Source organism: Phaethon aethereus, assembly GCF_964289735.1.
Source record: "Phaethon aethereus genome assembly, chromosome: 23".
Taxonomy (NCBI): Eukaryota; Metazoa; Chordata; class Aves; order Phaethontiformes; family Phaethontidae; genus Phaethon; species Phaethon aethereus.
This window is the reverse complement of record NC_138599.1, coordinates 1760360-1821307: the sequence shown is the minus strand read 5'-3', so window position 1 is coordinate 1821307 and position 60948 is coordinate 1760360. Positions and strand designations below refer to the sequence as shown.

General features: G+C 45.1%; 2 protein-coding genes across 2 annotated transcripts; both read left to right on the top strand.

Annotated features, from left to right (window-relative positions):
- Window positions 1-509: 509 nt before the first annotated feature.
- Window positions 510-22498, top strand: BCO2 (beta-carotene oxygenase 2; the record flags this gene model as incomplete). The annotated part of the gene is made up of 14 exons (XM_082009937.1): window positions 510-559; window positions 1268-1434; window positions 3122-3214; window positions 9413-9617; window positions 10692-10903; window positions 12394-12509; window positions 14428-14530; window positions 15732-15860; window positions 16007-16167; window positions 17145-17312; window positions 19799-19936; window positions 20668-20850; window positions 21893-22003; window positions 22385-22498. The coding sequence occupies 14 exons, from the start codon at window positions 510-512 to the stop codon at window positions 22496-22498; spliced, it is 1950 nt and encodes a 649-aa protein (XP_081866063.1).
- Window positions 22499-26205: 3707 nt separating this feature from the next.
- On the top strand, window positions 26206-31394 carry PTS (6-pyruvoyltetrahydropterin synthase; the record flags this gene model as incomplete). The annotated part of the gene is made up of 6 exons (XM_082009895.1): window positions 26206-26279; window positions 27176-27255; window positions 28637-28659; window positions 29665-29721; window positions 30656-30726; window positions 31253-31394. 6 exons carry the CDS (start codon window positions 26206-26208, stop codon window positions 31392-31394), a joined length of 447 nt encoding a protein of 148 aa, XP_081866021.1.
- Between the last annotated feature and the right edge of the window lie 29554 nt (window positions 31395-60948).

Below are 60948 nucleotides of genomic sequence, written 5' to 3'. Positions count from 1 at the left end.
AATGCTATCAATAATATACACTCAAAATTCAGCATAATCTCAATAAAACGAGGGGTGGATCTGAAATCAAGATAAAATTCAAAAAAGACAAGGGAAAAGCACTATGCTTAGCAAGGGGAATTACGTATGTTACAAACCAGAACAATAGCTAGAGCTGGTATGACGTTATTGGGTGGTGAAAGAAACAGAGATGAGATGTGGTAGCTATAGGATAGCAGACAGGACATAAAAACATAGCCATTCTCCTTTACTCTTTGCTACTTTGGTCTTAACTGGAGGATGGATCTGCTTATTAAAAACAAAGTGGGCAGAGTGGGAAACAGGAATAAACCAAAACATGATCGGTGAGGAAAGGTTGAAGTAGTTGAGTGTGTTTAAGTTAGAGAAAGCACAAATCAAGGGAAGGTACAGTAACAGGTAAGTTACAGAAATGACAGTAGTCAGATGTTCACTGTGTCTTGCATAGAGGACAAGAATAAATCGGCTTAATTTGCAGCAGAAGACTTAGCATGAGTAATAATCTGTCCCATCTTCAGGACAGTGGAATGGGCTACTTAGGGTACTGGGTGTGCTGCCTTGCTCTCTCTCGAGGGATAGGGCAGCTTTTAAGAACTGCTTAATAACATGAAACAAACATAGCCATCACAGTGCATTTGCAAAGTGCTACCAGCATCCTGAAGGAAAGGGTCCATCTAAGGTCCATCTTGGTTTGAAACAGCAGAGAACAGCCTGTCACTGGTCCTTCCCTATCTGATTTGATGGTCTTATCTGGGGTTGCAACCAATATTCTTGAAGCCTTGAGGTTCTTTGAGGTGCAAAATGGTTACTCAGATTTTGAAACAAAACACAGAAAAAGTATTTTTGACAGGTGAAAAAGAAAAGACAAGATGACAAGAATTTTTACAAGAATTGCCTTGAAGCCTGGCTACTTCAGTATATGGATACATCTCCCTCTTCTCTTTCTTCCAATTTCTCCAGCTACATCCAGCAAATAGCAATAAAGCACCGTTTCCACCAGTGGTAACATGAACTTTAACTGTCTTGGCACTTCAGGAACTCACCTGGCCCAGCTGTTGAGAGGGTCTAAGGGCTGCTGAGCTGCTCAGGCTGGAGGCACGTCTCCCCCATGCCCTGCAACTGCCTGCTCTGGCTGTAGCAGTGGAGGGCAGGCAGGCTAACTCATTCATCCTGCCCAGCTAAGGCAGACATTCCTGCCTTTTATTCTGAAATGACGATGTCAGGCAGCTCTCGCCAACTGATCCACCAGTGCTGGCTGCACACTATCATCCTGGCACCAGTACCTTTTCCTGACCATCTCTGATCTGATTTCTTCCTCTGAGCGGAATATGTTTTCCAAAATCCTTCGGTCTGCCATCAGCCTCCTGCTTGCTCATTTGCAGCATTTCCTCTGCTCTTTGATGCAATTCATTCCAGGTAAAATGCATAAACAAACAAATCTTTCTATCCCATCACCTTGGAAAGGGCTTTTCTGCCGCTGTTAAGAGCTGCTGCTGACACAGGTCAGTAGAGCAATTTCATTTCTGTTGATCAGAAATTAGGAACTAAGCAATTTGAAGTGTGTGTTAGAAGCCTGAGATTGTCCATTATTTATTGAAAACATAAACGGGAGAGGCAAGTACATTGCACAGATTCCCCCGGATTACTAGCAGATGCTGATAGTTTAGATCTGGAAAACCAGTCGGCAGCAGATTCTCTCTGCAAGGGAGCCTGCTGTGAGACGTGTAAGCGGGCTGTGAAAGGGAGCGGATTGTTTAGAGCAGCGATATTACTGAAGCTTTGATCTGAACATATGAGTGGGAAACTACCCACGGGAATTTGTATCACCATCGAACTCTGCAATTTGTGCTGTCATCGCACTACTTGAGCTGTCGGGTTTTTTTAATTTTCTTTTTTTCTTTTTTTTCTTTTTTTTTTTGTCTAAAACAGGGAAATCTGTTACAACAAAATAGGAACCTGTAAAGATCATGACTTAGTTAACCAGAATCGCTGCTTTTTGATGGTGGTGTTTTCATCCCCTTTAGAATCAAAGGATTGCTTCTCGAGTATCCAAAGATCTGAAAGGTTTTCAAACCTGCCTTATTGTGCCACCATAACACATCCATAACACATGGAAACAAATTTAGGAACAGTCCAGGAGGTTTCTTTTTCACTGTACATGTTACTAAGTTGGTGTAAGGCATCTGTCATCAACTACATCTGTGAGATGGAAGACAGAAAATTCAGAGACAGAGGAGGAACTAATGCAAACTAAATGACCAAATATTAACTGTAGCATTGGGAATGTTATGTAAAATAACCTATGGTATTAGCATTTTCAGGGTGTGATTTCCTGCTGGGAAAAAAGCCTATATGCATAAATTTATGATTTTTTTTGATCTGCCAGCAAATTGCAGCAACTCTATAATCTTGTTTAAACTGAGGCTCTCTGCTAAATTTAAATTCTCTTGCAATCCACCTCTCTCATTATGCTTTAAAGCTGAACTGCAGAGGAACATAAAGAGCTGTGTTTCTTGTCTTAATTACCTGAGTGATATGAAAAGCCTGCTTTCCTTGCCTTATTTTCTGTATCTTTTTAAATTAGGGATTTTCCCTGACTTTTACTAAGGTCTTCTTGAAAAAGCTTGCTGATATAGAGTTGTCTCAATTTAGCTAAAAGGTGAGAATGTTGAATCATGAAATAGAAGCCCCTCTATTATTTGTTCAGGCATTTGAGTGAAATGGTGATAATAAAAGAAAAAGTGTGAATACAATTTATTCCATGTGATATGTTTTCTGTGACACCAGCAAAATTTTCCTAGCTCACCAGTTGTTCATAGTGCCTTTCTAGGATAAGTCTTCCAAGCACTTGATTGCATAAGTATTTAACAGACAACAACACTTTCTTCATGTCAGAAAAAAACCAACAAAAAACCACCCCCAAAGTGTAGAATCTATTTCTACAGGTGTCTTTGGGAAATCAACAGATACTTCATATGCAATTGTATTTCATATACTGCTTTTCTCCCTTACCTCCCCTTGACAAGCCTTTCTCCATTCCTTTTCTCCATTTCCCTGTGTTTTCTGTCACTTCTTTTATGTTCTTTGCTTCTTTGTCTGTTAGCAAGGAAGCAGGTGGCTGAGCCCCTGACAATGGGAAATCAACAAGCTAGATGGAACAAGGAATCAAGTACGGGGACTTCCCAGCATACACAAGGCAAGTGCCACAACTTCAAAAATCCGTGTGGGGGCACTCAGGTGAGCTGAGGGGTTCAAACCTGGTGAAGGCAGAAGGTGAAGGCTAGAGTCTGGATGGCAGAAATCAATAGGTACAGCAACTTCAGGTGGGGGGATGGGGAAAGCTGGTTTTCTGCCCTGTTTTTCCAGTCTATGATTTACAGGGACCATAATGTGGCCTGTATCTTGTGCCAGAGGATTTCCAAATCAGATGTATGGTTATTCTGAATTTGCTTGAATCCTCAGGGAAAACAGAACTCTTGCTTCATTCCCCCTGCTTGAAGAATACAAACTGTGAGCATTCTGTTTGCTAAAGTCTGCCCTTAAGGCTGGTCCTGGATGTTCTTCCGAGTCAAGCAATTAGACAGTGCAGTTGCATGTGGACACAAATGTTGGTGGTCCCTGTGCCTCATATTTGAATACATAGATTAAAATCAAAGTGGATTTGCTATATCCAATGTTATTTCAATTTCACAGCTAGCAAATGGCCTTCTTCCATCCACTGTTCAGATTTTCTGTCCCACCTGTTTAAGTACAATTTAATGTCTCATTCATTGCTACCCTACCCAAAGCAGGTGGGGTAGCTTCTTCTCTACAGAAACTTTTTCAAGATCCTTGTCCTTGGTTCCACTGTTTCTGGATATAAATAATTAATGCTAGGATGTCAGTTTGTTACAGGCAGAGAAATCATGGCACACTGCTCTTTGAATGGAAATAGTATATGAACAATGCCAGGTTATGATAATTCTGTAGTAATGGCTTACAATCTTTAGAAAAGTTCTGACAAAAAATTACAATGTTGTATTTGGTACTGCCTCTGCTCTGATGTGCCAAAGGAAGTTTAGATCTTAAGGCTATTTTTAAAGGCTTGAGGTAAAATGTAAATTGTAGTTCAGAAATGAGATTTTTGAGAGGGCAGGTTGTGACCTGATTTTCAGGTATTATGTTCAGGCAAGTACAGTAAGCCCCACTGGGACTGTAGTGCCTTTCCTTTATTGCTTATTAAAGTTCTTCTGTCTTGGATTGTAGCGAGAACAGTAGAGCAGAGTCAGTATTTAATTTTATTTAGATGTTGTTCAACATAAAAGCCAGTCTGACTTGTCTTTTGCAGAGAGTGATGTCTTCTTGAGTAGCTAGATGTTACAATAAGTTAAGCTTGATGATTCAACTCTTACCTGAAGGTGATACACCTTTATTGCAATTGCTTATGAACAGTGCATTCAAGTAGGAAGTGTTTGTGTTCCATCTGCTCAGTGCATTTCAGAGTCGGTACAGATAAATGCAACAGTTTTTAATGTTAAACTATGATTAAATTTGGTGGCTAGACTTTATTCCGATTTTTCCAATAGGGAAGAAGTGTAGGTTGTGCAGCTGTGGTGGGGTTTTTTTTCCTCTTTTTTTTAAACACAGCTATGGTCACTCACAGATTAGCAACAAAACAATTTCCTTTGATGTGTTCCTTCTGTATTGTACTGTCCTGCACATGTATTGCAGCAGTTTGATTTGATTTTTTTTTGAATGAATGCAAGCCTTTCCTGTGCTGACAGGGAGCAATGAGTTGTACTAGGCCCTTCTGGTCTTAGCTCCATGTGCAAATTAGCTTGTATTGTTTGCTGCTGCAGCTACTGATCACATCTCAGTATGTTGCAAAGAGAATGATGCCTTAAACAAAGCGAAAAAGGCGCAGGCTGCATGAAGTCCCTGCAAAGAACCTGTCTGACCACACTCACCCACCCTTGTGTTTGCTGAAATGCTGCATTGCTTTGTAGATGATGGTCTCTAAGGAATTCCCTGACAACATCTTGTTTCCAGATCAGACGAGTGACCTGCAATACTGAGGCAGTTTACATAATGCACGTAAAAGACACATTTTTTTGTGCTGTGACAAGTTTAGAGGAGGTCATTGCTTATTTTTGTCTTCTGTTTCTTGTCCGGAATCTATCAGAACAAACTCACCAGAGCAAACCTGATTTTTTTTTTTTTTCTTCCTTGCACCCCTCCTCACTTCCTGGCTTTTCAAAATTGTCCTAGAAAGACTTGTCATGTTTCTGAAAACTTCTGGTTTCACTCATCTGGGTATCATGAATTGATTACATTTTGCATGCATTACTGTCAGGATATTCATCTCATTTGAGTGGTTCCCAGAGGGAAAGATTATCTTGCTATGCTTGTTTCTTTTTCTCTAGTCTGATAGGACAGGGTATTAACTTCCACATTCTTGTTGTATATAGCCTGTTCTCAGACGCATTCTAGACTATGTCATGAAATGAATTCTAACTAGATCAGATGTCAGGGAGGGTTGCTAAGATGGTCATGCGAATGGCAAGGTTATCACAGGAGAAGGAAAATGAAAAGAACTTGGCTTGCTTAGCTTAGGCAGTGATATTATTGCTCACTCTAAATACAATATGTGGTAAACACCAGAGAGGGAGAACTACCAAAGCCACACAACAGTGCTGACAGAAGAACAAAGGAGACAAACTGTCCTACAAATAAAGTCCTTCTGTAAATTCAAAGGATTTTTCTAATCATCTGGGCAATGAGCTGTCTTCCAAATAGGGGATAAGGGCCAGGAAACATAGTAACTTTTAAGAAAGAGTTCATGTATATGACTTTCTCTGACAGCAACTGGGAGGAAATGACCCACAAGGTCTTTTCTGGTCATGTTCAGGCTCTGTTGTGAAGTTTATCTTCCTAAATTCCCATATGTAATTACGCTGCTCTCCAGGAAGTTTCTATGTAGTGCCATTCTTGGTCATGCCATGTTTGTTTCTGCTTGGATGCAAAAATATCTCCTTACGGACACATTGTTCTCATTTTTTCTACATGCTTTACACCTTTACAAACTTCAGCTTGGCCTACTAAAGCTGCATTTCTGCAAATACTGATGGCAGTCACTAAACCTGCCAGGTGTTGGTTGATATGAAAAGCCTCTACTTCCTTATGTCTAAGGAAATACTCTGAAGCACTAGTGTTGAGATCAGATTGAGTGCTTCATATAGGATTTAATCAGAACTTAACTGAATTTTAATTTTTTTTGTTGGTGGTTTGAGGTTAATGGCTTTAGCCTTGCAGCCTGTATTCTTTATCTAGCTGATTTACCATATTAGAGATCTAAAGAAGGATTTGAGGATTGGCAAGCCAGAGAACTGCATTGAAGGGATCTTGCAATTTACCTTGCTGCATGCCTAACACTCATTCTGTCTGTGGCTGTTCTAAAGAAGAAAGCTTAGAAAAATGATGGCTGCTAGCTCAGTTCTTTTGCAGATATTCTCCTGTCTGCAATAGCAAATTTCCTCTGTGGATGTGAACATGTGGTTTCAGAGGCTCACAGGTAAATTGTGCAGCAGCTTCACTTAATCACCTGGATTAACAAACATAGACTAGAAGAAGCAGTGGTGAAAGTGACTACTATAACCAGAACAAATTGCTACATCAACAAATTGGAATGAAGTTCAGTGTCAGTCTGGACTCTAGTTAGTGTGGGGTCTTGTTTGTACTATACCTCGTTCAGAAATAGATTTCTGTATGCCACACTGTCCTTTTTAATCAGTGTTTCACTTACACCTAAATCTTTATCAGTTCTGGTTTAGTTCATGGCTCAATGGTCTTGTGGTGAGGATGGAGCAGTGTAGCAAAGCAACTCCACTGACCTGTGGACATAAAGCCTATGATAAATGAGGAAGTGATAGCATTGGGAGGGAAGGCAACAGTCTGTGCACTTTCTAGGTAAGTCCACCTCTGTGGCTAAATGGATTGCTAAAACAATCCTTGTGTTGATGAGACTTTGCAAGCCAGGGTACTGGCGCCAATAACTAACTCTGTGCTGTCAGCACACAGCATTCCAATCAGTTCGTGCTTTCTTGATGCTTTTGTCCTGTAACCATGCCTAACAAGGGGGATATTGCATTCCAACAAGAGGCTCCATCAGAAATTATCCTTCTCTGTTATTGCTTATTTACTTACCCGGTAAATCTGCTTAAATCTCTTTTGTCCTGTCCTGTAAATGTATTTCATCTCAGTTTCATCTGTGTTCTTCCTGACTTTCATTTTTTGGGGGGATGTGGTTATTTTTGTGAGGTTTTGTTCGTTTGTTTGTTTTGTGCAAGGGGAAAAGCCAGTGATTGCCTTTTTGAGCTGCTGAAATCAGATCGTACTGGTGAGTTTGAGAACTGACCCGTACACCTTTGAATAGCCTATGAGCTTCTGGTCTACTGCATTTCAAATAATGCCAACATAGCAAAGTCCTCCATGTTCAGTGTAGAGAAAACAGGACAACCTACATTTGATAACCTATGTTCCAAGACTTTGGGTTCTTTAACATCATGTTCATAACATTGATTGTGTAACTAGCTATGGCTTGCCTGGATTTAGAGTACTTGCCTGGGACTACTGTGGGTTGTTCTGTGGGATGTTATTCCTAGTGAGCTGCTTCTTTTTTCCTTTTCTAGAAAAGCCTTTGTATAATGGGCAGAAAAACTGTTTGCTTTTTTTGTTTGTGTGTTTTTTGGTTTTTGTTTTTTTTTGTTAATTCAGTAGAGGATGTTGTACAGTTTTGTTAAAAATAGAACGTTGTTTTGAAGGAACCTAATGCCACAATACAACCCCTCCCCTAAACTCCCAAGCTGGGAAATCCTGAATTTTGTCTGACTATTCAAGTTAAAAGGAATACTGGTAGCATATAGCATAAAATTTCTTTACTGTGAAATAGTCAGCATAAGGAAAACCATGCATTAGCTTTAGCTCCAAAAAATGCTGCTTTTTACTGTTAGCACCCTTTTAAAGCACAATTTGTCAACGCTGTTTCAGAAACCCTTGGTTAAACCCAGCTCAGATTAAGTCCTAGCCAGAGGTGTCTGAGGCAGCACTAACCATGAGTTGACCTGGATACCGCTGCTTGTCACATTGTATGTTGCTGCATTGGTGGCTTCACCTATAAGCAGCCCTGAGCATAAGCACAGTGAGGGTTGTGATGGCATAGTGCAGGCTAGAGGCCATATACAGGGATCCTTGCATCCCATCGGAGAGCATGGAGTTGAAATGAACCATGTCTTTAATTGCAGTGCTGCAAACCTCAGAGCAATGGACAGTGCTTGTCCCTGTCCTCTGTGTTCAGTTTGCTCTATGCTCTATTGAATTTTCTTTCCTGTGTATGCTTTGCTGCAAGATCTTTTGCAGTCAAGGACTTTACAAAAAACTCTCTTACTTTGCAAACAAAAAGGGAGAAAATATGGGTCTACAAAAGGATCAATGATGAATATGGCTATAAAGATTCAAGGTCAAACACTAGTGACTGGACAGTAGAAAGACCTTAGGAAGATTGCAAATGCAGCACAAGTAAAAAAGCCAGTAGCACATTCTGCTTAAGTATCATGATCTCTTTCTGATGTGTTGTGTTGTTTTTCTGCACTCTGCTTTATGTTTGGAAACTCCTTGGGTGATGGCTGATTAGATTACAAGTCCTGGGAAAATGTCCCAGTACACACAGTCTCTTCTGCCTCTAACTCACCTACGACAGTGATACTAACGTGGAGTTAGGGGGTGTTTTAGAATGCAGGTTTTCTATCTGAGGTGTGCCCCTCTCTGCCTTGCTTTTGGCAACGTTGCCGTAGAAAGGCAACATGCACTGCTTTACAAGGTGCCTAATTACATCTTTCTGCTTATGGCTTCAGTTTGCAGCAGTCAGACTAGCTCCTTTCTGTCACTTTCTTCAGCAGACTACTTATCTGAAATCACTGGGAGATAATTTTTAGGGCTCCTCCTCAACATTACTCTGTGTATTATCCCAACTTGCAACAGATTTCTTTTTGCAACCTCATAGGTTCTTATGATAAATATCCACGTTACTTGCTCTCAGTGACTTACTGAAATAAATTCCAACTATAAGCTTCTTTAATTAAAAGACTAGTTCTCTTCTTTCCTATCATCACATATTTTATTACCTCCTTTGGACTGCAGAACAGGTGTCTCTAATAGATTAACTACAGTAGCGTTAAATCCACTGTATTTTCAGCTCCCTGTGGATGTGTGGGGTATTATGGGAACACAGCTTTAGTTTGAATAACCACTATCGTTTTGCTGCTTGCAGAACACTATATGCTATTCTGTAGACATCCAAACTCAAGCTCTAGTTATTTTCTGTTTATTCAAGTGAAAATCTTAATTACCTCTTTTGCAGGTTTAAAGAATTTCCTGGCCAACCCATCAAAAGAGAAAATCACCTTCCACAGCCCCAGGGGTTTGCAATGCATCTCACCCTTAGTGCAGACAGTACAGGAGACACCTCAGCCCATCCCAGCGAAAATCAAAGGATATATTCCCAAATGGATTAATGGCAATCTTCTGAGGAATGGTCCTGGGAAGTTTGAGTTTGGCGAGGAGAAGTAAGTCCAGGTTTGGTGAGTTTGTCAAATCATTCTGGCCTTAGCTCTACCTAGACACGTCTCACCACTGTTTGGAGCACCTTGTAGTTTCTTTTTAAGTAAGGCAAGGAAGAAATGTTTATGTATTAATTCTTTTAAGAACAGTTGCTCCCTCACCTGGAAATTCCCAGTGGGCAATCGGAAAATAGCAGCATGGTTAACTTATTAAGGTTGGAGAAGCTGAGTCACAGAGAGGCTGTGACCTACTCAGAATGATATAATGAGGGAACAGAACCAGGGATTAAAACATCCACACTCCTAGTCCTTTGTCATTAACAAAAGTCCATCCCACGAGCACTCTGAAATCTGGGGCAGAATTTGTGAAGTTCATTGCACTAAATTGTGTGATTTGCTTTAGAAGCAAATCCATCTCATTTTAAAAATAATATACTAAAAAATTTCAAGAAAGTAACTACTGCCTTTGGCTTGGAATCCACCATTCTAGCTAATTGGCAAACCTAGCTCTTTCTGCAACAAAGCTGATAGCAGCAATTGGCCAAAGGTACTCATCATATTTCCAGAGATAGACCATAAGGTTTTCTCAAAGTCTGAGAGATTTCTCATTTCAGAGAGAACAGCATCCTGCAAACAGCTGAGAGCTAAAGGCTCCTTCTTGTGTGGTTCGTCTTTCAGTAGTAATTTCTATTCTCTTTGTACAGTAAATCACAATTTATATTCCCTACACAGAAGTCTGCAGAGTGATTGGTTTACCAGTATAGATTATTTCCCCCAAAAGTTATACATAGCATTTTCAGAAGTCCCTGAGGCCCACTTTCAAAAGTAATACAGGGAGCTCAAATCTCACTGAAAGTCAGTGTCTAACTTCAGGTCCCACAGCTGAAAATACACTTGATTTGTTTCATTCAGTTAAAATGTTTTCCCAGACTCATCACAAAGCTATGCATGTTTAAGCGTTCATGGGATCTGGGCAGTAGCTTTTTGCAAATAATAATAAACCTAGAGGCAAGAGGGAACAGTATAGGAGAACATCATACAGTGCCCAGCTCTTGTTTTCCTATTTATCTCTTCTTGAAGATTTAACCATTGGTTTGATGGCATGGCCCTGTTGCATCAATTCCAGTTGAAGAATGGCACAGTGATGTACCAGAGCAAGTTTCTGCAGAGCAGCTCCTACCTGACTAACAGCCAGCACAACCGCATTGTGGTCTCAGAATTTGGGACGCTGGCAATGCCGGACCCATGCAAGAGTGTCTTTGGGCGCTTCATGTCACGCTTTGAGATGCCACGTAAGACGGTTTCTAAGAAATAAGAAATAATCTGTTATTTTCTTGGGGAGATTGTGGTCAGGTTTAAAAGGAGATGTGAAGAAGTCTGGTAGGCCTATTCTGAGCCCTTTGACCCCCTAGAACAACGACAACAAAAATGCAAGCTGGCGTCAGACTTAGCTGGGATAGGCACATTCAGTTTAATGTTCTAGTGCCCCTTCAGCTCACTCAGTTCCAGAGTTTGTAGCAAATTTCCAACATAAATCTTTCCCCAAACAACACCTAGTGCAGTCCTGATAATGAGCATTACAATCTGCCATTCTACCTGAGACACAGCTTTGCCCTTAAAACACCTTGCCTTGCTAAGCTTGTAGAGTAAGTGGGATAATCTTTCCCTTCCTGTACTAAGGTGCAGGAGATGATATGAGTAGGGTGAGAGATGGTATTGCACAGGAATGGAAGTACCATTAACTATAGGATTCTGTGTATGTCAGGAAAGAAATAGGCTTAAATGCAAGCAAAGTACTTTCCACTAAAACCAGAACAGACATAAAATTTGCAACTTGTTAGTCATGTGTGTGACCATTTTCTGCTTCTTATCTTCCCTGAGGAGACGGATCCTGTCCTGCCATGTCATCTGTTCTCTTCAAAGGTGGTCATACCTTCACTCATTGGTCTACCTATCTCCCCAGCTCCCCACCCCAGCCCTCTCAATAAGTTTCAGAACCATCTACATCCCCCATCTTCTTTTCCAAGCTCCAGCAGTTTGTTCCTGCACACCCTTGCCTATTTGACTTTTTACACACACGTAGGCTATTCCTCACTACAAGAAGGCCTGTCCTCTGGGCTTTTCCTGTACCAGCTTCAGGCTCTGTGTTCACCACACACACAATGTTCAACTGGGGGAATTGTTTTTTCCTCAGCTCTTCTCAGGCACCTGACTAGTGAGTCTTAGCTCCCCTAGGAGTGGCAAGAACAGCTCTGGCTGTTGTGCACGTGTAGCTCTCAGAAGGCATCTCTCTGACTCAGTTTTAAAGAGAAAGAATAGGGAAGAAGAAGCATTCCCTGTCCAAGCTCTGTCACACAAATAGCATCCCTGCCCTCCCCTCAGCCCAAGTTGTAGCTTCAAGTCTTGCCTCTTTTGTTTCCAGTGCTGTAAATCAAACATGGCACTCTTCATGTGGCTGTCAGAGGAGAGGACTTTGGCTAGGGAGGAAAGGGAGGGGGATATGAAGAAATAAGAGGTCAGAAACAAAGGGCATATGAAAGTATGAAGATTATCTTGGCTTCACTGCAGTGATTTCCACAAGAACCAGTCCTCGTCCTTTTATCCTGAACTCACCCGTGCAGACAGTTTCGTGAGTGCCTTTGTAGATTAGTGAGATATTTTAATGAATCACAGAGGGATTAGTGTCATTACAAATGGGTTTTTTTGTTTAAACATGTCTAACTTGCTATAATGTGATGTGAGATTAAACAGAGCTGTGTACAACTCTGTGATTTCATTTCAGAACCAAGTGACAATGCCAGTGTCAACTACGTTGTGTATAAAGGAGACTATTATGTCAGCAATGAGAATGTCTACATGTACAAAGTGGACCCGGAAACGCTTGAAACGAAAGAAAAGGTGTGGGCAGGTGGGATAAGGGGCTTAGCTTATGGTACAGGACAATCACTCCTTGCTGCTTCTAAGAGCAGCAATGGGGAACCCAGATTGCAAAAGATCTGATCGGTGCAGCTCTGGGCTATAGCCGTAAGCATCTCTTTCTGGTGTGCTCTGAAAAATCTACTTAGCAATAAGGCAGCTCTCATGAGTGAAGATTCAGTCACTGCCCACTGTAGCAAGCCAGAGGAGAGACAGATGTAGACTTGTTTCTGTTTGGGTACAGCTGGCATTCTTCCAGTGCACTCACTACTTGTCTGGACTTGTCTGTACCTACCAGTGTGTGAAGAACAAAAGTGCATACAGGAAGAAGTTAACATTACTGATTTCACATCTGTATTTTTGTCCTGTCTCTTCATTCTTCCTATCTGTTCCCTTTACCCTCTTCTTACACCCCCAGCTTTAAATACTGCAAAATGGTCCTTCAAAGTCTTAACTAAAACCTCTGTTGCAAATGGGTGGTGAGGTCCATATAAAGTCAAGTCAAAGTTCAGCTGTCACTTTATTTTCTCCCATGCTAGCAAATGAACAAAAAGTCAGAGTAGAAGTCTACCCATACACTCCGTGCATCATCTCACAGGAGTGTGGCTCTATTTGAGGGAAGAATATGACTTGTGAAATGATGGCATAAGCTATATGTCCCCCTGCCTGCACCCTTAGAAGGGATTCAGGTATTTGCTGGGCTGGACAACTGTGAGAAGGACTGAGGAAAGATTCTGCCATTCCTGAGTCAGTATTAACTGCTGTGCCTGTATGTTATCACAGACTATTTAATATCACAAAATACCAGGCTCAGCACACCCTCAGATCTTGAGGGAGGCATTCCAGGAATCCCGCCCTCCCTATAGGATCAGTTGTGAGTCATGAAGAAACTTTGTTTATGAAGTATAGCATGCTACTTGCATATTGAAATGGAGAGTTTGATGATTTGCTATTTTATTTGTTTTGTAAACCATAATGCAGTGAGGAAAAGATGTGTGGGTGTTTTTAGTTTGAACGTTCAGCTCTGTTGAGCTATTTTGTCATTAAAAAAAAATTCTCCTTAAGCTGCTTTTTAGATGCAGACTGGTATTTTTTGGCTAAGTGAAGAAATGGAAGGGATGATTTAACATTTAAACTCTCTGATTTGAGATGCCTTAAAAGGACAGGGTTTTCTAAGCTTCCAGTGGCGTGGCACTCTTTTCTACTGGGGCCTTCCAAAGGTTCTCAAGTTGGATACTTGAAAGCCGTTTTTTTTAAACTTCTGGAAAAGAAGCATATCTTCCATGCTTTAATGTTTCAATGCATGGATTGATCTTCCTGCAACTTTCTCCTTCAGACTTTCTTCCCAACACATTCCCTCCACTGTCTGAGCCCAAGCCACACCCTAACCCAGAACTAGGAATACATGTTAACAGTACTCACAGTTGTTGCCCTAACTGTTCCTTCTATTTGTAGACAGTGAAGCTAAACTGTTTTCTCTGTGAGGAGAGTAAACGCTAACTGTCAATTAGCTATTGGTGCTTTCAGAAAACTTGGTGATTTTTTGGGGCAGTGACTGTCTCTTCATGCTGTCTGGTTATTACATGGGGTCCTAGCTAAAATGCTCATACGGGCAACATTCCCACTGTCAGCACTTCCTGCCATTAGTAATGTTCATGTCTCCCAGAGAAATGGCTAGTGCTATTAGTCCCACTTTACTCATAGGACTGACACAGAGAGAAACATCATTGATTTTCAAGGATTTCAGGAAGACTGCCAGCTTAAGTCCAGACCCCACATTAGGGCCATAATCATCTAATTCTTCCTTAGACTTCCATGAAACCAACATCTAGAAAGACTTTGGCTTGCTACAGAGCAACAGGAAACTCCTATACTGACTGAAAATCTTTGGCATTTGCAGGTAGACTGGAGCAAATTTGTTGCAGTGAATGGGGCCACTGCTCATCCTCATTATGAGTCTGATGGGACAACATACAACATGGGCAATTCCTATGGGAAACATGGTAAGACTGGGCATGACCAGGCCTGGCTTGTGGGCCGGTGTACAGGCTGCTTCTCGCTGCTGCTTCAAGGAGCAGCTGTTGAAGAAACGTCAGTGTCTAAAGAGGCCTTGAAATTGCTGTTTCTCTTTGTGTCAAAATGGTGGCAAACCAGATTAGTTCTTATTTCAGGGTGTCAGCCTGTGCCATAAAAATGCCTTCTCTCAGGAATTAGTTTCAGATGCTTCCAAGTTTGGCCTGTGAATATCCAACAGATATTCATATCCCCTCTTCCTCTCCCAAGCTTTGATGGAAAACAGGAGAATGATTTTTAAAGTCCCATACAGCGTTGAAGCCTCATCCAAAGAATTTTGACAATTAGCCACATGTTTTCCACTTACAATAACTGTCTTTTGATAAGGACCGTAAGGGTTTATGCAGGAGAGAAGGTGGAATTTATTACAGCGACTTGGCTGTCTTACAGCAAAGCTGAATTTTCTGTGATATTTTTCTTCTTCCCAAAACCATGAGCATTGCATGTAATTGGGATCTAATTACGTACTTTGACATGGCTGCTGAGAGCTAGAATTCACTGTAAGTTACATAAAAGCCTTCCTGTTCAGGTGCCTGAGGCCTGTGAAAACAGCCACTGCCTTTTATTACGATACCTCAGGCTGGTTCCAGTTCACTAAGCAGTTTCCCAGTTTTGATAATTTTTCATTCTTGCTGTTTTCATTTCCTTTTGGCTTTAGCAATATCTAGCTTTGCTAGTTTTCAACTGGAGAGACCAAACTATAGATTATTTTTCACATGTGCCATTCTTTCCTGCCCATATGCTCAGATCTATTAAATGAGTGTTAAATGAGTCATCACCAAAGCTCAAAGTTTTCATTTCCTTTGATACACAAGCTATGCACTTGGTTTTCTTCCTGATCCTGTTGTTATAGGGTACTCTAATGTAAGTAATGCATTGCAGACAGTAAAATTAGACGTCAATCTACCAGACTGAGAAGATACTTCCTTTCAAGCTTCTTTTTTTCCTAGGTAATCCTCTGTTGGTTGTTTTATTGACTTGATAATGGGCTTTTTGTTTTCTGCTCAGTTTAGCTATGACTGTGGTTCCTAGTATTCTAGGGCAACAGAAGGGAACAGAACCCAACTTTGGTTTCATGAATGTGGAGAGTCTCACATCTTAGTGGTGTTGAATACCCTTTCTTCTTTACAGGGTCTAGGTATAATATCATTCAGGTCCCTCCACAAAAGTCAAACTGTAGTGACACATTAGAGGGGGCAAAAGTGCTGTGCTCCATTGCTCCAATGGATAAGATGAAACCCTCCTACTATCACAGCTTTGGTAAGAACGCTTTCTATCATCTCAAACTCTGTGGATTTAGCTTACTGTGAGGCAGAAAGGGCTGTTCACTGGCCCTCTGCCCTTGAGATTTTGTATCATCTCCCTTGCCTGATGCTTGGATGACATCTCCTTCCTGCTCTTTTAAGGAATGAGTGAAAACTACATCATTTTCATTGAGCAACCCATCAAGCTGAATCTGTTGCAGATTATCACTTCCAAACTCCGTGGGAAAGCCATTTCTGAAGGGATAAGCTGGGAGCCTCAGTACAATACTTGCTTCCATGTGGTGAATAAGCACACTGGGGAGGTAGGTGGATCTTTGGCCTTTCCAGCAGCTGTGCAGCTGTAGCTGGAATCTTAGATTCCAAGAGAAAAGTGCTGGGTAGTAGCCACAGGTAGCTGTAAGAATCAATCCAGAAGTTACTGCAATATAGGCTTTGTAAGGATGGGTGTAGGTTTATTAGAAATGGGATTACTTCACGCATTTTGTAGAAACATAGACTAGTTTGTGTTGGAAGGGATCTTTAAAGGTCATCTAGTCCAACTGCCCTGCCATAAGCAGGGACATCTTCAACCAGATCAGTTTGCTCAGAGCCCCTTCCCACCTGTGCCAGTGTTCCACCACCCTCATTGTGAAAATTTTTTTCCTTACATCTAGTCTAAATCTACCCTCTTTTAGTTTAATACCATTACCCCTTGTTCTATCGCAACAGGCCCTGCTAAAAAGTCTGTCCCCACTTTTCCTATAAGCCCCCTTTAAGTACTGAAAGGCTGCAATAAGGTATCCCTGGAGCCTTCTCTTCTCCAGGCTGAATAACCCCAACTCTCTCAGCCTTTCTTCATAGGACAGATGTTCCATCCTTCTGATCATCTTTGTGGTCCTCCTCTGGACCTGCTCCAACATGTCTTTCCTGTGCTGAGGGCCAGCCCTAAAAGAACAAGTAGAAATAAGCAGTTTGATATTCCTGGGACTGCAGCACAGGGACTGAAATGCAGTTCCCAAGTGCTACGGAGTATAGAAAGGTCAGTCATAGCCTGGGAATGATGCTATAGGGATGGAGTCATGACAGCAAAGGGCCTACCCTGGGCTGCTTTACAGTTTGGCTTTTCTTCATCTGGTTTTGCCTACGTACTGGCTTAAAGCAGCCATTCTGTAGTAACACAAGGGCACAAGACAAATCCCAAGGAATGAGTGGGGAATGAAATGGGGGAGAGAAGAGAAAACTCTGAGGCGTGGCTAGGATCTTTAGAGAGGAAATTTAGCCCGTCTTATGGTCACTGTAGGTGCTGCCAGGGCAGTGGTACAGTAAGCCCTTTGCTACTTTCCATCAAATCAATGCCTTTGAAGATCACGGCTGTGTGGTCCTTGATCTGTGCTGCCAGGATGATGGAACAACTCTGGCTACTTACAAACTTCAGAATCTGCGGAGGAGTGGGGAAGGTCTAGACCAGGTAAGATGTTTGCATTTGTGTTGCATAGGATCTGATGCGGCAGCATGCTGCTTGAGTTACTTTTCTGAAGCAAGGGTCAGGTTAGTAGAATGGAGAATGCTATGGGGGACCACAAGGCACAGGATGTGAACTGGGGAAAGGAACCACGACTATATGTAAAAACTAAAATTATGACCTATTGATATGTTGGTATTTTTCTTTCCTTTCCTATCTTAGCAGATAATCTCCATGGAGCATTTCCTTGAAACTTTTAAAACTGGTGTGTGACACAGATCTCCATCAGCCTGGCAGAATGTACTTCTGTTTTAAAATTTTGTTTTTAATGATAGTTGTTTTCCATATCCCTGTGTAATAAAATTTTTCCCCCAAGAAAGTATGCAAAATAAGTTTTTGCATGACTTTTAAAGGGCAAAAGAAAAAGAAACCCTGCTGTTTAAAGGCATTACTTGAGAAAACCAGCCTTTATTATGTAAATCACAGAAACCCAAACATCACAGAAACCCCTACATTGTTCCTCACATTCACCTCACAATAGCATGCACTCATAAATAATTTATTATGTCCAACTCTGTGAAAAGCACCATTTAAAGCCATGTAAGAGACATTATTTTGCATAGGTCATACACTGGAAAAGTGGGGGTGCTTTCAGTTTCTTGTACTGCAGATGTGTTTATTGGAAACCCACCATATTGTGCGTGAAGGGCAGGCTTTTCTACAACATGTTCAGACAAATCTGAACTTCCTCTGTCTATGTTCCGAGCTGTCTAGAAGCAAGTCAGTTCTGATCTGAAAAGTGTACAGATGGGTCCCTGTAGGGTCATTTTGTTCTGCTTTCTTTTGTTGTTTTTTTACAAAGATGTGGGGAACATTAATTAAAGTACAGCATAGTGTTAATATGACATTTGCTCTGCAATCTGATTCCAGTTTTTGTTCACCATTCTCTGAGCACAAAAGAGCTATAATTTGAGCCCTCTGAAGGTGTCCTTATGTAAACATTAAGTGTATGTTTCCACCACCCACGTTCTTTAACTGATAAGCAGCATAGCTATTAAACTGTATACACACAAATGAGTGCAAGTCAGAACAGAATCTTAAATTTATGCTGCACTGAAAGACTAAAATATGCCTGAGCATGATTTGGCTGTTTTCCCCAAACCGTGCTTAGTGCTTTTCCTTGTTGACTAAACCATATTTTGTCTGGCAGAGTTCCTCAACCAATCAGTTTACTGTGAGCTACATAAAAGCTTTGAAAGGAGGGTTTCAAGATGAGCACATATGATTAAAGTGAAGTTTCATGTTGCACTGGTGAATTACAGATTGAAGTAACTGAAAAACACCAAAAGAGGGTCCTTGCCACTTGTTTTATTTAGAAGGCTTGATATTCAGAAGCATTATGGGTTCGAAACTTGGCTTGAACAGAACTTTTGTGGCAATTGTGCAATTATTCCTCTCATGCAACCCGCTGAATGTCTTCCACACTTGGAGCTGCTAGTTTGCTCTCCCATTTGCTCCCCAAGTTAACTCCACCACTACCCTAGACTTCCCAAACATGAAGTCCGTGTGTACCTGAGAACAGAAGAGGGAAATCATGCAGGCCAACTTCAGGCATTGAACTGGGGTACAGTAGTCTCCTCCTGCTCACCTTATCATCCAGGGGAGAGGAAGGCTCCTCCACAGACTGATGTAGAGCATTTAGTCAGATTTCCAGCCATCCTCTGGACAAGCCTCTCTGTCCATTAATTTGAGAGAGCCAACATTTATGCTCCGAGATTAACAGCAAGCAGCATGGTCGCTGTCCGCATCATGCTGTCATCCCACAAAGATCTGAGACAGTCTGCAATCAAGCAGTTTTTCTTCTGAAGCTTTGTAACCACATGCAGCTTATATACTTACAAAGTTCTTCTTCCATCATGGTTCATATTATTTAAAATAATGTGGAAGTTTCTCAGTGCTTTGTCCAGCCTCAGGCTTCCTAAGTGGGACTGCTACTAATCACCAATAGGCCTGTAGAGGGTGGGTTTCCAGCAGGGGTATCCTCTCTGCTTGCTCAGCGCTCCGGAGGTCCCATTTTCTCTAATCCCTCTATTAGCTCATGGTCTTGGCTGGGCAAGAAGAGCCTAAGTCACACAGTCAGTGGGGCGTATGTGGACAGGCTGTAAAAAGGATCAATGTTAAGTCTGTTCTGAATAAAATATAGCGCAGCACATGTCCCACTGACAGATTTGGAGGATAACTTAGTGATTTGCATACCCAACTTAGCATTAATTACTGTGAAAGCAATGGTGACCATCTTTTTGCTTTCTACTCTAAAGTACTGGAACAAGCAGACCCCTTAACAGAACTTGGTAAAACACATAATAGATAGAAGATGATGATTTCAGAGGTGGAGGAATGTCTAAAACTTCAGAATTGTTCCCTAAAAGGGCACTTAGCCCGAAATGCTACTCTCCTCTCTCCATCATCATAACTTTCTGTCTCTGTAATAGATTTATGACTCAATCCCCCGAGCTTTCCCTCGTCGCTTTGTTCTCCCACTGAATGTGAATTCAGACACACCTGTGGGGAAGAATCTGAACCCACTCTCTTACACATTGGCAACTGCTGTGAAAGATGCAGATGGCAAGGTATGTATTAAAGACCTAACTGCATTTATGGCTGTGGTGAGATTGCCTGCAACAGTTATCATCCTGTGCTATTATCTTCTCAGATCTTGCCCATCAAGCAAGCAAGCAAGGTTTGGTCATTACTAAAATGGGACTCAGTGCTTTAGTATAAAGACTACCACATTGCCTTAAATGAAAGAGCAAAGACAGATTGTGACTCACTGAAAATGCCCAAATGGATTATGAGCCTGTACGATAATTGGCCAAACTTCAGCTTCTTCATTGACAAAATCCTCCATGCTTTCACCTGGGTACAGAACTGCTCTTTGCTTCCAGCTCTGAACAGCCCTACAGAGTGGCATTCGGTGGTGTAGAACACGTGTTGTCCCCTATGAGTGGAGTCATTTCTGTGTGTACTTTGTACATTGGATTGCTGAGTGCTGGACCTGGGATTTTCTGAGCTAGGAGTGCAGGAATACTTGGACTTGCTCCTGTTTTTCATATTAGACTGGTCCTTGAAGTTTCCAAGGTCTGTGATGGTCAGTGAGTTCTTTGGGTGAAACAGATAAGGGAGATGGAGTTGGTGCTTCCACCTGCCTCAGTGTGATGTCAGGTTCATCTTTAAACATTTCTTCTCCACAATGGTTATGCAGTGGGTTGGTGGGACCAGTCAGGTCTTCTGCCCAGCCAAAGCTAAACTGACACTTGGGTAATGCATACTTCTTCTAGTGGGTAATGCATACTTCTTCTAGGTCTGGTGCACACATGAAAATCTCCACCCTGAGGGCTTTGAAAACGTTGGGGGCTTGGAGTTCCCCCAGATCAACTACTCTCGGTACAATGGTAGGAGGTACCGTTACTTTTATGGATGTGGTTTTCAGCATTTGTTTGGAGATTCCTTGATCAAGGTTGATGTGGAAACCAAGAATTTCAAGGTGAGGTGAAGTGAGATTACCTTTTTTCAGCAATGGGAGTCATTCCACTGAACTGGCCTTGATGATGTGTCATTTACTAGGCAATTTACTCTTTAGGGGTCTTTGTTCAAATGGGTCTGAGATGAGATTCCTAATTTCATCTCTCACCTCACAACTTATGAATGTGGCACACACAAAACAGAAGAGGATACCACTCCAGGTTCCTAGAGAAATGAGAGAACAGAAAGGGTTGGATAAAGCATGCATGTGTCTTCCAGGCCAAAGAAGAGTCATCTTTTACCAGACAGTACAGAAGATACCTGAGTAGCATAGGCAGTTGTAGATAAACTGCCAAAGTATTTATGACTCGGGCAAGAAACAAGGTTTAGGATATTTCCAACCGCAAACACAAGCTGGGATTTTTCCTGTGTCTCCCTTAAATAGGGAATAATGATCTCTAAAGTGTTAAACACTTACTAATCAGAGAGTTTCCTGGAAGCTAGAAAGAGTTAGGAATCCTCAGAAAGAGACACTCATTTTAATTGTTCTGCTCCAGATACTAATTTTGCAATAAAAGCTCCCTCCTTCGGCATAGCTTTGGAGTGCTATGGCCCTCCCTGCAATAGGAGCAGCAGCTACGCCCTCAGGTGGTGATGGTGATAAACCTCCTCTCTGCTGGCATGGCACCTCTCCACACTGCCTGGACACAACATGGTCTGCACGAGAGTAGTGTAAAGGTGGCTGTGCCGTCTAGGATGGTCGTGTTTTCTGAGCTTGTAGCTAATACCTGTGCCAGCGCAAGCTGTTGGATGAAATGAGTAAATAAGAACCGTTTTCACTGTCTGTTTCCATGATGCCTGGCACAATGGGCATGCTGTCACAACACTGACACCATCATACTACTGAAATCAAAAGAATTAATTAAAAGGTTGAACTATAGGTTTCTTGTAGCACAGAGTATGCCTGGGTATCTGTGGGGAGCACCCCAACTTGCAACTCTGCTAACTGGAGTAGACAAGTATTAATGAAATTAAACACATCCATATGTTACTATGCTTGCTAGATTTGGCGGGAGGATGGATCCTACCCATCAGAGCCTGTGTTTGTGCCGGTACCTAGTGCCACAGCAGAAGACAGCGGAGTCATCTTGTCTGTTGTGGTCTCCCCCACTGAGGTATCTTATTGCTACTAGTTCGTCAAAGTCACGTAGTTTTAGCTATACTTTCTAAACCACAAAACTGAATTTGAGGCACTCTGGCAGATAGTTCTAGCACCATGCTCCCCGAGGTGTGTGCCTCTGCAACGGCCAAGCACAGCCAGACAAACTTTGAGTAGGAGTGTACCTTGGAATATCAGTGTTTCTTGAGTGGCATCTGTGACTATCAGTGCTCCTGGCCAACTGCCTTAGAAGGTTTAGTCTGTATGGTCTGGTTGTACCTGACCGCATGGCCTGGTTTTACATTTGAGGTCCCTTGTGGGTGACAGATGTAGTGAGTTGGACAGTGGAATGAAGTTCAACCTGGGCATTCATTCTGGCTTTCTCTTCATACTGCAGAACCAAAGTGCTTTCCTGCTTGTCTTGGATGCAGAGACCTTCAGAGAATTGGGGCGAGCAGAAGTCGCAGTGCAAATGCCTTATGGATTCCACGGCATCTTTACTTCCCACTGACTGAAGACCTTGCCACCTCCTGTAATTCAGGGCCAGGTTAGGCCCAGAAAGAAACCTCTGCTTTCTTTTATCTCCCACCTTTGCATTATGCCCTGGCTGAAGGAATTCCTTTTTCTCTATGATAACCTCCAAGTTACTGCTGAATTCCTAACAATATACAGCAAAAGGTCTGAGGAAGGCGGAAGCCCCTTCACTCAAACAGCCCACTGCTTTATCTTAATTTTCTGACTATATTGACAGATCGGTTAGCAGCAGTTTACAAAGGCTGACACATGTAAGGCTTGCAAGGGAGAAAATAGAAACTAAGATGACAGTTACCTTCCCTTGGTAGCAATGCGCTCTGAAGGGGAGAGCATATTGGTGCTCAGGGCAGTGACTTTGGCTGAAATGTGTAAAGCAGAAGAGAGGAGTAAAACCAACTAGTAACATGTAGGCCTCCATTGCGTAAAGATTCCCTTCACTGAAACCCAGAAAGTAGATGCAAACACACAGAAGCTGTACTTGTAGTGCTTTTCTCTGTACACTAACGGTGGCCTCAAATAAAACCTTGTGAAGTTTTTTCCTTTCTTTCCCTGCCCTCACCAGACCCACAGCCAACTTCGAGCTGACACACACCTTATTATGTTATATGGTCTTGCAGACCTGCATGACGCATCTCCGCCATGCTCCTGCTTAAACAGCATAGCTGGATACAGCTCCGATGGCTAACATTTCCTGCCTTCCTTCTAATTCAATCAGTATGAAGCATGTAGAATTCCACTGTGGCCTTGATATCCCTTTGCTCTTAAGCTGAGCAGATCAAACTCAAACACCCTCTCATATGCTTGCTTCCTCAACCAGGCTCCTGCAGTTTTTGAACTCTGAGGTGTAGGTGGATAGGTGTGTTGAGGGAACCTCTCTATAGCTGCTCACTTGCAGGCTCTGCCTTCAAGGACACTGTGAAAAGCAAAGGCTTCCAGGAGAATGGATTACCCTCCTAGCTTAAGGACTTTTCATATTGCTTCATTCTGAGAAGCCTGGAGAATGTTTTGAACCACTTCCTTGAGCCCTTGTGCCCTAGGGTTTGAAGGAAGGCCCTTGCTTCCTATTTGCAAACTTGCTTTGTTGTTTTTTTTTTTTGACCCCTGATGTTCTGGAGGCCAACCCAGACAGAACAGAATCAAATCAGAGCTGACTCTCTGTATGCAAAAAACCCAGCTTTAACTCCTCTCTGACCTTTCTTTACCTTTCAGATCTTGGGAAAAGGCGAGGGAGAGAAACAAGGGCTGTATACCAGGGCTGCAGCACTGTGAGAAGGCAGAGGGAGAGGCTTATGCCAAAGCTGATCTCACAAAGCCACTGGACGGCCAACACCTCCCGTTGCTTGTGCTCCAGTCCTGCCATCGGGCTGCGTCCTCTGCTGCAGCCGGCCCCCTGTTTGTAAAGCACCACATCGGCCAGTAGAATTGCCCTCCTGTGGCCTGTCACCCACAGTGGGGGGGAACAATCCCCAGTGAGGTCGCACCCCCGGGACTGGAAGCTGAATGATGCTAAGGAAGCGCTTAATGACAGGGGGTAGAGTTCTGTCACCATTGCTGCTCTTTTTTAAACTTTTTTTTCTTGGTGAGGTGGGAAGGGGAAAGGCAGTGTCAGAGGTTCATGTGCAACCCCGTGTTAATTGCAACCGGCCAGAGTACCCAAGGCAGGGCTGTGGATCAATAGTGCAGGGGAAGAAAGATGCCCTGCAGTGCCAAGTCTGTGCTGTGTTTATAAAGCTGTACTTTAACAGCATGCAATCCTAGCCCCTGCCTGTGTTGTGTGCACACAGGTTGCGCTCTGCTACCTTAAGAGCTGTTTTTTCTCCTGTTCTTGTTATACAGAACTTGAGGTTTGGAGTTTTCCCACTCTGATAAACTGGCAGATACACTCTGTTATTCCTGGGGCACCAAGAATTTCCAGGAATTAAGGGAATACACTGATGCAAGTATCCCCGTTCAAACCCTTGCAGCACTGAGAAATCTAGGTTCCACCCCCCTCTCCCAAAGCTTTCTGAAAATCACTACACTTTATGAATTCCTCTGCTTGAACTCCATGAATGTTATTAGCAGACTGCACTCCTTCAAGTCTGTCAGGTTCATAGCCATCCCAGAGGTCAAATGAGTTTGCCAGGATAGAAAGGGAATGAACAGGCCTGGCAGCCCCTTCCTGTGACTGGTGCAGGCAGCGATTGCTGTGTACAGTTACTTTATCTAAACCATCACAAATCAGGCACATGACCAGGGAGCAGGGCATTCTCAAAGGTTTAACAATAACTTCTCAGATACCACAGTGCTGTGGAGTGGACAGACCTCAGTTATTTTAGGTGGGTAGGAATTAGATCTATGAAGTTTTCTCAGTCTCTTCAGGTGACTATTGCTTTGTGAACTGCTTGTCTTTGGATTGCTGTGTAAACACCTTACAAGTGCATTCAGAGCCTGACAGCTTTCCTTTGGCAAACCTACCCCTGTGTACTCATGTATTTATAAACATACTTCTTGCAATTGTCATAATGTAAGAAAATACAAGCAAGTCAAACTGTTGGCCCACAGGTCAAATCATCGCTAACATTACCTCTACAGGATAAATGAGAGGATGAAATGCCTTGAAAGAGGAACGACAGTGAAAAGACAAAAGGCAGGGTACACAAATTTCAGGCCTCTGATCTGGTTCTGCAACAAACCCCAGTCCTGCCCTGTAGAAAGCTCATCTGCTGTTTAAGCTGGTGTTGCTTCACTACTGATGCACTTTTTTCGGTGCACATTTCAACTCGTTCCGTTCCTGGGCCTCACGTCCACCAGCCTAGCAGCCTAGATAATGCGAACAAGGAACTTTGACTTAGTCCAAGGTAGTCTTTGTATATGTTCTCTAAAGCAGAGTTTGAACTAAGCTGAAAGGTTAGCTCATCGGTACTCAACAGCATTACTTCTCCCTGTATCATCGTACCAAGCCCACTTGGACATAGATGAACAACAGCAATTTGAACGGGAAAATGCAATGCATGTGTTTCAGTCTCATGTTCAGTCCTCCAGAGCTGATCCTTCTCCCCGCTGGAAGCCCATGTAGAAATGTTTTAACAGGTGCTTCTTATCCTTATGGTGGTTGCCGTGCATTTGGTTGCTGTTCTCGGAGAGCGTGCACTTTTCTGCATCACTCAGTGGTGTAGTGAAAAGTGATCTACTAAGCTGGTGTAGGAAAGCCATTTGCTACAGATCACAGCCACAGCCCATTGGAGCTGTTGTCATACCTCTGTGTTCGGTAGGGCTGACACAGTGGCTCCTAACAGCCTTTTTTTTCCTCTCTCTGTATCACTGGCTCATACAAGATCGCAGCATGTCTGCAGCAGACCTTGGCTGCGGAGGAAGAGGCGCAGCCGAGCTGCGGCACGGACAAAGCAGGCCCGTCGCCCGCTTGCACGTCAGGGCACGGCGCGAGGAGCGCCCTGCACCCGCCCGCCGCGGCGGGCCGAAGGGAGACCCCGCCCGTAGCGTCCGAGGGGCACGTCCGAGGGGCCGAGTCCTGCGCCCGCTGGAAGGCGGGCACCGCGGGGACGGGGCACCCCCTGCGCTCCGGCACCGCCGGCGGACGGGCGCGCGGCTCCCCCGGGCGGCGCTGCCGAGCCGCCGCTCCGCCCCGGGGCCCGGAAGGAGCCGCGCACGCGAGCGCGCCGGCACCGCCCGCCGCGGTCCGCCATGGCACCGCCCGCGGCCCGGCTGGCGCGGCTCTCTCGCACCGTCTCCTTCAGCGCCTGCCACCGGCTGCACAGGTGAGCGGCCCCGGCCCGCCTGGCCCCGCCGCCGGCACACTCGCGGGGACGGCCGCGGCTCCCCGGCTCCCCCCGCCGCTCTGGCCCCGGGAGCCGCCCTCGGCAGAAAGGCACGGAGGCCTCGCAGAGCTGCGGGCCGTGGGCGTTAGCGCGTTCCAGGTGACCTCTCCAGGTGGGGGCCCGGCTCAGCCGGTGTGCGGCTATGCGTGCCTGCTGTCGAGTGCTTCCCGGGTCTCCTTGTTTTAGCCCGTCTTCTGCAGCCTGTAGTAACCAGTCCTGATTTTAGACATCAGTGCTTAGCTAGGTTTAACGGGAACGGACGTTTTGGTTTTAAACGGGACGAATGATGCTTGCAGTTTGTAAGCGACTCACTGAGCCCCTAATCTCTCACCTTTTTCTCAAAACTTACATGTTCCTAAAGAGTGCTTTGAGCTGAAATATTCCTCGGAGTAGGCACTTGAGTTTCTAAAAAGGAAATCTTCAGAGAGGGCACTCGTCCTTTATACCTCTTGGAGAAGCTCCCTAAGGTTTGTTACTTAACTGTAAGTAATAATATGCATAGTTTGCTCCAGGCGCTTCCTCCTAGGAGCCCAAGCGAGTTTGCAGTATTCATATGTGAATAGCTGTTAGTGTTTATACAGCAGTGGTATTAGGCAGTTGTTATGAAACCTGCATATATAGATACAAAACCACAGCAAAAAACCCCCTGTTGTTAACAACATCTTTTTGTGGGCCAAATACTCCTCTGGTTCTGCTCATGCCTTCTGAGCAGGAAAAGCTACCAGGTTAAATTTGAGAGAATGAATAGACAGAAGAGCTAGAAAGCAATCACAGCTGAAGTGAAGTGATGAACACTTGTGATGGATCCTGAAATGCCATGTCTGTATTTCTCACAGTAAATCACTGAGTGATGAAGAAAACCTGAAGTTGTTTGGGAAATGCAACAATGCAAATGGCCATGGGCACAACTATAAAGGTAAGGAGTTGACTTCTATGCTTACGCATGTCGTCAGGGACAGAGGCTGCTCTCAGGCAGGCTGGTTTGAATGCAGAATAACACATGGGTTTACCCACAGTCTGTATGACTTTTAGTGGTTGGTTTGGGTTTTTTTTAGGATTAGAAGGAATCTTCAGCAGCAGGACGATTGAACCATGGTATGGATTTGCAACCTATTCAGTTAAATAAGATAACAAAATGTCACTTCATGAATCAAATCTACTTGTTTCTAATCTGCAAAATCATTCTGTTTTGATTTAAGATTTTTCTAAGCAAAAGACGTGCAATTTAAACATCCTGTAAACTTTATTTGAATGTTGTTTTCACAAGTTCTTGTCCTACCATGCACATAGAGTCAGATCTCTCCAGTTACGAGGCTGGCACCCTGTTAGCATTGTTTATTGTAGGTACCCTGAAACCTCTGCTACAGAGCCACTAGCTTTACCAGGGAATACAGACTGACAGATTGCTGGACTGAAGACCCCTATCACTCATTTTAAAGCTGACTTAGAGGCACAACAGTTCTTGCTTTCTCATATAAGGAGGATGTTCCCCCTGGAAAAAAAAAATAATGCTGGAAAGCTAGGGAGATGCCTCTAAAACTGTTCTTTGGTGGGGGGCGGGGGGAGTGAGAAAAAAGGCACAAAGGGGCTTTTCCACCCCAGAGGAGAACCACAGCCAGGCTCAAAATCACTGTCTATTTATATGAGTTCCCCAGTGAACTGTGATTCAGTTTTTGGCTCCTGAGGTTAGCAGAAAAGAATGCTGAGCTGCTAAGGATGATGTTTTCAAGTGTTTATCTCTTCTGTTGAAAGGGCTTCTGGGTTGAAATTACACCTTGCAGTAATTCTAGTTGTTAGAGTTGGTGGCCACTTCATCCCTTACTTTCCTTCTCTGGTATTCTGTGATGTCAGAAGACTTACAAGCTGACCCCACATCTTACGATCTCAGGGGTCTGGTGACTGTATGGGGACCTAGGGTGTCTGCATTGTCCAGAGGACTTTGCTGATCAAGAGACACTGGTTTTGAGTGTGCAGGGCACAGGCTGTCATAGGGAGTAGGTACCTGAGAAGTCATCTAGTCTTATCTGTGCCTGCAAGGGGCATGTCAGGGATAGTGGTGTGTCCCTGGGCATCAGACCTTGGAGGATGACTTTGACAAGCTGGGTGACTCTGAGTCATTATTCTTTATGGAATGGATACACATTTTATACAAACAGTCCCCACTTTTAATTGCTGGGAAGCCTTCACCAGTCCTTGTGGATTAGTGATGAATGGGTTGTCTGTCCCCATCAGTAGTGTACTTTGTTGTTAGGGTCGTGTTGTCATCGTGACCTGATACTTTCTTTTTTTTTTTTCAGTTATAGTCACTGTGCGTGGAGAGGTAAGTGTGATCAACGTTTTTTTTCCATTCCTTAGTGTGGCAGGGTAGAATGAGTCCCCATCTTCCACAGTACTGAAGTTCTAGCTCAATTGCTAGGTTTTCCAGGGTGTTTGTGGAAACTCTGTACACATCACTATAGAAAAAGGTTTTCCATAATCACTCTTCTATTCACCTTGCCTCTAATAAGGATTTGCAGATGACCATATTTAATCCAAGTCAGGCACATAACTTAGTCTGCCAGAGCATCACCACAGAATGTATAGGCTCTGGTCAGATCCGTGGGCACCTTTGGATAACAGCTGAGCCACAGGGAAGCTTAGCACTTCCAGTAACTGCTGTTTTATCAAGGCATTTTGCTGCAAATATAAAAGGAAATTCTGTTTTTGGAATTGTTTTTCACCCTTCATCCTGTCACTATTCTGTGTATTCTGCAGAGTGAGTTGTTTAGATAGCACTTGGGTTTTGATGTTTTCCAAACAACTTTTTGAAGATTTGAGTTCATAAGAAAGGGGGTTTCTATTCAGATCTGAAACTAAAATTTTAAAGCCTCTTCCTTCTATGTTCCCCAAATATGCTGTGAACTACACAACCCTGATTTTGCTCCTGGAGCTGTGCCTTCTCCAGATGGGAGAATGCCCTGAGCTCAGGCTGGTCTCTGTTTTGTCCTTGGTTGTTCAACTTGGCAGTTTAATGCCTGTTTTCCTGCTTATGGTCATGCTAGATCGTTGCTTGAAGACTGCGTGTTTCTGTGAGTTTTTCCTCCCTGGTGTCAGCTTTTATGAGAGAGTGGAACTGCTGGAGTTGTTTGTATGCTGTATCTAGCCTCGGGGGACATCACAGGTGTAGAGTTTGAACTCAGTGTGTGAAGGTGGAACAACATTTTTCTGGTGGCTCAGATATCCTGGGTGCACAGATATTCACAGTCTGATTTGTACAGGCTCATGGCAGCCTTGGTAATAAGGACATGTAGCTAGGCTACTAATCTCCCTTTTGTTTTCGTTGCAGATTGACCCAGTCTCAGGAATGGTTATAAACCTCACAGACCTGAAAGAATATATGCAGGTAATGGCACTATTTTCCTACACATCCCCTGGAGAATTGGTTAGAGCTTAGCAATTTGTCTAGTACCAGGGTGGAAACTTGGTGAGTTGATGATGGTAGGAAATTAAGAAATTTCCTAATTTCCTAAAAGAAGAAATTAAGGAACGATTTAAGACTAAAATGCTTTAGCACTGTGATGTGAGGCAGTGCCATGTCTCCAGCTGGGAAGTTAATAGGTGGATGTAGGGCTCTTATCCTTTTTTTACATACTGTTGCCTTGCTCCAGTCCCATTTGCATAGTAATTTGAACACCAACTCCGCTGGCCAACTGGGGCAAGATTGTCACTGTCTGCTGTTTTTGGCTGGGACAGAGTTAATTTTCTTCATAGTAGCTCATATGGGGCTATGTTTTGGATTTGTGCTGAAAACAGTGTTGATAATATAGAGGTGTTTTTATTCTTGTTGAGCAGTGCTTATATAGTCAAGGCCTTTTCTGCTTCTTGTGCTGCCCCACCAGCGAGTAGGCTGGGGCTGCACAAGAGGTTGGGAGGGGACACAGCTGGGACAGCTGACCCCAACTGACCAAAGGGATATTCCACACCATATGATGTCATGCTCAGCATATGAAGCCGGGGAAGAAGAGGGAAGGGGGTGGATGTTCAGAGTGATGGCATTTGTCTTCCCAAGTAACCATTATGCATGATAGAGCCCTCCTTTCCTGGAGATGGCTGAACACCTGCCTGCCCATGGGAAGTGGTGAATGAGTTCCTTGTTTTGCTTTGCTTGTGTGTGTGGCTTTTGCTTTACCCATTAAACTGTCTTTATCTCAACCCACGAGTTTTCTCATTTTTACCCTTCTGATTCTCTCCTGCATCCTGCCACAGGGGGAGTGAGCAAGTGACTTTGTGGTGCTTAGTTGCTGGCTGGGCAAAAACACACTGTTTTCTTTCTGCAGGAGGCAATCATGGAACCGCTTGACCACAAAAACCTGGATAAGGATGTGCCATACTTTGCTGAGGTTGTGAGGTGAGTGATGGGGACTCCTTGTGGCATTGGTTGCAGAGTCAAGGAACAGTCTTCAAAGCTTAGTCCTACATCTGAAAGAGCAGCCTTGATACCTGCGTGTGTAACACACCTGTGACACACACTTGTGCATGTCAGGTGCTGGGTGCCCCACCTGCCTTCCAGCCCTGCTGCCATGCAGCCTCCCTCACTGTGCCGGGCCAGATGCAGGCATGTTGGGGCAGCTGCTGTCCCACATACCCAGGAAGGCACCACTTGCTCACACCTGAGGAGCCCTTTGCAGACTGGCACTTGTCACATGAGGCTGCTCTGTGGACAGCTTGGTGAGACTGATACGACCTTCTAATTAGACTTCATTTCATCCATGTTTGCTGGCAATCGTTCAAGCCCCACTTACATACAGGGTGTCATCATGTGAATGCTGCCCACATGGTTCCCTGTGGCCCTTCAGCATCCCTCTGTGCCCGTTCTGGGCACAGCCTCAAATACCATTGCTGTCAGTTCTGAATCTGCTCTGTTTCACTCTTAGCACCACAGAGAACGTTGCAGTATTCATCTGGGAAAACCTCAAGAAGCTCCTGCCTATGGGAACTCTTTATAAAGTCAAAGTGTATGAAACAGACCAGAACATTGTTGTTTATAAAGGAGAAGAAACAATCTCTGAGAAGTGAAATGAGCTTAGGCTCAGTTGGTCAGAAACTCTGCTGCATAATCAGATCAGTGGATTACTTCAACCCTGCTCGCTGTATTTCCTCCACCTAGACGTTGGTTATGTATTACATAAGGACAAATGCAGATGTTTCACAAGAATTCTTACAGCAATCTAGCAATTTGGGTTCTCAGAATTTGTTGATTTGTCTGCTTTTTCTCAAGACATTCCTATTTTGCAAACCCAAACCACTAAGCTGATGTGAAATTTACAATTGTGCCATGTTAAATAAAGCAGCTTTCTAGAGAGAAGATGGCCTGGGAAAATGTATGTCCTGTCCAGCCACAAAAGGCTTTGATTTTTCTGTAATTAAACATTGGATTCATTTATGATTTTCATAACCTGGGCTTTGGTGTTGTTTTGCATCTTGATCAAATAGAGAAACATTCTTGAGAATCAGAACTACATGGTTCTCTCTGTTCTCTTTTTTTATTTTTTCTTCTGTTTTCTCCTTTCCTGTGCTACAGGCTCATTTCTTCTTGTGCCTAGCAGGTCTTTCTCTGTATAAGGAACTGGCATAGTGAGCAATACAGTTGTTTACAAAGCAATTCCCAATCCAAACTGCAGAACTAAAGAGAACTGTATGTTGTTGTAAAAGCCTTTGACAGCGTCTCCCAAAGCATTCTCCTGGAGAAGCTGGCGGCTCGTGGCTTAGACAGGCGTACTCTTCGCTGGGTAAAGAACTGGCTGGATGGCCAAGCCCAGAGACTCGTCGTGAATGGCGTTAAATCCGGCTGGCGGCTGGTCACAAGCGGTGTTCCCCAGGGCTCGGTTCTGGGGCCAGTCTTGTTCAATATCTTTATTGATGATCTCGATGAGGGAATCGAGTGCTCCCTCAGTAAGTTTGCAGATGACACCAAGTTGGGTGGGAGTGTTGATCTGCTGGAGGGCAGGAAGGCTCTGCAGAGGGATCTGGCCAGGCTGGATCGATGGGCAGAGGCCAACTGTATGAGGTTTAATAAGGCCAAGTGCAGGGTCCTGCACTTTGGCCACAACAACCCCATGTAGCGCTACAGGCTTGGGGAGCAGTGGCTGGAGAGCTGCCCGGCGGAAAAGGACCTGGGGGTGCTGGTTGACAGCCGGCTGAACATGAGCCGGCAGTGTGCCCAGGTGGCCAAGAAGGCCAACAGCGTCCTGGCCTGTATCAGCACTAGTGTGGCCAGCAGGAGCAGGGAAGTGATCGTGCCCCTGTATTCGGCACTGGTGAGGCTGCACCTCAAATCCTGTGTTCAGTTTTGGGCCCCTCTCTATAAGAAGGATACTGAGGTGCTGGAGCATGTCCAGAGAAGGGCAACGAAGCTGGTGAGGGGTCTGGAGCACGAGTCTTGTGAGGAGCAGCTGAGGGAACTGGGGTTGTTTAGTCTGGAGAAGAGGAGGCTGAGGGGAGACCTTATCGCTCTCTACAACTACCTGAAAGGGGGTTGTGGTGAGGTGAGTGTTGGTCTCTTCTCCCAACTAACTAGTGATAGCACAAGAGGAAATGGCCTCAAGTTGCGCCAGGGGAGGTTTAGATTAGTTATTAGGAAAAATTTCTTCACTGAGGGAGTGGTCAAACATTGGAACAGGCTGCCCAGGGAGGTGGTGGAGTCGCCATCCCTGGAAGTGTTCAAAAAACATGTGGATGTGGCGCTTCCGGACATGCTTTAGTGGGCATGGTGGTGTTGGGTTAACGGTTGGACTTGATGATCTTGAAGGTCCTTTCCAACCTAGTGATTCTGTGATTCTGTTGACAATCAGCATGGGAAGCTGAGGAAACTGCAAAGTTGAAACATTGCAGCCCCAGTGGTGTCAGAGAGCCCTGATGCACAGGTGAAAGTGGAAGGAGGCGAGAATAAACCCTTAAATACTGGTTATCCAGCTGGTGCCCCAGTGATGCCACTTTTAAGAAGTTTTGCTCAGAGAATGCTTTTAATCTTAGAAATTTTTGGCTGATTTTGTCTCATTGTAGTGCAAGCACTCACTTCCTAGATAGTGAGTGTTATGTCAGCTCAGGGCAAGTACAGACATCTAGACATAATCCTCACCCTGCTGAGGAGACACCCCTGCTACAGAAGACTTTCCATTCTGCACCTGATCATGAATAGCTGAAATAGTAGGGGAGGACCTGTGATACCTTGAGTCCATATCCAGTGAAGCCCCCTGAAAGCTTGTTGGCACAAGCAGCCGCATCAAGCATGTTTTTCTTAGGGAAGTTTTTATGAGTTCTGTAGGAGCAGGATCAAACTCTCATCTTTCTGGAGCAAACAGTCAGCTCATGTTCCTGCTGTGCTGATCAACAATACTTGGTATTTTCATCATCAGAATCCCCTGTTGGGAAGGCCATGTAGAGAAAAGAAGCACTTGGTATGCATCAGTCATCAGGGCTGCAGGTTCCTGCTGTCTTGCAGGATTGCAAGAGATGCAATAAACTTGCAGATTAGGAGATGCAACACAGTTCAGCATAGGTTGTTACAAAAGGGTGAGGCTGTGAGATGAGTTTAAATGAACAGTAACCAAATTATTAAGATTTCTGAAATTGTAGGCATGCTGTGAAAGCTAAGTGCTGGAAGAGGAATACTTGTAAAACCAGTTGGGGAACAGTTAATGTACAATTCCTGTGGATAAGAGCCATAAGATCAATCTGTCTGTCCAGAGGCAGAAGTGATGGTACTGTACGTGATTCTCTTTATCACATGAGCAATGCCCTGAAGAGTAATTAGGTATGGCCATGAAGAATAACTTAATGCATATAATTAAAAAAGTAATATCCAGGGTAATAATTCCTGTGCTTTACAAGGAAATTATGCATCTGAGTAATGGTAGCAAACAGTACCATTTTGAAAGGTTTAATGAAGCTTGCCTGATAGTTCACCTTGGCCGCACTCTACTACAGGCTGAGGGTAAAGTATCCTTCTGTAGCTACCTGTTCTGCTAGAAAGTAGATTTTATAGTTCCAAAAAATAATTTGATTGCTTTCTTTTAAACTGTGACTGCTTTATATGAGGACAATTCTGTTCTGTCTCCTTCCTGCCTTGATTCATCTTTGCTCAAACTTTCTGGATGAACTTCTAAAAGGGAATAGTAAGAAAAGGCTAGAGAAGAGAGATATCCCAACCTTCCCTCTTTGGCAGAGCAAAACCTCTGCCATGGGAGCTCCAGCATTGCTCTATTTTTCCCTCTTAACCATAGTGCTTTGGTGAATAATTGTCTGAAGGTTCATTCCAGTGTCACACAAGTAGAGAGTGCTCAGTGTATGAGGTGAAGGGAACACACTGTTGACACACTGTTGCCCTTCTGCGCCTTTTCTTCCCTCAGATGTGGAACCAGTCAGCTTTTTTCAGCATGGGCTGTGAAGAAAAGGGAGGTTTTGCAGCTTATTTGAACACTCTTGCTGGTCTGTAGTTCACTGGTGTGATATGTCATTCCAGTTTTCTAAAATGAAGTAAATCATGTTGGATGATAGCAGCTGCTGCTGCTGCTGCTGATTCACAAAGCATTTTGTGTCTTCAGTGAGTCATGGAGACTAAAACATATCATGGGATGTCTTTATCAGAAGAGTAATTTAGGTGTTGACATTGTTGACAAAAAAAAAGCGAACAAATGATTACATCTATATAGCACAGCCCATTGCTATTAGTAGCATGAAGTCAGGTGCTAGGCCAGAAGAAAACTAGCCTAAATTCCTGACCTTTTACTGCAGTGCAACGTAGCCCTGAAAGTCCCACAGTAGCTTGGGCATTTATATTTATTGCTGTGTTGGATGTTGAAGGTGTATTCATATTCTTTATTTTGATCTCTCCAGCTTAAATGGCAGCAGATCTGGGGAGATGGAAATAGTTTGGTTGACTGGGTAGTGGCTTGGGTGAAGGGGATCGGCAGTATCAGTGCTGGAATTGTAATTGCCTGCGTTCCAAGAAATTACAGTGCATTCTGTCCCTTCTCCTGCTTTGAGGGGTCTTGATCTTTGCAGGTGTGTGGGCAGTCTCTGTAGGAATCAGCCTCCAAATTTACAGGTACGGGAGGGAAGGTTATATAAGGAGAGAATTACTCATATAATTAAACATTAAGCATCTCTGTGCTGTAACTTACATTACTGAGTGATGAAATTGTTTGAAGGAGAACTGTTCAGGTGATGGTGGGGTCCAAGAAAGCAATTAAAAGGTCAAAACTGGTTCCGGGAGAGCTACTGTAGGAGCAAGACTTCCAGCTTTAGTGCACATAAACGTAAATAGCAGTATAATGACACCAAGACCAGAAAAGTGCTGCATTATGTTTAGTAGGGACTGAGGGGAAAGACCCAGTTTTTCCTTCCTACCACATGGAAAGAGAAATCATCAGGTTATATGGAAGAGGAGCAGTGCCAGGGCAGGGGCTGAGTGAATGGGGAGCCTGTGCAAGAAGCTGGCCATGTCGGTTGCTTGCGCTGAACTTATGCTTACATTGTGCTTCCCCTAACGTGACCATTTGGTTCTGCCAACTAGAAGCAAAGCAAAGTTTGAGGCTTCCCAGTTTCAAAGGAAAGCTGTTTAGCAGCAGCTCTTCTTTTTTATTCATTGTTTCTAGGGAGCAGTTTCCCATTCTGCCTCACTGCAAGGAGAAAAAGTCTTTCTTACTCTCTTTTCTGTGCTTGAAACACAGTGACTACAAGAGGACTGTGGGTTCAGCCCCAGCTTTTGCAATGTGGGGAGTGGGAATTGATCATTTCCCATGACATCTGAAATTATGAAACGGTGCAGAGCGAAAGGGACACCATTACAAAAGGATCAGCAAAGTGAAAAACAGCAGCTGGGACTGAGCCAAGTTCTGCCACTCAGTCTTACATGCCCCTCCCTGGGCTGTTATTTGCAGTTCATTGTAGCCCTAACAATGACCGAGTTAGTAAATAATCTAGGCATTGCTTCTCATGAGGGACTATGTGTGGGACATGGAGCCCCCAACCCTAGCTGTTCCCCTGAGTTCAGACAACTGGCAGTATCACGGTTCCTGCATTGAAGTTGCCCCTGTAGCATGGCTTCTTCACATCTGTGCACAGCGCCAGGAAGGCAATGAAGGCTGCTGGGGTCTTCACAGGACCTGTGCCTGCTTCCGTGCCCAAGACGGGCAGTCTCTTGGGAGGGACCAAGAAGTTGAGTGAAGCAACAGGGAGTCCACAGCTTTGTTCTGCAAAAAGGTTGGGAAGGTGGGCAGAGCTGCGGGCTGTCGGGAGAGGAGGAGCTGCTGTTGGTAAGAGCTGCTAAGCCACCAAGAGAGCGAGCCCATCCCTGTCTCTGCCCCAGAGCTCCCAGCTGAGAGCCAGCGAGCTGACTTGCTGGCTGACATTTTGCTAGCTGCTCACTGCATGTTCCTCATTTTCCAGGGGCCCTGCCTGGGGTGGGTGCCTGTAGAGACACAGGCCAGAGATGGGAAGAAGCCTAGGGGCCCTCAAACACCCAAAAAAAAAAAGGGGGGGGGGGGGGGAAAAAAAGGAGAGTCCCTCCTCCTGCAGGCAGTCATTGTTTAGGCTGTCCAGTAATGTATCAAACTGTACTTTAAAGCTCACTAGGATGTTTGCTCCATCCCTGGCTCTAATTACCAGGAGTCTCCGTGTGTGCAATGGGGAGGCCAATTGGAAGCAGAGCAATAAGGCCACAGGGAAGATGGTGCTAGTGAAAAGAACAAGTCAAGGGGCATTTTATGGCTCTCCCCTTGCGATGAGCATTTTTTGTCCTGTATACTCAGTGAGGGCGGGGATCACTGAGGGGGAAAAGAGGGTGTGATCATACCACATATGTGCAAGGGGAGCTGTTTTATGGCAAAGCCATGGTTTGGGCATTTTCAGATGTTTGTGTGCTTTGCCTAGTTCAGTGTTTAGTTTATTGGTGTGGGTGTGATGTCCATAAGTACAATAGAGCTTGTTTCAGGCTGTGGATAAAACTGTCAGTCCATATTTGCTGCCAACTTTGGAGTCTTTCAAACAATGATCTGAAGTTTCCCCAGAGTGAGACCCATAGACTGTCACAGGAGCAAAGGTTGAACCAAGGCACCAGATTTTGGGTCCTGGATGAATTAGAGCTAGCAGAAGGGAGCCCAGGACTGAGAAATCACAGAGCCCTGGATCCAGCAGACTTGGCTGACTGCACCAGCGGGCCCCAAGCTCTCAGCACCACAGCAGTGCACTTTAACACTGGCTGCTCTTTGTGGGCAGCTGTCTGGTGCGTATTGGAAATGGGCTAGGGACACAAACTGCCTCGTTTCCATGGACCTTCCTCGTATCAGCCTACCTGGCCATGCATGAAAGCATTGTGGTTTTCTCAAAAGTGAAGACATGCTAGAGATCTAGAGAGAGAGCTGCAAGGGGGCATTTTCTAGGAGAAAGGGTTGTCTTATATGTGATGACTCATTTGTCCTCTACATGCATCCACACAACTCTAGGACCTCATTGGTCTCTGCCATATATTTCTGCTGCAGAACTCACAAGTTCAGCAAAATACTTTACATCCTGATGTAGATTCTGTAGTGGAGTGGCTCCATGATTGCCTTTGGGGCAGCTGTCCGTGTGGCAGGGCCAGGTAATGTGGCATGTTCTTGTCTCTTGGGTCATTTAGCTCTGAATCAAAGGAGGGTCTTGCTTTGCTTGCACTTCAGGGTTGGAAACTGAGGTGATACTAGTTCTTTTCTTAGTGTTATTGACAGCTACTGTGTTTGGCTTTTTTTTGTTGTTTATTATTACCTACAGCAGTTTCACGTGTTTTAGTCTCAGAAATGTCTTCTATCCACTGATGTGAGCTTCTTGGGTGTTGTAGGCCTCACCCTTATGGGTTCATATTCCCAGTTAAAATGCAGTACCTTTTGCACTCCCTTTTCCTGGTTATGTTTGTGAAATAAGTTTTACCAGGGAAATTAGACAGGGATACAAAAGGAAGTACTAGTATTTGCTTCTGAATAGTGTAAAATTTAATGAGAATGCCACTGATGAGGCTTATGAATGGGATGAAGCTGGCAGTTCATTTCTCTGGAGGTGAACTGCATTGCTCTGAATGCCCTGCGCTTATAGATAACATCGTAAATGAGAGTTGCCACGAGGATATTTAAAAGGAATTTAATCTGTATTATCCAAGGCAAAGAGCTGTAATCTTATGAGATAGATGTGTCAACAGTGAACAGTAGTTTACAGCACTAATTGAATTTTATTGTGTGTTGTGCACTGCAATAGGAGAAGATATCTCTGCTAATTACCCTGCCTGTGAAACAGGTGCCAATTTTAAATCTGGACTTTAAAATTTTATTTCTACTAAATTTTGCAGAAATGTTCCAGTAGTACATCACTCCAGGCACGAGGTGGATAAAATTTCATCCGTGAAATTGTGCTTGCGACTTCTGACTTTACAAACCAATCACTCTATAACCCACCAGAAAACAGGAAGATCAGTGGAGATTAGTATGAAACAAGTGAAAGTTTACACTTGCATTGAGAAACCTAACAGTATGAGACAGAAGAATATCTTTTCTTTGATGCAAACAATGTTTTTTTGAGATAGATAAAATTTGAACAAGCAACCGTTGTTGTTGAGTAAGGTGCTCTCACTTCAAAGCAAAACCAGACTTAGCTGGGAGAAAAAGGGCATGGCTCAGGGGAAGAAGGGGCCTGATCTCTGGAGTCAACAATCACAGACCGCTATCGAGTCACCTTGTGTTGAGTCCAAGGATAGGTGTAGGCAAATTTGCCACTGCGTACTTCTCCCTCCTTGAGACAGAGCTGAGCACAGCTGTTGCAGATTGCGCTTGTCTTGGTTTTCTGAGTGCCTCTGGCGAGTGCCAGCCAACTGGGGCTGATGGGTAGCATCAGCTCTGAACAGCTGCAGAAGCCAAAACAGTCTAGAGAAGATGGCTGGAGTGAAGACAGGGCTATCCAATATCATGCCTGCCTTTTGGGACAGCAGACCTCTGAAGAGAGGAGGCCCAGGGAGCAGACCAGGGCACCCGCTGCCTCCACGGAAGGCTGAGTATGGGCAGCCAGTCCCTGTCCCGGCAGCTGCCCTGGCAGCTGCAAAGCACAGAGAAAGTGGGACGGTGCTGAAGAAAGGATCAGCTGCCCAAACCAGGTAGAGAAATTAAGTAACGCAGTCATTCTATTCAATATTTTCAAATAAACTGCACCTCTCAGTTTATTATTTTCCTTCCTGGCTGAGAGGGTGCAGACGTTCAGGAAGAGAGAGAGAGAGAGAGTCTCTGTGTATGTGTATCTGTGTCTGTGTGTCTGATGCTGGGACCAGAGTCTGTTGGGACAGCCTGACCCTGAGCACTGGAGCTCCACCTTAGATGATATTCTGAGTGGGCCTCACAACAGTGCCTAATGGGAAGGACAGAGCCTGTTCCAGTGTTTGAAGGACCTAATGACTCTTCTGATAAGCATGAAAGGGAACACAGCTTTGAGTCCTTTCTCCTTCCTCCCTTTGAATTGTGTGTGGGCAAATGCTTTTTGGAGGAGAAAGGCTCTGAATGCAAGCCCTGCAGGCTTGTTTATATGCTGGGTTGGTCCCAGTTACCCCAGCTGGGTACATATGCTTAACTGGGCCCAGAAAGTCTGCACATGGTGATAAAGCAGAAGCTTTCCTTTTAAAGCTTCCTGTCATTTCCATAAACTTTAAAGGGTAGATAATCCCTTGGCCTGGAGCTGAGGCCTTGGAGAGGCTTTGGCAGGACCACCAGTGGCCTTCCTTTGCCCTCCTTGCTATCTGCTATGGTGAAGGGCTGCCCAGCCAAAGCATAGCCCAGAGCAGGGCATACAGGCACGTGGCACCTGCTCACCCTGCAGCTCTGGAGCACCAAGGGTGAGGTCAAAGCCAGCAGCCATCCTGCATGTTTAACTTGCCCACTTAAACAGTAGACAGTTTCACTTAAACCTGTAATATTATCAGAGGAAGGCAGGAATGAGAAGAGAGATCCTTTTATCCCATCCCCAGCACTATTTGGAGAGGACAGGATGCCAAAAGAGCAGAGAAATGAAAAGGGCAAAGGACTGACACAGGGGAGCAGCCCTTGCACTGGTGGCCCTGGGGGGTCTGATGCTGGCAGAGGAGTATAATGGAATATCTGCTGAAAAATTTGGGTAACAAAAGCAGATCTGTGAAGCAAGACGGGCTTGTTGGCATGGTTTGTAACAAATAAGAGACAGGTATTAATCAATCACAACTGTCCAGTTTTAGCTATTAATTTTTCAGACAATTCTGTAGGAAGAAAAAAAAAATCCCTCTTAAACCACACCTGATGTCTGAATGCCTGAGAAATACAGATGGTCAAGGGCAATTTCTTCCTGTTGTGCCCAGCTCCTGTGTTAAGTTCTCAGGAATACAAAGGCTCCTCTGCTGTCAAGCTCTCAGTGCTCTGGAGTGAACCTTTCATCAGTTTTATTCAACAGAAATAAGGGGAGATCAAAAACTCTGGGCTAGTAAGGTCAGGTTAAAGCTAGATCTCTCATCCATGACCATCAAAACACTGTTATGACCTGGAGCTGAGTCTTTTCAAGAGGAAACAGAGGAGGATCAGCAGAGCAGGCATGCCTTTCTGACTACCCTCCAAAAAGCCTTCTGGCTCACCCTATACAGCATTGCAGTGTACAGGCCCCACCTTTATTTGTGTCTTTCTGTGCTCATCTGTGGGGTCAAAGCCAAAGATTTCACAGTATTCATAATAATTTCAACTGCCCTGTGGCATCACAGTGAAGCCAGGAAATAATGTTAGGTGCAAGAGCCAACTTTCACTCCTTCATTTATTTAGATTAGCTTAAGAAAAAGTTACTTTCCAGAAGTTTGAAAATTCCTAAATAAACACTATCCATATAAACCCACAAAAAATAATAATAAAATCAAGACATTCAGTGGCCCATACAATCTTGCCTTACAGCAAAATCAGCTGTTGATTAAAAACGAGAATAAAAAATACCCACCCCACCATTCCAGAAAGCCAGAAGAAAACCAGAGAAACATTATAAGGCATCCACTGAAATAACAAAATTTAGGGAATGCTGGACCAAATAACAATAGGGAGGATAAGTTCCCAAGGCCTGGGCCTTTATGGAGGATACCCTGCCAGCAGGATCTCCAGCTTGTCCTGGTGAGGGGGTCTCCTCCCCAGGTGGAGGGCTGGTGGGCACACTGATTTTCTCTGTGCTTGCACTGGAGGTTTTAAACAGGCTAGGGCATAGGAATCCTAAACCCATAATTTCCCCTCCCAGTCTCAGTTCTGTTTCCAACAGTTTTGGTGAATATACCACGGGGCACTGTGCCAGACCGTCACTGGGGCATGTATGCACATGCACACACACATCGCATGCTGTGAGTGCAGGTCCCAGGCTGCACAGCCAAAAGCAGACCTCTCCTTGAGCTTCTCAGCAGACCCCGCTACTCTCATGAGAAGAGAGCCTTTTCCCTCTCAAGCATTTTTATGCTTTTTTGTGCTTCACAGAACCCCAGGTGATGAAGGAGGAATTAATGCAGTGTTCCTTTGTTAAACAGGGTCTGCTCTTCATCTGTTAACGTTTTTCTAGCTGAACAGTCAGAAACTTTTCATCTTCTTTGATTGCTGGCCCTGGGCGAGGGGGGTAGTGGGAGGATCAGCTCTGTCAAGTCAAGTAGACTTTTATAATTTGCTGCAGAAGTGCATTTACCATCCTAATACACAGAAGTGAATAGTTTTCCTGAGTAGATTAGCTGCCTGCCCTCTCATGCATACTGCAAGCAAGGAGAAACGTGCAGCACAGCTGGGTCTTCTTTTCGTGACTTCTAGGAGAGCAGTTTGCTTGTGACAAGGAGCAGCGGCAACTGAATGACAGCTATGAAGAAGGAGCTGCTCTGAACCATGGAGATGGAGTTGCGGGTGGTGGTGGGTGCTGTTGTGGTTGTTTCTGATTCTGAAATGGAAGGAAACCCCCAGGGTTGGTTAGAAGTCTAGAGGACCAGCTGAGCTACAGATCTACTCCAAGAGGCTGCATTTAACTCTGATTTCTCAGAAATGAGGGGTCAAACCCATGGTAGGGGGATGGGATGTCTAAATATATCTACTGACATCAATGGTGCATCATCAGTATAGGCTCAAGGCTCCTCGGTGGTAGGGGATTCTCTGGAGTACCAGAAACATTACCCGTGATGGCAAAGCCACAATTTCCACTTTCTATCTGTGTGGCAGAGCGAATAGGGGGATGAAGCCTGTGCCAATTAGCCTGTCCTCTTGTTTGTAGCTGTTTAATGTCCCTTAAAGCAAAAAGGAAGCTTGGAAAGGTTTTAAGTGCAACATTATAACCTGAAAAACCTCAAGCTAGCTCACTCTAGTGTCTTTGCCTTGTCTCCTGACTATTGGAGAGATGAGATACTCGTCAGCTGGAGGTACGCTGACTTGATCTCTCCCCTCCCCTGAAACACCAGAGCACAAATTAAGCTCTTGCTTGGTGTATCAGCTGCCCAAATGAAGCTTATTTACCTTTGTTCAGAGTCACAGTCTGGAACTTGGCAGATTTATCAGTGAAGATGATATATGCCCTGTGGAAGGAGGAAAGAGAGTGACAGGGTGGCAATTTACTGTGACCATCTGCTCCTTATAATTAGAATCACTATTGTCATGAACTGTTGTATTCTTCTTTCCCGAAGAGACGGCCAATCAGGCTAACGGCAGTGGTTTCCTTTGACAAATATTTCCCACTGATGCAACTCCATTAGTGTTAATGGAAACAAGAGGGGTGTTCAATCCATTCATTTCCATAGAACTAATCCACATCCCTACTAATGCGAGCAAGTCTTTAAACTCTGAGACCATCTGTGGGCTGACCTCTAGATATGGCTTTGCAGAAAATGTTTCTGTGTTTTTTTCAAAAGAAAATCTGGAGAAAACTCAAGAGGTTTTTTTCAACCCCTGCTCTAGAGGTGGGCTCTTGATTCTGGATGTTGCCAAGAGCTTATTACATAGACCGTCCCAGCTGTCCCAACTGAATACTTAAAGGTGGAGTATAGTCTTACCTGATTTCCACGAAAGATATGTTACTGTCTGGAGATGTCCAGTTTGCTGCTTTCTGAGTGGCATTTAATACTGCTGTGTCAATAGAACTGCAGTTGCCCCTGTCTACCACCTTCCATTCTCCCGTGGAGACATTTTGTGGGAGTAAGGCTTGCAGTAAATACGCAGTCACAGTCTTGCTGTCAGTGAGGTTTCTGTTGTCACTTACTGTAACTGGAAACAGAGCAAGTTAGGCAAAGTAAGTTGTTTGTTCTCTAAGACAGCCATCTCCAGAGTCCATCCCTTCAGGGTTTTCAACCAAGGAAGTATTTGCTTGCACAGTGCTCTCTATGTGACAGGCGTGCAGCAGAACCCTGCAAAGAGAACGTGATGTACTGTAGTCCTCCCCTAACCACAGGAAGAAGAGTCCCCTTATCTGCCCCTTCCCCAGTTAAGTAATAGACGAGGAGTCACCAGATTCAGCCCCTGCTATTATGGGTACCATATCTGTAAGCCAAACCAGAGCTCCTTGTGAGTAAATCTCTTCTGGATCCCGTGCAAATGGCAAGGGTGGAAAAGCTAGAGGGGACAAGCTTTTGGGCAGTCAGTTCCTGCTTCAGCCCATAGCTGAGTGTGCCAGACCCCACCCTTTCTTCACCATGTCTTTGCTCCAAGTTGGTGTTTCACAGCCATGACTAGTCTGCACAGTGTTGCTGTGTGTCGTGCTTTTGTTGCAAGCAAAAGTTGGACAATAAGCAAATGAAGCAAGAGGATCTGCTTTCCAGGAACAAGTGACTCCCTAGCTGTCCCTCACAGCCCAGTTTGCTGTGTGTGCTGTAGTGCCATGGCCCTCTTGACCCTCAGCACCCTTCAGGTCAGGACTGTTTCAAATGAAAGCTGCCAAGATCGTCAGAAGCTACAGGAGCTGATGTGAGACAGTAGCTAGCATCAAGCTTGAATTCTGTGCTCAAAAAATGAAATAACACCAGTGAACAAAACACCCCTCTATTAAAAAAAACAACCAACTGCTCCCAGTGCGTGCTCCTTGGGTGAGATCTGAAGGAATCTGTGCCAATTTACACCAGGAGACTACCCCCCCTCACCCCTTGCAGGAAGGGATCAGGATGTCTCTCCTCCACTGTTTTCTTCGCATTTAGGTTTTGCTGAACCTCAAGGCAAAGGGAGATTTGTTGTCAGGTCTGGGAAATAGGGTCAGGCTGCCATTTACTCTGCAGCTCTGTTCTTTGTAGTGTTAAAAGCCATATTCTATGATTGATGCTGATTATCTGTCAGCATTGAAGTAACCTCTTTACCTTTGTGTTTGCAGCCATTACCACTAAGAAGGGCAAATTCTCAGGAAGAAGGAAAAGGAACAAAACCACTGAACAACATCCCCCCAAATTCAGTGTTTTCAAGAGCATTCAAGTCCTGCTATGCACATTTAGGCAAAAAGATTAAGGGAGAGAAAAGCACCTGAAGGAAGGAAAGAGAATTTTGGACAGACCCTGTAGACATGAACATGAAATATGAACAAAGAGCTAACAACTAGTGCCATTTACCTATCTCCTGCCTGAAATAAAAAATAAAAATAAAGAGTGCTAGACCTCACGCATTTTAAACGCCTCTAAGAACACCACAAGACTCGAGAAATCAGCTGCGTTAGGGGTTGAGGAGACGGATTTCTGTGCAGTGTGAAAACTCTTGATATCTAGAGAGATGGCTTACCTAGGTAGGTTGTGTTTGCCTTGTATGCCTCAGGTGTCACGATTACAGTGAAATTGCTTGCAGCTGCATTCAGGAGCGAATTACATATTTCTATCTGTGTATATGCTGGGATGATTAGTGTCCCAACGAAGAGGAGCTGCACCAAGAAGAGGAAAGTTGCCATGATCCACTTCGATGTCTCTGCTTCATGGACTTGTACCTGGGAACTCAGAAAGCCTCACACTTTCCAGCTGTTTATACTCCATTTTTGATGATGTAAATGCAAATATTCCCTCCTCCCCACCCAGCTCACATGTACACACCCCTGGTGGGAGGTTTCACTCATGCTTTTAGAGGTTACTTCTCTTTCCTCCTTCTACCTCCTTAGCCTCTGAGTGAACTGATTAAAATAAAGGGGTGACCAGCTGAGAGGGATTAAAATGGACAGTGTGCATGTCACTCAGGAACCCATGGCCTGGAAATCAAGTCTCTGCATGCCTACATCCCTTTAGCTGCCTTTGCATGGTGAACACTGTTATGTGCTTGCATGCTCATAGTCCCTATAAGCTCTTGCAGAAGCCCACATTCTGGAAATGTGGAGGAGCATCTGCAGTCCTGTTTCCAGCCCTGGTCCGGGCTTTTCTTAAAGGCCAAGCAATTCCAGAAAGGAATTCCCTGCTGGAAAACCCAGCAGGGGTATATCCTTGTAGAGACGTTCAAATACAGCCTTACTCCTGCCTGAAGAAAGCTGGGTAGCGAAGGGCCAAGAGCCTGTGAAAGGATGGTCTCTGTGACTCTGGACCATAACCCCTTTTCACAGCACTTCACTGATGAAAACAGCTTGTTAGGGGGCAGATTGCTTATGTGATTCTTCTTGAGTGGTACCATGACAAGTCATTTTGGCTGTACCCCTCAAATAATACATGAATAAAAGATCAAGTTTCTCTTTTCTCTCCTTCCTCTTGCCTGGATTTCCCCATTCTCCCCTGTGGTTTTCCAAAGCCGATTTTGCGAGTGCTTTTTGAGCCATTGGGGCGGTGCTGATGTGGGGTGAGTTATATCAGCACTGGTGAGAGAGGGAGTGCTGCCCCATTTCTGCAAGCAGGAAGGGTTTGTCCCGCATGCCTTCCGCCTTGTTGGGAAAGGAGCAGCGGGTACAGTACAGAGCGAAACTCAGAGTGTGTGACACCCAGTCATCAGAGATGGTGATGATCCTGAATCAGTTCCTCTGAAATGGAGATCACTCCAGAACCTGTTCCCAGCATGAATTCCACTGAGGGCAGTTATTTCCAGCAGTCAAAAGGAGCAATATGCTGAATGCATATGTACTCCAGATGAGCTGGATCCTCAAAAAGGGGAAGGGTATGCCTTATATCTGCCTTACACTTGCAGACTTATCATTGGCAGCCCACAGGAAGCTCCTGGAGGATTTTTGATCCCCTTATGCTGTAGTTTTGTCAAGTCTACCTCCTCTGCTTTGTCCCAGGCTCTGCTGAGTCACCCATTGTGGCTGAGTGAGTGCGAGGTCTGGATTTCCCTCCCTGTGCTCATCTGCCCTTTTTCCAGCCCCAAAGCACCTCAGCCAGGCAGGCCTCACAAGTGGCCTACGAGTTTAGAAAGAAGCTGTTGTGTTAAATGTTTCAAATAAAAGTTGAACAGAAGTGGGAGAAAAAGAATAAGTGCGAGAAAAAGAATAGGTGAGTTCAGGACAAGCAGAGTAAAAGGAGAATGGCAGGAAAGAGGCCGAAGAGAGGATGTGTTGGAAGAGCTGATACGTGTTCAGTGATGCTAACCTTGAGGTAAACTTGACTCTAATGCAGAGAGTGTCAAGAAAATGCGAAACTGAGCTTTTCTGGCTTGTTAAGTTCACAGAACCAAATACTCTTGCAGGGCCTCATTTCCTTGTGGTTTTCTTCCTTGCCTTCTGCCCTACTGGAGCTTTTCCGGGCAGTGTCTGTGGCTCCATCGATGCCCAGTGTCAGTGGGAAGCACAGTGCCGAGTTCAAAAACACTCTGCATGTTCCCCACCTCAATGCAGAAAAGCAGGAGTGCTCCAAAGGGACTGTAGGGCTGCAAGTCCCCTGGAAATAGGAACTGTTCTCCCCAGCTTGTTGCATAAACTTTTCTGCAAGCACCTTAAGGAACACGGAGAGTAAGTTAGCAAAATAAGAGCAAATGGAATGGGGAAAAAGCAAATAAAAATGGAAGCAGAGGATTTTGCAAGCACAACTTCACTTCTGACTCTACTTGCCCTTGGCAGTTTCATCTGAAGTCTCCTTGCAAAAGCTCTGTGCCATCTTTCAGTCCGTGAGGATGACTCAATATCACGTCACTGGAACAAACAGTTGAAAATATGTGTTTGCCTATCAGAGATAATTAATTTTGGAAAAAAAAGGCAGGATGCGATCATGTCACATATATAACAAGGAAGACTCTGCTACAAAAACTTTTCCAGGGAAAAAGAGATCTTTGTAAATGAGGATGAAAGTGACAATGTTTATTACATGATACACTCTCAATACTGCTTTTGAGTTTTGTTCCTCGGTGGTTCTTGAAGAGGTTGAACTTGCTATGGGATAGTGGGACCTGAGGCCTGCCTTCGGGAGGGAATATAGCCAGAAAGCTCTGTCAGGAGGAGAACGCTGGGAAGCAGTAAGATTCATATTTTTAGCCCAGAAGATGACTTCATAGTCATTAATTTAGCCAGCAACAAGCCCGTGTAATGAAGCAAATCAAATGGGTGTGTCTCTGGCACTGCAGTTGCAGCAAGCAAAACCATTTGGGTCAAGCAGAGGCTAAGCTATAGGGCCAGGACAGGGTGCTGAAGAAAGAAAGGAACAGAGGCAGCAAACACAGAGAGTCCTGTATATCACCTGTCCTAATGCTCGATGGGACAGTGTAGTCTGTGCCGTAGTTACCCTGTAGAACAGGGCAGCACAGCCTTGGCCCCAGCACAGCACTCCCTCCCGGGCATCCTCTCCACCTGGCTGCTGGCCCTGCATGGCAGAAGGGGACTCTGCCCAGCTCGGGGCAAGGAGACATATGTTTGCTCTGAGGTCCTCTACATGGGTTTATCAGACTATTTGCTCTGGGCAAAGGAATCAAGGCAGTTGAGATTTACTGGCCTGTTTTGCAAACAGTGTGTACTGTAAATGTAGGATGTTTTTTACTGCTTAGACTGCCGAGATGGCTTTTGTGCTGCGCGTGGTGGGGTGACTTACCACTGCTGGGATGGACTCTGCACCTCTGGTCTGTCCAGGAGCTTTGGAGCCACCAGTGTTGCAGCAGTTCTCTGCAGCTTCCAGGAAGCAGATGGGGGCCCCTGCCACACACCATCTCCTGCCTCCATACAGGAGAAGAGAGAAAAGCAGGGACGGGGGGAGTAGGGCAGGCAGAGTCTGGTGGCTTGCTGGAGTTGCAGATTGGATGAGGAATGCACTTTGCATCAGGAGCTGGGAGGCTGTCCCAGGTTTGCTGCAGGGAAACACCTCAGTCCTGGTCCTCTGCCAGCTAGGCTCTCAGGGTGTCCCTGGCATGGGATTTCCCACAGATAAACAGCAGAAGGAACCTTCAGTTTTAAAACACTTTATCCTAGTCTGTTAGCGCTGAAGGAAGGGGCTTTATCCAGGCTTGAATAAGAAAAGGTGGATTGTTCTCTGCATTTGCCTCTGAGGGATAATGTCCTAAAAGCCTCCTTGTTATCTACATGAGAAGGGCTGTCAGCTGCAGAGAGAGGGAGCGCAGGTTTGCTCTGGCAGTTTGCGAGGGAGAAATCTGGTTTGAAGGACAAACAAAAGGGCACTTCCCTAAAGTGAGCAGTTTAACAAGGGAATTTTTCTGCTTGGCCTCCATTGCTTCTTTGTACTTCCTCATGTAAACTTCTAACCCGTTGTCCTCTCCTCCAGCGGGTTTTACAGATACAGCTTGCCATCATGTTGGCCTTCTGCCAGCCTGGCCACCTCCTCAGCCAGCTCCCCCTGCTCCTGCCCTGAACCCACAAGGTGCTTCCTTTGAGAGGCTGGGAGGCGATGCAGGGTGGGATTGCAGGGTGGGGAGGCAGGGAAAGGTAGGGAGACCTTAGTATGTCTTGACCTGTGAGGCAAAACATGCGTGAAGTTAACATCCCATGGTGCTGGAAGGCAGGGCCTGTTGCTGAAGGGTATGTGTAGCACTTGAGTAAATGGAGCTTGGTCATTCTGGAGCAATAGGCTTGTCACATCCTTATGCAAATGGGCACTTGTTTGGCTCAGGCAAACCTGCAGAAAGGTGAGGCATCCCAGGTGCAGGAGCTCTCCTGGCAGGTATGCAGAGGTCACTGCAAATCTCTTGTTTTGCACTGTGGACAGCCCAAGAAGTCTGGTCCCCAAAAGATCCTTGATCACAAAAGATGGGAGAAATAGCAGCCAGGATTTTGCTCTCTCTGGGACTTGAAGTAACCAGGTTTACTTGCTTCCTCTACATCCTCTCTCCCCAAAATGAAGACGAGGTCTCTGCTGTCGCCTGCAACATCCCCTGGACCATAGTCGTTTCTGTCCTCTTTTTACATCTGCTGAGCCTTTCTGGAAAGAAAGCCGTGTTGGCTGTCCTGGTGGCACTACTGCAGTCCTTTCTGTTTCAGCGTTTGGATGGTTTAGTGGGGTTTCCACTACAGTCCTTTCTGTCCCCAAACATGTCCATGGGAAAGGGAAAGAAATCTGTCCAGAGCAGTGCAGATGTTTCAGTGCTGTCTCTAGCAGGTCTCTGGTGTGAGGACAGGCATCAGCTCTGGGGTGCAAGTACTTATGACACCTTCTTGGGTGTCATAAAAAAACTTGTGCAAACTCTGCTTCTTGGGGAGCGGAGTTTGCCTAGGTGGGGTCTGAGCCCTGTGCATCCAAACAGAGCATAGCAGGAGCTCAGCTGGCACCCTGTCACTGTGCCACGTGGTTTATTTGCCCTTGGATGGAAGCGTGTTTGTACAGAAGCGTTATCACGCAATGCAGAGGGTACAGCCCTGTTCGCAGGGCTGATGGCTTCTGCCTCAGTGCCACAGGCACACGCAGCTTTCAGAGGCTCCTGCGCTACAAAGCGGCTGCAAGGGAAGGCAGGTAGCCCCAGGGGTAGGGATTTGGGGCAGGAGGGAGCCATAGCCCTTGGGAAAAGCAGCTAATGGGAAGAGGGTGCCAGATGGAGACAGGCTGCCCAGGAGATGGCAGCAGCTTTCCACCAGCTATTGCCGGGGTTGCTGTCCTGGTTCTGGTGTGTTGCTGGCACAGTGCCAAGAAGAGGAGCAGGTAAAAACCTGCCTTCCCCCTGCCTGCCCTACTGCAGAGAGACTCAGCCAGCACCCCAGCTAGGCCCAGCACACCTGGGAATGTGGGCCACACTGTCCTGTGGGGAATCAGGTGGATGCTGTCCTTAGAAACTCTCTTCCTTTCCTTGGTGGCTGTGTGGGAGCCCTCGCAATTTGTTAAGTCAAATGCTAACCTCAGCAAGCAGTCTCTGATGCATCTCAGTGAGAGAAGGTGTGGGGAAACCCTGCCAGTCCCCAGGTTTCTCCACACGCACTGGCTACTCCCTCTCTGTCCCGTGGCTGGGGGAGTTGGGGTGCTGGCAGGGACTGGGGAGCAGGGCAAGCCGCAGGGAACCTGGGTGCCAGGTTGCACCATGGCTCTGATCCAGCCCCACTGCCTCCGGCCTCCTGGAAAGCCATTTTCACCTGTGGCCTGAGTTACGTTTTACATACACCCTGTCACACAGTGGCAGGACCAGGCAGCATCAGGCTGGAGGAGGCAGGGATTCTGACAAGCCCAGCCATGACTACACACAAAAAACCCTCTGGAGGAGCAAAGGAGAAAGAGAAGGTGTCTCTTCAGCCAGCTCTGCTTCTCGTGCACTCTTCTCCTCATGTGGGCAATCCACAGCCCTCATATCATTCATATCCACATTTCCAACAATGGCCAAATGCCTGGGGTGCTGAGCGGGGTGCAGGGTGTAGTTGGGAAGGGGGATTTCTATTTTGTATTCGCTGCAGACTCTGAAGGGTGCTGTAGTTGGGTGAAGGGCTGAAAGGGTTAAGAGGACTGAGGTGGAACTTCACAGGTGTGTGTGGGGGGGTGTGTGCGCGTGTGTGCCGCTGAGAGTATAAGTGGGGCTGGGGCAGAGCTGGGCTGTTCCTACTCCTGTGGCAGTGGGAGAGCTAGAAGTAATGTTTTCTGTGCTGTCATGGTGAAGGTATGAGGAGAATCTGGCCTGAAGGAAGAGGGAGAGGATGTGTCTGGTCTGGGGACTGTAGTCTTGGGCTGAAATTTGCCTGGATTGCTCCCCCACTCCTGCCATGACCAGCTTTGCCTTTAATGGCTGGGGAGAAGAGTATCTCTGCTAGTCACTGTGGTCCCTTCCTGCCTCCCAGGTGTGCATCCTGAAGTTTATTAACTTCTCTGATGCTCAAACCTCAGGTAGAGGGAACAAAGAAGGTTATGCACGGGGAGGCAGGATGCTGTGGGAAGCCGTGTTCTCCTGGCGTGTTTCTGTTGAAAGAGGCTATTTCTGCAGGTGGTAAGGAAGTGTCAGAATGTGCTGGAGTGTTGTGGAGGTGTTGGCTCTGCCTGGGGGGCTGCTTTGAGTCTCGGACTTAGCAGCGCGGTTGCGCTGATGAAAGCCATCAACTAGACAGCAGTGACCTCTCGTGAGAGCTGTGAGGATTGCAAACAGCTTCCTAGGCTTGCCCTTTCCAGCCTGGAGGATGGCGGCTGAATGGGGAGTCTTCCTCCGGTGTCTGGTGCTCCCTGGCTGCCGGCTGGCCACGGCGTAGCCAGGCTGGAGAGCGGGCTGCAGCCTGTGCCCGGCTGCTGGCCGGGGAGATGGGGCGGACCGCAGGAGTCCGGCAGCGGCGGCGGCTGGACCCGAGGAAGCTCTGCTGCAGAGAGCATTGCTCAACCTTGTGTTTTTGGCATAAAACACGTGCCGAGGCCCTGATTCTCTCCTTCATAGGGGGGAAAGTTAAATAGCTCCAGTACAAACCTGGAGCTCTTGTGAAACTATATTTATTTACCACTGTTGCCTCCTATCCTGTTACATGTTCGTCCTTCTAAACTTTATCAACAGGAAGGTGACTTACACCGAGACTGGAAGGGAGAGAGGATGTGTCCAATCAGTGGTACATGATTAATCATAACTTTTTAATGGTATTTGTGGATTTCCTATTTAATCAGTAATTAATGTGCCTGACAATTAATTCTACAGGACTCTTGGTGCCCTGAATGCTGCAAGTGGATTCTGAGCAGACCTTTCTTACTTTTGGGAAATTCTGAGGAGTAATGAAATTGCTGCAATGAATTGTAAAAGATACCGATTTCTTTCCTGGCTCCCTCTGACAAGTGTGAATCCTTATTTTTTTAAATCATGACATGTGTGTTTTACTTTTTGGTAGGCAAGCTGTAAAGGGCCAGGCACTGCAAAGGAAGGAAGGGAAAGAGAAAGCTCTTGCATTAAGAAAAGCTGCTATTAGTGGATTTTGTCTGGCATCTCTCAGCCATGACACTCCCACATTCTTGAGGTGTTTCAGGAGATCTTTCTGCTGTTCTCCCACCCTAAGCCCCTGTAAGTAATGCAATGTGTGTCCTGTGGTTGGCTGCATGAGGTTGGCCACCTGGGCCATGCTCTGACCTTGCAAGTGCTGAGGTTGGTGTGTTCCTGGATAGTGACTAATGAGCAATCTGATCTGCAGTTTTAGCTGCTAGGAGCCTTTAGTAACACTTAAGTAGGTTAACAGACGATGAGGAAAGGGCTTGTGATAGAGCGAGCTGTGTAATGTCTACTGGGAAGTGCACATGTGCAAAAAAGCACACTGCAGAACTTGGCTGTTTTAATTATGCTTTGATAAAATGCTTCCCTCTGCCTTAGAGCACCTTGACCTGAGTCATTTATGTTTGTGGCTGGCAACTTTGCACTGGTTGGAGAGAGGAGAAAATAGTGGAGGAAAAAATAGTAAAAATGCTTCACATGGGTTGGAGATTCAGCACTGTCTTGGCTTACTGCTGGCTTCAAACACAGCAGCAGAACCTCTTGTGTTTAGCCCCAAAGGAGTCCTTAATTAGTGGAGAAGCTGCAAAGCTCTGAACATGTTTGGGAATGCTTTAGTGCAGTGGCCTCCTGAGGTTCATTAAACACATGAATTCAAAGCAGTCAAATAGCTAGGATCTTCAAAGTGACAAGGACCTCAGTCTCAGAGAAGGCAGCACAGCTGTAAAAGCAAGCTGCCATTGCAAGTAAAATGTCTTCTAAAATGGGTGGAATAAAGGCACCCACATCTCTGTAGCATGCCAGGGGTTCCTGGACTCTCAGGCTTACCATGCTGCTCTAACATGAGAATATACATCAAAAGCCCGCTTAAAAGATCACTATTCAATCTTAGCTTCTCCATCGCTCCTCCCCACAGTCCTGCAGACTGCCCAGCCACGGAGCTGTTTGTGTTTAGGTACAAATATGTTCCAGCAACAGAACTGATCCAGAGGGGGGTGAGCGCTTACACACATGTACTGATACACATACATGTGTTTACCCAGACACTGGAGAACAGCAGGGGCAGGGCTGCCTGTATGGCGAAGCACAATCACTGCCAATCTATTTTAGCAAGCATGGCAAAACACTTACTGTCAGCAGGAGCTATGGTCTGTGCAGACTGGCACAAGCAGCCTGATTCTCTGTGCAGTGGGATGGGCTCTGGTGGGTCTCAAGGACCCTCCCTTGTTTGAGTTGCCTGTCCCATGGGGTGCTCTGACTTTGAGACTCCCAAAGATGGTGAGGAGCTGGGGGTCAGTGAGGTGGATGTCTCAGCTGACCCCAGCATGGGCAATCAAGTTGAGGGAACAGATATGTTGGGGATGTTGCTTCAGCTGCGAAGGATGCAGCACTCGCCTTGGTGCTGGTCTTTGTTAGGAACACTTAAATAAGCTTAATCCTCATTTAATTTGCTTAATTGGTGTAATAATATTGCCCACAGTGCAGTGATACTTTTCATCTGTAGAGTTTGAGGTGCTTTGTAAAGCAGTGAGCATGAGTCTTCCCTTTTCACAGCTGGTGAAGCAGAGGCAGACACCCAGCACTTGAGACAGCAGAAATCCCTGTGAGGCATGTGCTATTCACTAAGACTATATGATCATGTAGACATTGGTGATTACTCCAGTGTAACCAGTTGGATTTTTAAATGACTGAAACTCATCAATCTGTAGACAGGCCTCGGCTCAGTCTTGCTTGTGTTTATATTCAAGAAGATGTAAGAAGGAAGGAGGCCAGGTTGAGGATTTATAGATGCATACATACAGAAGTCTGAGACAAGACCTGAAGTCTCTGCAAGTCTGGGTCTAGTAACGCATGTGATGGGTGTTAATGAAAATGTCACTAAACCTAAAGTCAAACCAGATGAGGAATTGTTCACACTGACATACAAATAGAAAACAGAAAGGATGAAGCCATAGACAAAACAGATTTCCTGGGGTACTGTTTTACAGCCCTACTTACTTCCTGTGCCAGGTGGTTTGAATGTCCCTGATGCCAGCTGAGGGGGACAAGGAACAGCCAAGTCAGAGAAATGAGAGGTTACAGGCAATTGGCTAGCAGGACCCCAGAGGCATTGGTGTAGGCTGAACTGGACAGATGTGTGGGAAGCAGGAGCCTCATAGGAAAAGGGCAGTGCTCTGGGACTAGTCAGAAGGCTGCTCAAAGATCAAAGACTTTGTGGAAACCTTACACCCTGTGCTCTTCAATAGTTCTAAACAAACATTGTGCACATGACCCAATTATTTAAAAAATAGGCCTGTTTCATAACAAGTGCCCATTCACAAATGGTCTTATGCAGATGAGGCTTAAACAGCCAGCAGCAGTGACATTTCTAAGGCAAGGTTGCAGCATTACGTTTGCATGGTGCAATATAAAGTGTTACCCGAATACCTCCAAGGCACAATTACTCTTTCAGTCCCTAGTCCCTACATGAGCTGGGATTTCCATCAGTTGTGATTAAATATCATTCAGATGGTGTTTAAACTATGTTAGGATGGAGAAGAGAGGGGGGAGAAAAAAAGCAGAGAAGAAGGAACTGGTCTTACAACTAGATCAGGCTTGAGTCAAGAGGGTGCTAGATTATTTGCATTGTGCCAGGTTTGGATGCAGGCTTCTTGCCCACTCTGCTACCTGCAGAGTTTAAAGGGTATTTTCACAGTTTGTGGGGTTGGAAAAACATGAATATGGGGACTGGAATGTGGTCCCTATTTGTTAATGACTTCCTTGTCCAACAATAGCGTGGAAAAACTTAGAAGGCTGCAGCGAGATGTAGCCCAGGGCATTTCACAGGGGTGCTATGCTTATGGCTGTAGCCACAAGAAGGCTGGGGTGGGTTGACTCTGTGCAGCCTGGTCAGCCTTTCCCATCTCAGCCTATTTGATCGCACTGAGGTCTGGGGCAGGCTCTCCCTCACCAGGGCCCAAGTGCCTGGAGTGTACATGGATGATGTGGATGACTGCAGAATGGGATAGTGGTATGGACAGATCTGCTGAGCTGTCAGTGATGGATGCAGGCCTAGGGTGGGAGAGACACCATGGGAAGAAATCCCTCAGCAGGTGGAAATCAGAGCGTGGCTCTTGTCCTCAGTAAATCTCTGCTGATCAACACCACACTGGTCAATATGAGACTTCTACCCCCAGGGATGTGTCTGCTCCCACAGCTGCTGTCCCAGTAATCTTTTGGGCCCTGGTTGAGAGAGATGTGTTTACTCTCTTCAGAAAAAATGCAACAGGTTCATATCCTTGCTTCCTTCTGCCCCACTTTGACACAGGATTTCCCAGCATCTCTGACTCTGTGAAACACATCCCTTCTTCAGATTAAAAAAAAGGCAATTTTCCACTAGGGCAGCAGGAAGCAAAGTGCAGTTTACAATACTTGATGGTGTTTTGGAGGAATGCTAGCATGTTCCTCTCGCCACGTGACAGGGTCATTACTGGTGCTTGGAAAGGATGAGTAATTGGATTTCTGCCAGGAGTAGGCACATGGGCAAGATTTACCCTCCAGGGCTGCCCATCTGCTTCAGGGCAACCTGGAGTGGTGCTGGCACTGGGAGGAGCTGGATCATCACAAAAATAACCTCAGTGGTCCCACACAGAGAAAAACCTCTGCTCTTTGCTGCCAGCACCACGAGCTCGGAGGGGCGTGGAGGGTTGAGAGGAGCCCCGGGTCAGATTTGGGGCCAGGGAGGAAAGGCAGGGCATAGCCAACTGAGCAAAAGTAAATGCTGCATTGACTATCCACTCCATCTCTGCTCCTGTTTGGCTTTCTAAGGTGGCTCTGGGACACGGCTAGAGAGTGCCAAAACAACCATATTGATTACGCAAAATATATTAAGAGTACCCAAATTATAAAGATACAGATGGGGTTCACTTTTTCATAGTATACAACAGCATAAACCTCTCAGGATATACAAGAGCTAGCGTTAACGTGATTAGCCCAATCCCTGGCAGTGTTAGCAAGGCCTAGTTTTACCTTCCTGAAAACCCCTAGCCTGTCTCCGAGTCGAATGCAGTGCAAGATGGAATATGAGTTGCAATGATGTATGGTTTGGCTAAACACATTTCAGCTGATGAAAGCACAGTCATTTCTTTAAATTGTAGTTTAACCATGAGTAGCAACTCAGTCTTCAATAGTGGAAAGTCCAGCATGGGGGGACCCATATCACTGCGTATTTCTCAACTCCTGTCTTCTGCAAGTCTCTTCTGTTTCCTGCTTGGGCACTGCAGAGCCTTTGACAATATTGATTGAGTAAATCTTTGGAGCAGAATGATGTGTGCTCCTTTTCCCAACCAGAGAACACCTCACTGTTGATAAATTACCTGTAAATTACCTGCTATTTCTTAGGTACTAACATTAAAAAAGGTACAAAAGTACTTTACTACCTTGTGAATATCAGTAAAATGCTCTGTTTTCACTGGCTTTAAACAATGATGTTTGAAGGCTCGTTTGAGACAGATGCTGAGTTACAGTTATACTGTATTTGTTTAACTTTGAAAGTAAGGGCAGGCTAAAACACTTACTGTCCCTCTCCTATTATTTAACTTGCTGTGTTTACTTAAATTGGGCACCTGTGGGGGCGAGGAGCGTTTTTGTTGGCTATTGGTACAGTACAAAGCTTTTGTCAGCACTCCGTGCCTGGGCCAGTACTTTGGTAAATACCTTACTCTGTGTTCGTTTAGTCATTCTCCCTCCTCTTTCCATCTCTTCATCTATCAGCACGGTCCAATGCCGTTGAAGAGAAACAGCGTGGGAAACTGAGAATGAATCCAAGAGACTTTCTTGATGCTCAGTTATGAGCAGTGGGAGGCAGATGATGTGCTACAGCAGGTGAACCCTTGGGCTGAGAGCTTCCTAGATCTAACCAGCATGTACAGCAGGGAGAGAGGAGTGGATTTTACATCCACAGGGCAGTAGTTATGCCCGCTGTTTTGCTCTCTTCAGAGAGGAAGCCAGGGCTCTTAAGAAGCATGAGGCCTGTCAAGCCTCCAATGTGGGGGAGGACTCAAGGCACAACAGTATGAGCTGGGCAAATCCAGGCATAAATGTAGTAATGAGAGTTACTGGAGTGGAGGATGTAAGGAGGGGGGTATTGAGTTTGCTTTTCACTGCATGACAGGAGAGCACGGTGGATGTCCTGCTCGATTCACATTTCGGCTTCCTACCGTGAATGAGAATTTTATCTGTTTGCATATGTCGTTCCAGGTTGACCTGGTTAACAGTGAGGACAGGATCCTGGGCCTTTATGGAGATCAGAACTCCACAAATTTCCTGGCTCTCCTGGCAGCCAATGCACAGCATGAACCTGACCCTTATTAAGCGAACCACTTGTGAGACATTTTGCAGTGTTGCTCTTCGAGTGCAGTGCTTCAAACGAGCCTAACGTGATTTAGGTTTAACTCTTAAATTTAATGTCCCTTAAAATGGCACGTACTGTGATAAGCAGACTTTGTAGATTCTGTGAATGTCTACTCTGTCATGGAGAAATTTTTTTCTTTAATGTTTCCATTCAAGAACCCCCACCAGATCAATGTGTTCTGCTCTATGAGCTCTGCAAATGCCTGGCGTTGTGCCAGTGCCAGCATGCAAATTGAGGAAATAAACAGAACACAGCTGCCTTGTTCTGATCAGGGAAAATGAAGTTACTAGATTTGTCCTTTACCATAATGATACAAGTAGGTGATGATAAACTTGAAAAGTCTCTCCTGAAGTCATTGTGTTAGTTGCTGTTCTGAGAGAAAGAAGGCTTGTCTTTTCCTTTAAGTGCTTTCATCTGAATATGAGAGATACAAAGGAGGAGAAAATTTCTATTCTGACCTTCTTTTGCAGAGGTGGAAGCATGGGGCAGATGGATTAAGTGATGTGCCGTGGCCATAAAAAGGGTCTATAGCGGAGCCCAGAATTGCTTCCTAATTCCCAGTCTTGTACTTTAACTGCACAGCCAACTTTCAGCTAAGCTCTGAGCAACTTTAAGCACACCAAAGGCAGCTGGCCGTTAACCTCAATGGTAACAACCATGAATAAAAGGGAGATATGGCTCAGAAAGAGCAACCAAGAGCACAAAGTCAAACAAATACCTCCACGTTTTGCACAAGAGAAGGACCTGAGCTGACCTCACATGAGAAGGACACTTTTGCTGCTCTGAAGCCTGGTGAATAATTAGGAGAGGGACTCCTGCCTTTCACTGATTTTTGGGAGCTGTGGGATTCCCCAGCTTAGAGACTTGACCTGGTCTCTCTCCTGCTGTTTGCCTGGCACAGTGTGATCAGTTTATTTGCTCCAGTTCAGCAGCTCTGGCCAGAGCTGGCTGTGGCTGATACTTCTGCCTGTGGCTAGGATTTAGCATCTCCTCTGAAACAGCAGCATCCAGGAATGACAAACTAATGAATGGTGCTATTTGGAGAGTACATGTGGGCACCAGGCCCAATTTATCAAAGGTGAAGAAGGACCAGAGGTAATTATATACCAAGGATTATATTAATATAACATGAAGGGCTTTAGTTAAGCCTCTAACAGCCTGGCTGTTCAGTGTGCAGGTACTGGATCCTGTTAGTTCTCTGGGATGCAAATCTTTCTGACCTGCTGTTATGTCCGAGAGGAAAGTAAAGAGCTTGCCTTGTCCCAGGTTTTCTTTCCTCTTTGCTTTGGCCCAGGGATTTGCAGGTAAATCAGTTCTACTAGACATGCTTATTTAAACTTTAGCTTTTGCAATTTCTTCATGTTTCAGTGATCATTACTAAGCTGCTGCTAGATGCAAGCTTGCTTCTTGGAAGTTTTGTTTAAGTGCAACTTCTGTGCTGAATGCTCTGTGACTGTTTTCTCTGTCCTTAGGGGCAACTTGTGTCTACCTCCTGCCCTGGCTCTTGCACTGACACTTTTCTGGAGATAGCGGGTTTGTTTGAGCATCGAAACCTTTCAGTGCTGTCTGCTGGAGCTTATCACCCTATGGGTTCACAGTGAAGTCACACCCCAGGGTTAGCTCTCTGACAAAATACTAGTTTACTGTGCCTTGCTGTTTCTGTACAGCTCTAATAAGGGCTACTGTAAGATTCCTGCTGGAGGATTTAGGGGAGGAAGGTTTTATTTCTTTCAGAGGGCAACTATTTCCCCAGATGAGAATCCTTCAGAGGCAAGGCTGGAGGACAGTGCCAGAGACATCCAGCTGAGTGGATGGGTGGAACCAAGGTGTCATCCTACATAAATCACTCTCATATTCTTACTCTAAATATATGCACTACTTAAATATTGCAAATCCCTGACAATCTTTCAATTTTGTAAACTGTGGATTGATTTTTTTTTTTTCCAATGAAATCCTCCCACTGCGAGATCCAGGTTCACTTATATGAACTATACAGTGATTTATTTAATGACCTCCTCTGAGTGCTATAAATTCCACAATGTCCATGAAATTTATTATTTAAGTGTCACATAAATCATGCAGGACAGAGAAAGGGGAGAATGTGTGTGGAAGGGAATAGCTGATGTGATGCCCGACCAGGAGGAAAACAAGGCATGGAGCCAAAGTGGTGCTTGTGTGATGAAGTCCTCTGGGATTTGGATAAACATGGCTGGTCCCACTCAAATCCTTGTCAGTTATCCCTCTGGGCTGAAATGGAGATGACACTTGTTACATGTAACCCAACTCCAGGCTACTTGCTCCTCCTTCTGTAGAGGTTTTCAGTATAGTCTCTGTGTTGTATTTGTGTGCTGTTCTGTCTTGAAAAAACGCTTAGTTTACAAGCCACTCAGTTTGTTCATCCGTCCCATTTCTCCTGCCGTGCTCCCTCATCTGTTGTCCATATAGCTCTCCTTACTATGCAATGATTTCTTATACCTATATACTAACCCAGATTGTCTGCTAAGCTACATAGGACATGGCATAGCTCCTGTAATTTGCAATGGTTGGAAGACTTATCCTAATGCTGTTTGGCAAGAACAGATGCTAAATTTACCTGGCTAAGGTTTCCAAGGCAAGCTTCCTCCTCTCAAGTCCTTTGCAAATCCAGTGACTCCTTCCTCCTCACTTTTTGCACATCCAGACAGGCTGAAAGCAGAGGTGTGGTCCTGCCAAGTGCTCTGGGCATGAGATGCCACTGCAGGTTTGGTGCCAAGATAGGTATTCTCAGGAGCTGCTGGAGGAGAGAAGTGGGGCTTTTCCTGTGTGCAGAAGGCCATGATGAAGGCATAAAACTGCTGATAGCCTCTCTGTGGTAAGTGTAGAAGAGGAGGAGTATGAAGAGAGCTTGTGCGTGGAAGGCCTGTGCACAGAGGAAGATGCTGCTTGAATGTAATTTTTTTTAATTGTCTCAAGACTTTCCTAATGTATGAAAGGG